General features: G+C 40.6%; 2 protein-coding genes and 1 long non-coding RNA gene across 5 annotated transcripts; all 3 read right to left on the minus strand.

The window, feature by feature from the left end:
* Positions 1-3,811: 3,811 nt before the first annotated feature.
* LOC113745716 (uncharacterized) lies at positions 3,812-10,792 on the minus strand. The gene is made up of 3 exons (XR_003462341.1): positions 10,739-10,792; positions 9,924-10,151; positions 3,812-4,100 (listed from the first exon to the last, which is right to left on the minus strand). It is a non-coding gene; the product is annotated as an uncharacterized LOC113745716 (long non-coding RNA).
* Positions 10,793-22,874: 12,082 nt separating this feature from the next.
* gnrh3 (gonadotropin-releasing hormone 3) lies at positions 22,875-24,264 on the minus strand. Its single transcript, XM_010743959.3, has 4 exons — positions 24,077-24,264; positions 23,743-23,885; positions 23,420-23,500; positions 22,875-23,121 (listed from the first exon to the last, which is right to left on the minus strand). Exons 2-4 carry the CDS (start codon positions 23,878-23,880, stop codon positions 23,068-23,070), a joined length of 273 nt encoding a protein of 90 aa, XP_010742261.1. The 5' UTR covers positions 23,881-23,885; positions 24,077-24,264; the 3' UTR covers positions 22,875-23,067.
* Positions 24,265-24,358: 94 nt separating this feature from the next.
* Positions 24,359-48,355, minus strand: LOC104929420 (receptor-type tyrosine-protein phosphatase epsilon). Of its 3 annotated transcripts, none has more exons than XM_019255086.2 (21): positions 48,049-48,355; positions 41,530-41,785; positions 35,134-35,205; positions 34,568-34,664; positions 34,069-34,142; positions 33,500-33,636; positions 33,248-33,338; positions 33,043-33,119; positions 32,927-32,963; positions 32,714-32,811; positions 31,990-32,109; positions 30,812-30,975; positions 30,049-30,184; positions 29,690-29,839; positions 29,117-29,207; positions 28,684-28,760; positions 28,411-28,545; positions 28,050-28,175; positions 27,712-27,863; positions 26,510-26,645; positions 24,359-26,383 (listed from the first exon to the last, which is right to left on the minus strand). In XM_019255086.2, the coding sequence occupies exons 3-21, from the start codon at positions 35,198-35,200 to the stop codon at positions 26,309-26,311; spliced, it is 2,040 nt and encodes a 679-aa protein (XP_019110631.2). In that variant the 5' UTR covers positions 35,201-35,205; positions 41,530-41,785; positions 48,049-48,355; the 3' UTR covers positions 24,359-26,308. The 3 variants fall into 3 exon arrangements, with proteins under 3 accessions (XP_019110631.2, XP_019110632.1, XP_010742249.1); XM_019255087.2 differs by having other exon boundaries at positions 29,117-29,210; positions 48,049-48,352; XM_010743947.3 differs by lacking the exons at positions 34,568-34,664; positions 35,134-35,205; positions 41,530-41,785; positions 48,049-48,355 and adding an exon at positions 34,282-34,348 and having other exon boundaries at positions 29,117-29,210.
* Between the last annotated feature and the right edge of the window lie 12,135 nt (positions 48,356-60,490).

The following is a 60,490-nucleotide window of genomic DNA, read 5'->3' on the forward strand; positions in this document are numbered from 1 at the left end:
TTTTGTCTCTTGTTTCAGTCTTGCCTGGGCCTTTTTTCTCTCGCTCTCTGTCTCTGTCTCTCTCGCTCACGCTGCTGGTATAAATATTCTGGGCTTTGGAAAACGCCATGACAAAACTGTGTATAAAACTCAATCACATTCTTTTAGCAAATTATTAATTGTGATTGTCATAGTCACAGCATCCGCCTGACAGTCTCACAACTGCCTCAGAAAAATACACTTGACAGCTCAGGACCCCAAATCCCACAATGAATTCGTCCTTGACACATCCTTAATGACGATCATCTTGATGATTGTAAATACATTATCATATCAGATCACGTCTGTGTTGCAATCATCACCTCCATTTCCTTTTAATTAAACAGCAAAGCTGACACCACATCTGTCAAAAAGGAAGTGAGACTTTTTGAAATCGGTGTGAACTTCTTCTTTTTTTCCTCATTTCTCTTCCACAGCAAACAATAGAAAGGAAAATGGCTTTGAAAATAACAAGCTCTATCAGTGCCTCTCTCCTCCTTGCCCTCTCTGTCTCCCTTCCTTTACCCCCCTCATTCTCGCTCTCTCACACTCTCACCCCTTCTCCGTCTCTTTTCTCTCCGTCTCTCCCTTTCTCCCACCACTTGAAAGGCAGGGTAATGAGACAGCTAGAGAGCAAAGGAAGGTGTCCGCGGAGCATCAGTTGTGCATGGAAGAAGTGAAAATTTACTGCAAATGAGACGATGCCAGTAAATTCATTTTTATTCAGATTACTGTCATCATACATTACAGCTTCCCTTGTAAACATTTGGCCTCGGTCTTTGTGATGAGGTGTCATTATTTGCCAGATTACGTTATTAAGCTATTAACACGTCAAGCACGGCGGGCAACAATACAGGGGCACGCTTAAACAAGCTGAAGAGAATGGAGGAGGTGTCACTGGCTTGACATATGAAGGCACTTAATAGCTACTGCTCTGAGGACAGAAGAGAGAAATTAAATAGACAGCTTTCAGCGGAGAATGGAGAGAGCTATTCACAAGTACTCAGAGCTGACTGAACTGTCTTTACAGGGTGATTATTTACCAGGCCAGTAAATAAAATGCTGCAGTTTAAGTCTATGGAAAACATATTTCCTCTCACATGTATGTTTATAGCACCTATTTACATGTTATTGGTGTCATTATTAAAAAGAGGCGTGCGTTTGTTTTGAATCTGAAGGCACGGGAAACCGGCTGTTATGTTTTATAACACTGTAAATGATACAAACCTAAATAGTTTTTTAATTTCCGGGCCAGAAAAAAAAAAAGATACGTTTTTGAAATATGAAGATGTCGATTTAGAGTCTGCAGTTTTAAAACTGTCTAACTAAAAAGTTTGTCTTGTTGTGTGTTGTTGTGTTGAACTTTAATTTTTTCATCAAATCTCCTCAAAAAATGTCAGCATTATGAAATAAACAGGGGTCCCACTGGTGACATGAAGAGGCTGTACATGGACAGCCAAGTCAGCGGTTTTGAGTGGATAAATCCATGGTAACCTATTGAAATGGTTCAACCACAGCCAAAATCAGCCACGACAGCCAATGGAGCCAGAGCCCCCCGTTCAGCCAGCACAGCAGCTTAGCAGTCTTAACAGAGAATCCACCACTTATCATCATCGGCATCCAGCACCACAACACTCCACCATGAAGAGGCTTGAGTTAAGCCGGTTAAAATAACACGAGACAATACATCAACAACAGCTTCCTCTTCCCTTTTGATGCCTGCTTAATTTGAATGGTACAATGGGCTGAATCCTGTTCTGGTGCTCGACCAGAGGACCACAGAGCTCTGTCCATCTCTCCTTCACATCAGAGGCTGTTGGAGGAGCGGGGGGCCCCCTGATACTGTGTGGGGTTGGCTGATAAAGGCCTTATTTCAGGGTCTTCCAGTGAGGGGCTGGATTCTACTCCCCAGCAGGGACGGCATGGACCACGCCGGTTAAGGCAGATGCTAGAAACTGCAGTTAGAGTGGAAACACAGAGCAGGGAAGGCGGGGATGGAGAAAGTGAAGGAGAAAGTGGTAGAGGAGATTGAGAGAAGAGGATGAGTGAAAGAGAGAGGTGTTGACTGATAATGGATGCTACCTAGAGAGTTTACCGTGCATATGACACCTTTAAGCTATAAATTGGGGAGTTTAAAAGTTCAATCTTTCCACTTTACCTTTTGTTTTCGGAGACTATAAATGTGGCCTCATGGTATTTGACTTTTCTTCCAGGCACTGACATATGACTGAGGTCCCATTACCGCCAACCCTGTTTGCCATTGAGGCAAACGATACCCATTGACCGGTACGGGCCCTGAGAAGCATTTTACCTTGGACTCATCCAGGACTTGACATGACCTTTGAACCTGAGGAGCACAGCTGTCAAATGTCTCCCCTGTCATTCCCTTTAGAGACGCACTGATTCTTCACAAGACATCACACACACTCAGTGACCATGAACCTTCATTTGAACTTAAGAGACACTCACACACCTCAACTAGTGAATTCAAGCTTATGCTGGTATCTATGGGACATATGGAGAAATATTAATATCTCTTTAATGTTGTACTGAAATTCCAAGATTAAAATAACCAAACATGCATATGAATATGGATTCACTTTTTCTTAATTCTTCAGAATACAGTGTAGTAGGGCCTCATGAATATCCTCCATCATCTTATAAACATGTACATGTAGTGGGAGGAGAAGACGGGGATCGGATTATGAAAAGTGGGAGTGAAAGAATCTAAAATTAGTAGCAGCAAATACAAGTTTCTATTGCAAAAGAGGAGAAAAAGAAACAATTTCTCAAGCATGTCTTGATATGAAATCTAAATTTGCATCGTTGTCTTCTGTTTTCTCCAGCCCAGTTTGGAAACAGCCAAGAGTGTATTTATCTGAATCACAGAGAGAGCCAAGCTTGTGAATTCACTGTGACAGGAGCACCACCAACTGGTCAAAACATGTCTCCTCACCATTAAATACCTGACTGCTCTCTCCTCTGATGTGCATTGAAAGATTAGTCACATGCATCCAGTTGCAACCTCTACATTTAAACAGTCTTGATTTATTCTTAGTGTGATCTGAAAAACAAGCAAGGTTTTTTTTTTCTACCACAAAACCCCCTCGGAGAGGTTGACTTCATGGTATCCATCATCATGCATCTTTAATGACGTCAGGCCAGGAGCATGGGGTAAAATCACAGTAGTGGCCCGAGGCTAAAACCAGCTAAAATGAGGTTCCTCTTACCCCTTCCCACGCAGAGAGAGCAGCACACAGGCCGAGAGGGAGGGTACATCGCACCCATCGATCGCTGAGGCGGCTTGGCGGCTGGCGGCCACTCGGTGGGGTTGATGGATACATTTGTGCCGTAAAAACTCAGAGTTGGAACACGGTGGGCCTGAGCCACGAGCTGGGAGACAGAGGTGTGACAAACGATGGATGCCTTGATTTATGGGTCCTTCTGCAAGACTGGGGAAAGGACAATCTCCTCTCACCCAATTTGGTTTAACTGTAAAGGGCCTTTGGAGACCCACCACACAAAGCCTAAAAAAGTAGAGAAACTTCACTCTATTCAAAACACATGTCAGAAATTGGAGCAGGAGAGTAACACTGCACTTTTGTCCCAGTCTAAATTCTGTCACAGAAATCTCCACATTTCCCATCATCTATAATTCTATTAGTCACGGCACATCCACAGACTGAGAAAATAATGTTTTTCACATTATGGAGATGAGAAATGGACTTGCGCTCAACTCAATTACATATAGTAACCCTCAAACAAATAAGTCAAATATAGCTCAGGGCCAAAATGCATTTTTATGTCACAGAGCAAAACAAAAGAGCAAGCAATAAAAAGATCTCCCACATTTCACAGCATACAGTATTTCTAAGCTATTTCCTGTAAAACTCTATGATAGTCTGAGTGTGGCTTGGAAACATCTTTCAGTTGCCGAGCCCCCAGCCTTGACCTCGCGGGTCAAAGTCAGTCAGGCTCTTCCTGTCTGTGGCTTTTCCCAGGATCCCCTGCCTGTCGGCATGTCAGCACCTCTCCTGTCTCCTCACCAACTCAGGATGTTGCTTTTGCCTTCCAAGAGTTTCCTGAAACCGGAGGAAAAAAAAAAAAAAAACGGATCGGTTTCCATGCAGGGGTCACTTGGTGTGAAAAAAAGAAACGTCATTAAATATTGCTGTTTTGTATATTTGACTCAATTTTACAAACTCGCTGCCCTTTGACTTGTGCCTATTTGTGGATGTGAAGATGCGCTGGCCTGTGGGGAGTGAAAAGTGCATAGAGAGAATCATTTTTACGAAGGGTAAACACAAGAACCACCTTCTTCATTTTCCATCCTTTTTTTTTTCCCAGACAGTAGTTACTCATTCATTTATTTCAACTTGTAATATGCATTGCAAATAATTTCATTTGGGACAAGATGCCTTTGACATTTCACCAACATTCTGATGAAGACCATGCAGAGAGCCTCAGTCGGAAGCAGCTTTTTTCAGCGCTATGCACTAAGATAATTAAAGTTAGCACTAAAACGGGGTCATGTTCTTAATGGTCTGATTAGAGGGCATGATGGACAATTAAGGGTGACGTTGCTAAAAAAGCGGACTGCTTTTGAGCAGAGGTGACTGGAAATGGGGCACATCATTAAACGGCATGTAGGTGCCTCTCTCTCTCTCTCTCACTTTCTTTCTCCAGGTACTGAGAGGAAGAATGAGGGCTAAATGACAAGGTTGCACCCCCGGCAACAGACGTCCTGATTACTTTTTGTCTCAAGCCTCACAGCAGCCCCAAATAAACCAAAGGCTCTAAACCTATACACTCAATTAAAAGCCATGTTTATGATGCAGAAGTTAGCTACGCACACCTTTGTCTAAACTTTGATATTAAGTCTGTCATGGATGCTTAAAAATTCTTCTTAGCCCCTGCAGTATACCCGTAACTCTTATTCCCTTGTTGAGCAGCCCAAAGAGTATGTGTGTATAAATGGAAGGCCTGTCTTTTCACATTCATTAAAAGTGAAGTTCCAAAATTAATAATGTAAAAATATGGGTTTTAATTAGTCTTCTATTCTGCCCAATGTACTTAAATTGGATCATCTGGTCCCTGATGCCCTTTCACTTAATAAAGAATTAGCCTGTGATGTTCTGAGCTTGACAGGTAGGATAAAGTGGAGAAAATCACTGCTGTTATATAAAGGATATATCCGTTTGTACGTAATTTGCAGCTTAGTCAATTTGACAGGGGGGAGGTTCCCGACCATGGATCCCGTGCAGGTTTCCATTTAATGCATTTCTATCATGTTATGGCGTGACCACACCATTGCCTTTCACTGCTCATTTCTGTCATATAATTAGTGACATTAATCCAATTTGATTGGATATCTGCCTCACTTTGGTCAGAGCATTACTTTGGAGTAGAATTTGCACCTACAGAGACAAGACTCCTGTTAAGTGTGATCAAGTCCATCGAAGTTAATAAGTGCTATTAAAATTTTAGATTTCTTTTTTTTATTTTGCATGCTATATTACACCTGATAATTTTGACTTTAACCGTGAAATTAAATTATTATTTTCTGTTTGTTCGAGATTGCTCATGCACACTGTGCATTGCGCATTCGTGCTTTGAACTTGCAAAGACAAAAACAGCTTTGACTCATGATCGTCCAAATCTCAAAGCTTGTTGTATCTTAGAGGTTAAATGGGGGGGGGTTAAAAGAAGGCTTTAGTTGAAAGCATATGGCATCCATGAGTGATCCTTTACATTCAGTGGCCATATACTGGTGTTTGTGTGCGGTTGAGTGGGTGTTGTCGCGCTATTCTCAGGCAACGAGCCCAGACAGCCCTCACCCTCTCTCTCTCTCTCTCTCTCTCTCTCTCTCTCTCTCTCTCACTCCCTCGCGCGGGACAGGCACAGCTGTCAGATCAAAATCAATCGCATTTTAAAGGACGTGCGAGCTAAATATTTCATTCTTGCCTTGGGAACCAATTAAGTGCTACATATGAAGTCAGAAGGACTGGTTGAGCCGGAGTCGTACTGGTGCGTACCAGCTGCTCCATTGCTTACACCAACCCCCCTTTACCCCATGCAAATGTGTCAGTGTGAACGTTCGAGTTCAATTACCTAGTGATGTTTTAAAAATGCACCAAAGCCAGACTGGCAGTCCGGAATTGGAGGGGATCCACCCCAGGTATGTTGTTTATTTAGTTGTTGTCTGTTGTGCTGGCTGTAACCCATTTGCCCTGATTGCAGATGTAAAGGATCGCAGCGATAGGTGGGACTGGGGCCTTCAAAGTGCCATGTGTCAGAAAACACCTCACACCGGATGGCAGGGACAACTGGCATCTATTCCTCAAACCATGACCCCTGCCTCCCATCTCCCATTACACTGAATCACTATTCACACAGAAAAAAAAAAGTTATTTTCAAACTTAATCTTTGTGAATGTTTCCTCTGGGTGTCCTCTATATATTTTTTGCTGATTCTGATTTTTGTCTTTTTTATTTTCTCTTTTGTCCACTTCTCCATTTCCTCTGCACTTAAATCAGATTCCCTGGGTATGATAAATCACGGGCTATGTATTCCTTTTGGAGTTGGAGCAAGGTATCGCGTTCTTCCAGAGCATCTGCTTTGTCAATCTAAAGGACAAGTAAAAAACATTTTTTGACTAAAAGTGTGCGCTAAGACTGAAGAAAGGCAAGGGTGAAACAGATTAGAGAGTGAAAGAAAGCGAGAAAAAGTCACACTAGGAAGGTTAAAGTGTGTATATGCGAGGGAAGGGGTGGGGGGAGCTGTGGTACAGTATGCGACTGAGTGCCTGAGTGGAAATGAGGATATCTCCGAGAGAAAAAAGTGAGAGAAAAACAAAAGCAGAGAGTAGAACAGGGAATGACAGAGAAAAAGGCAAAGTGAGAGACAGTTGCAAAAGGAAACAGTGTGAAAGAGAGTGAGAGAAAGGAAAAGTGGGAGAGAAAGAGAGAGAGAGAGAGACAGGGAGGGAGTATGATTGATAATGGTGCTGACAGAACCCCTCTGGCCATGCTCTCTGTGGCAGTTTGGGGAGACAGGGCCTCCCCGCGTGAGACCGAGCTGCCCCTCGCCACTGTCCCAGCACACACTCCACATCTGGTGGGATCGCCCACGCTAGGTCAGGGGTCACGGCACCATGGGGCTACTTTCGGACTCACATCCCCAAAATGCTCGGAGAAAAACACAAGGCCTGTCGGGTCCGCGCAATAATCAGCATTTTGAAAGTACAAGCATGAGCCTAATCACTCCTCAGGAATATGTTTGCTTTGCACTGACCTGGGGAAAAGGTAGGGGGAAAAAATAAGAAGAAAAAACAGTGTTTTTTTTTTATATTTTTCAGCTAAGCTGTGATGACATGGAGTATCAGAAAAACAAAACCTCTGTAGAAGGTAAGCAGAGATTAATGTGCTGATGTGCAGTGTGTGTCCTGTGTTCACATTCAGTCTATGTGTGTGCATTACTGCCCGTGTGCGAGGAGACAACACTGATGAATTAGAGATAAATAATGAAGTAGCTTGGGGACTGATTTGTGATAGCAAGAGGGCCCATCAACAGAGAACACTAATACTTTTGAATGCTATGCCGTTTGATGTTGATCAAGTTCAACTCGGTTGACAGGGCTGAGAAGACTGTGGGGAACACAGGGACCGTACTAGAGAACCTACTCAGACAGGTGAAAGAGGAGAGGGACAATACCACTCAGACACACTCACGTACGCAGCCACTCACACATACAAACACACACCTAACCACCACACACATACACACACACACATGCAGAGGAACCCTATTACAGTTCACAGAGTTATTTAAACATTTTACCTTTAAACAAGAAAAGGTTAGCGCTTTGCTTGTATACTCAAATACATTTTAGAATCACCTTTGTGATAATTACCTGGGTGGAATTTTTAAGAAACACACATTAAATGGCTTAGTGACCTACCAATTTGTGTCTATAGACATTCATGACATGCCACTGTTCCTCCATTGCTTGGGGCACGGGTCATTTTGAAAGTGTCACCATTTAACCGGGGGGAGGGTTGGGTCTCCATACCTCCAGCATTAGCCCATGTGGGCAGAGTTCGGGTGTGTGGAGAGCGTGGCCTCATTATGAAGGAGATAAAGACCGTTAAGGCTGTTTGGTCTTGGGCCGGCTCCAGCCCCTATGGTGAAACACACCTGCTCCCCTCTTTAAAAAGCCCTGCTCCAGTTTAGCTCTTGGCCACGGACGAGTAATGACCTATCCAGGGGGCCGTAACGCCCGCTTCGTTTAGCCTGTCGTTAAGACCCAGAGTCAGCAGCATACTGCGGCACAGTACCGTGCCAAAACTCAGTACAGGGTGTCCTTGCCAAAGATCTAACATCAAGCCTACTCTGTTAGAATATGGATAACTAACTAGCTAACCACATTAATGAAATGGCAGAATATATTTGGCAGAATTACTCTCCACTTGAAGAATTTCTTTCAGACATATTGTCAGTTTGGTTTGATACCTTGATAATTCAACTGAATTATCAACATGAATATAAATCAAAAAATAAGCCCTTGTATCTCAGCCAATAGGCGCACACTCAAGAATACAGTATCTACTAAGTAATTAGAGAACATAAAGTTGCAGCTTGACACTGCTTGGTTTCCCATTGTTGTCCTGTCTTTGTTGTTACACACACACACACACAAGCACTTACAGACATGCACGAACACACTCAGCGAAGACACGCACGCACACACACACGCGCGCGTGCATGAACGCACCACATGCACGCGCACATACAGAGGCACTCACGCGCATTCACACACACAAACGCACTCACACACATATAAAGATTTCCCAGTTTCCCAGTTATGTTTTCATCAAAGCTTTTCTTTGGCACTACAGAGCAGCGTCAGTATGGTAATGTGTTGTGCTGCCTGGAAAGCTGTCAAAAAGCTCCCACCTTGGATGAGAGACCACGGTAATTCAACTGGGCTCCTGTCTTCTGTGTGTTCAGGTCTCCTCATTATTCCGCTTTGCAGGGTAATGGCGTCTTGCACTGTTTTATCTGTCAGCTCACAGCAAACTATAGTTTTTTAGCCCTGTATATTAGATGCTAACATCAAAGGCAGCTGTCTTGACACAAGAGAGAAAGAAAAAAATTGTTGCGTAAAAAAAATGGAAACACTCCCGGTAGGCGAAAATTGAATCTCTTTACGTCTGGGGTGATGTGTGTATTGAGAATAGATTTGCTGGTTGGTGTCTATGTGTTTGTTCTCAAGTAAACAGCAAGGCTTGTTTGGGTGTAACTGTCAGGTATATGCGTGTGCCCCGTGTGAAAATGGGTTTGTTCGCAAAGTGGGAGTTAGAAAAAAAACAGCAACACAAATTCACTCGAGCTGTCTGATCAATGGGGATTTAAGTTACCAGTGACAACTGCATAGCAGATGTCAAGAGACACAGACCCCTCGCATACCGTAGCAATACTAGCCGCATATCTTATCAGCAGGTTTTGTGACTTGTCTCTTTTTACCCAACTGAACACCTCTGAGAAGTGATTTGTACAAGCACCAGTTAGATCATTTGAGCACATGTTTTTGTGTTGGAGTTTTATTCAAGTTTCAAGAAAAGTGTGTGCTTCCAGAACTAAAGTCTGGCACCATCCGGTTTCCCCACCTGCACTCACCTCTATTTGGGCATGCAGGGCTTTTGCCCCCTTGGGTGGTGGCAGATTTGTATACTGTATGTGTGCGCGTGTGTGTTTATTGCAAGTGTGTGTTCGGTGAGGTAAGATCTGTGTTCATAGGAGTAAATGAATGTGCGTGCGAGTGTGTGAGTGTGTGTGTGTGTGTGTTGGGTGGGGTGGAGAGGGGGGTTCTTCAGAAGACGCGGGTAGAGCAAATTAAAACTCACCGCAGGAAATGAGCGCCCTTGGCACTCCTCTTCCCAAGCAGCTGCACACACCCCAACCATCATCTGCCATTTTGACACATCCACGGGGCGTAGCAGGCAGCGACAAGGGGGGAGCGAGGGGTGCCAACGTGACACCCACGGCTGCGAGCATCGCTGGGCCGCAGCCTCCAGCCAAACAGGTGTGTGACATCATGCCGCTGGTTCCTCTTCGGGGGCCCGGGGAGCAGGCTGGGGGACCGGAGCAGAGAGGGGGGTGGAGGAGGAAACAAAGGGAGGTTAGGTCTCTACCTGACAAGCTCATTGATAACGTTTGGGACACGAGCCCTGAAGTCGATGGCAAATTGCCTCTAATGTCTCCTGGAGATCACGGGCCAAAGTCAGGTGCTGGGCGCTAAATGGGCTCATTAGTTATGATTTTTTTCTTTCTTTTTTTGGACTTTGCAAGGAGTTTTACACACAGACAAACACACACATGCACACGCACACCATGTCAGAGATGGTTGAAGCCAGAGGGCTTTTGCAAACTTGGGACGTCATCATAACTCAAGACAGGGTTATAGTTGAGTCCAAGTGTTGAGACCTTTTCCTCTCAGCTCTTGTAGCACATACAAAACACTACATTTTTGATTTGGAGTTTGACTATTTCAACAACTGAGACATGTCGCGTTATCTGGGGAATACACAAGTCAAATCCAAATGATCTGAAATCAACCCCACGCAGGCAATAAAAAAAACTGCATTTTTTTTTTCTTTTATCAAATCTGTAACCAGAACAAAACTTAAACAGATAGACAACAAATGAAATCAGCACTTACATATTTAGCATTCTCGGCACGTCTCCCACATACACCCCTCTTCACACTTCAGTCGAATCCCCCAGCGACAGATCCTGTAACAGAGGAGAGGGAGGCTGTGAGTAGCCTGGGGGGTTCCTAAAGGCACCCGTCTGGGACCTGCTTCATAATCAGTGGACATAGAGGATAGTGGTGGTACGGCTTCCCAGAGCCACTCTCTCCCCCTGGCTGCCCGAACTCTGGTAAGCACCCCAGGGCTACCTGTTAAGGTGTTCCCCCCGGTCCAGTCTCTCTTCCTGGGCAAAAAACTCACATGTAGTCTGCTGTCTACAGTCTGCAGTGAACACGATCTGGTTGCTGATTGGATGAACTGGACAAGGAGTATGTTTTTTGCTTGTCTTTTTTTTTTTTTTCCTCTGCATTTGTACACAAATTAATGCTGATGTACACATGCTTGCATGTGTGGGCACATTATGCAGGTGTGAGGACGGCTACATGTGTGTGTGTGTGTATCTGCTAATGCATGCACATGTTGCTACGCATGTTAAAATGTTGTGCATGACTTCTTGTGTTACTAAGAGGAGGTATATTATTGTTAGTTGTCAAGGAGACATTGCAAGGGAGGGAATTACTCACCCACATGGACATAACTGTATGCCAAGTAACAGCCTGGACAATATAAGCCTCTCTGCAGACCTCTTTGGCCCTTATCAACAATAATGCTTGTTAATAATGTGAAATGCCTCTAATTAGTCTGCAGTGAAATTAACTGCTGTAGCCTAATAAGAAATGATCTTCCTGATAATAAAAAATTTAAAAAGACAGCAGCTCAGAGATAATGGACACTAAAGTTGAAATACGGCTACTGGTGTGTGCTGTTGGAATTTTTTTTTCCTCTTTAGTACATCATGACATGTTTTCTTGTATCTGTTTTATCCGTCTGAGTTTTTATTGTAGTTACTGTAGGTATATGTAACATTGGCTGTGTTTCTGTTTCCATAGTCAAGAACAATATTCCCTTGACTGCGCCTCAGGGTATATCTCCTCCTTTCCGCTGTTCTACAGCAGACCTCAACATCACCGCTGCTGTTGTAGGTGCAGAAAACACAGTAGTGGTAAGAAACCAAGGAGGCAGGTCTGGGGCTGTAGCCGTGGACTTTCTAATTCAGGCCCTGGCCAAGGGATCTGGGAGACAGAGTAGATTTTAACAAACACACTGGCCATTTCCAAATCTGCCGTGTGTGCTCAGCCGTCCATAGTTCTCCAAGATATCTGGAGGAGAGGGAGGGTGGGCGGGAGGCTTCGGGGAGGTGGGGTGTACAAGGCGGAGAGAGCCAGGACTGTGCCGTCTCTCCAGTTTGGTTTGGTCCGAGCACAGAGCCAGCTGGCCTCATTAGGACTTGATGGGAGGCGGGCTGGCATGAGACGTGCACATGCATGCACACATCAACAAATGTAGTGTGAAGCGTGGCCTGATGCCCGTGAAAGACCCACACGAAAGTTTTTTTTTTTCTTCTTCTTTTTTTTTTTCCACTTTTCTATGGAGTGCACTGTGGCTTATGGGCAGAGGGAGTGTATGATGTGGGAAAACATGATCATTAGTTTATGTCTCTCTTTAAGGTGCTGTCTTTACCTGGCTCACCTGAGCTACCTCAGTGCGCTTGAGTGCTTGTGTGAGGGAAGAGCGAACCATGAACAGGGGCAATGAGGGTTGGGGTTGGATGGAGTGGAGTGGGTATAAAGAGACGAGAGGATATGATTCATGGAAGGGTGGGTTCATCACGAGAGACGGCCGCTGACCTACAGTCTGAGGGCCGTTGGACCGGAACCAAGGCCTTGTTCCGACAGAGCGAGTGTAGCGTGAGCTGTGACGGATGGCGCCGGTCTGTTTGAGAGCCCCTGAGCAGGTGTGTGTCTCGCTCACATCTGCAGGCAAGCACAGTGAACCGAGACCAAATGGCAGACGCACGGGGCCCATCGGGTACCTGTGCACTGAGACACACTAATGATTATGGATGCAGGCCTATTAACGGTCACATCTGTAAGGGAGAACAACAACCAGCGCACTGGGAGTGAGTCAGCAGTTTTAACTCCCCTCTGGAACACAGACATGCTGGTGTCAATGTTGGGATAAAAACTCAAGTCAAAACGCTGCCTTTTTCTCAGTTCAGGTCCAGTTATGGACCTCAGCTTTGCTCAGGCTCTACAGAAAACGACGAGGTGCTCTGGCCTCCTTGAAAGGAGACTTTAGGAAGTTTACTTGTTGAACTTGAAAACTGATACATACTTGTTCTGGATTTCAGGACAGAAAGTGAAGGACATTCTGAGTGGAAGAAAAAAAAAAAAAGAACTTGCTGTTACAGCTCACCACTAAATTATCTAATGAATTCATCAGCTTAAAAACAGCGTTAAATATTCATTCTAAGAGTATAGGTAATAAATTAAATATTACTCATTGACTCATTATTTAAAAATGCATAATATGATTTGCATAGTTTTATCCTGATAGGAAATAATAATGGGTAGTTGTCTTGTAGCGTCTTTCATGACGGATGAAGCTTGCGTCTTTTTGTTCCCTCATCATCCCTCTCTCCTACTTGCTTCTCATTAAAGTTTTAACAGAGGCTGTTTTAATTGTCAATCCTTTGACAGGTTGATAAAAGCAACTTGACAATTAAGTTCATTGGCTCTGCTATGCATATTAATTAGGTCTTATTTGGGTTTCTATTGTTATTGGAAGGAGCACTCATGGTGTAGCAAAATGTCATCCATTAACTTCCCTCTTCTCAGAACTTAATGTAATTAAGCTTGCTATTGTATGACTACGAGAGGAGACTCTAGAGAGAGGAACTTTTAGTATTCATTGTATAAATGAGTAATGCCATTCCTGTGACACTGCAACAACGCTATTTCTCCAAAATCAGCCATTCACAACTTTATTATCTATAACAAGTACTGCCAGCTCTTGTTTGGTTAACAGACAAAGGAAGCATGCTTTCATGTCATAATGTGTCTATTCACGTGTGTGCATGTACTGCACGTGTGTGTGTGTGTGTGTGTGCATCTGTGTGTGGGTTTGTTTATGTATGTGTGAAGCGGAGATGAAGCGAGAGAGAGAGAGAGAGTGCGTGTCAGAGGGGAAAACGAAGCAGGACATAAAGGGTGCAGAGAGGCTCAGCATTGGGAGGGAGGGGAAAGAAAAACGAAGGAGTGGTGGGGTTGGAGGTGGGGTGGGGGAGTTCTAGCAGATTACCCAGTGCACCTTGCTCAACTCTGCAGGCCCACACACTCACATCAAAGTGGTACCCCCTATCTGCCCGAGGCTTAGTCGGCCCCTGTCCACCCCCCATGTCACTCCATACATCCTCCTGTTCATGTTGAATAATTGACAGTTCTGTTTTACATGCTCAGCATTTGCCAGGACATGGAAGTGTGACTCCAAACAGGGCATGACTCCGAGAGGTGCTGTGCGTTGGGTTGACTTCATTATTGTGCCCTGCTAATGCTCCACACGCACCCTGAGCTGAATAGCATCAAGCACAATCCATGGAGGAATTGTCTGTTGAAACAGAGAGGTGGTTGCGGTAATAAAGATGCGCTTTTGCTGCGGTTTTATCGAGACTTAATTGTCCACGTAGCTTAAAGAGTTTTCCTTCCCACATGTGAGTTGACAGCAGGTTTCATTTCCTAGTCAGGTTTATGAAGGGAGCAACAACTCCCTTCATTACAATGAGACAGTTTCGGTTCCTTCTTTGAAGATACTATGTACTGTCTGGTGTGCACTAACATTCTGAATCTGCTGAACTTGTTGGATGTCACTCAAGACTGCCAGAATGGCCGTGCATAGCAAAGGACAATGACTGCCATGGGTATGTGAAGGGGACTAGAGTGTTTGTGCCAGGGCAATCTCTGAAGTCAAATAAGCCATTATCAGTCTGTCAAGCCAGGTCTCATTTGAGGTCTCTTAATAACAGTTAGGCAGTTTGGTGAAGTCTCTATCAATGCTCCGGTAATAGCTTTTTACAACTACTGTAGAGAAATTAGACAAAGAACTGAAGTGATAAAGTAAGGTTGCAACAGGGTGGTGAGTTTCTCCGGTTATAAATCCCCTCTTGCATATAGAATAAGAAAAATATCTGGTGATCTGTCTTTGCATCACATAGGCTCGCATAGAGATCGAAGCTTTACCCATAGTAGTATAGTACAGTATGGTATTGTCCTTAAAAAAAGGGGAGGGAAAGGCCTGGTTGTTCATTTGATAGTTTACCTTGACCCCTGAAGTGTGTCGCTCGCACCCTGAGGGCTTGGGCTGGCAAAACCTTTCTCAGTCCCCCCTGGGAATGATAATCTCAACGTGGGCGTTTACTACGGACACCAGACACAACACCATTAGCCACAGCTCCGCTGCTGCTCATTAGGGCCCCCAATCGATAAAGGCGGCCACAGAAATCGCCAGTGCTGCGGAACCAGCTATCACTCTTCAGAGTTATTATCGTAAACAGCACTGGCAAAGATTTAGGGCAGTACCCCAGTTTTGCTGTTTCTATTGGAAATAGAGGGTTGGGAGGGCAATAACTGACTGACTGAGGCCCTTCTAAGGACATTATATTGTATCACTTGTTCTGAAACTTTGCACTGTGTGGAGTCATTGCCTTGCAATAAAATTAGAAGCAGTCAGGAAGCATTACCGTATACGCTGCTCTGTTCTCTCTAGGGTTTGGTATTATGACATGGTTGGAGCAGAAAAACACTGACACAGAGGAAGTTCACTCATTACTGTGAAGATATCTGAGCACTGATGTCTCCCTTATTGAGTGTCAAAAACAAATGAGTAGCTTTAAGCACAACTGGAAAATTTGCTGAGTTTGTATGGCAGCTCTGTAGCTCCGTAGACAACACAGAATGTGTTCTGGGGGGAAAAAAAAGAGAGAAATCTATAGGGTTAAAACGAGCGCAACTAAATGCAGAGCAACCACACTGTTTTTCAAACGTTTCAGTGCACCGTGGGATCCCTTTCTTGATATCACCATGACAAGATAATTTAATTATTTTCCCATTCTTCCCTCCGAAAACATGAGGTGTGGAGACATTAGTCACAGGAAATTGTAGATGAAAAGACAAAAAAAAAAAAGAAAAAAAAAGGAGAGTCCATTGGTTTCTGGCAGAGAAGAGAATAATATTGAGGCAAAATTGTGAAAATAAGAAAAAGGGGAGATGTATTGATTTTTGGTGGAGCCAGGGAAAGAAAAGAGAGGGAATAAAGAAGTGCTCTTTGGCCGATGTGTCCAAATGATGTCTCAGGGGAGGTTCTTAATGGTAGGGGGAGGGGTGGAGGGGGGTTAAGGGGGTGAGGTGGGGGTGACGGGGGCAGGTGCCTACCCTGACTAAGGCATGGAACTGCCCTTAGGCTAGGGCTAATGGTATTGGCTGAGCTTACTTTAAGCAGCTCTTTCCTAATGGCCAACTATGAGTGTGCCACAGGATAGACAGGTATTGATTGGTTCAAATGCTCTTGAGTTGACAAGAACTGAAAGTCCCTCAAGCATATACAATCTTGCAGCAAATTATGTCACACGGAAAGGTGATTAAAAACAGAAGCTTGGGGCAGGCACACTCATTAAAAGTGTATATGATATTTCTCTTGTTGTCCTTGTATCGCTCTCTCTTCTTTGTGTTTACTCCTTTTTCTGCCAAAGCCTTTGTCTCTCTGGTGTTTGTTTGTTTTTTTTGTTTTTTTCAGTTTTCTTGAGTGAGAAATGTCTGTTTATACATTGTGAAATTCTACCAGCAACACAATCTTCAGACCTTGTTTTCCATAATGGAGACCCAGTGCATTGACGATTGAACCTCCATTGCATCAGTCAAAGTGGCGCATATGCTGTGGTTATGCACTTCATCAGTGGTGCAAAATTGTCATTTGAATAGGGTCAAATGGTCTGACATATAAAAAAAATGAATACAGGTGTGATGGTTTTATTCTCTTTAAAAAAAAAAAGAAAAAAGGTGCAGCATACGGGTATAGTATACAGAGAACAATGCCATATATTTGCTTTGTTGTCATGCCCCCCTTCCTCATACACACATAGAAAAAATGCTGTGTACAAGATTTTCTCTTATTCACAAGGGGCGCTTTCTAGACTGCTTGAGGCATCTGCTTTGATTGCATAATTCCCAAGAGACGAACAACACAAAACAAAAATACTGACTGAATTCAGACTTATAATATACCGAACAAATAACATACCAGCTCCACTCTTCAAAACCATAGTTCTCTAAAGAAAAGGAATTGGAGAGTAAATTCAAAGTTGAAAGCTTAGCTCTTTCGCACTGAATGCAGGGATGAGGGTGAAAGATGAAACAAACTTTTTTCCTGGCTGAAAATGTGCAACATTACCAAAACAAATAGGCCATAGCATACGCATTTATGTACACTTTAACTTAAGTGGCACATATCAGAGATGCTATAAACCATTTTTTTTTTTAGCCGTACAAGCTGTAGATATTTCAGGAATGACTGGTGAGGAAATGTTTTATTATGCAGGGGTAATACAACAGGTCCCCCACGTCATCTGGTGCTTTGCCAAGTGTAGCATGACAGTTTCAAGCAAAGTTAACAGTGTTGAACAAATGAAAGTTAAATGAAATGACGGGTCCCTTTTTCCTCAGGAAAAAAATAGAAAGAGTGAGAAAGATTTTCTGCATCCAAATGATACGGCTGCACTCAAAGCTCACAGTTTTCTTCTCTTTCGATTAAATGCTCTTTCTCTGGCTGTTTGTGTTTTACAGTGGAGTGTGCTACATCGCTACTTTCTTCTCTACAGGGGCCCCTGGGCTCCCCAAGCAATAGGAGTAAATTAGAGTGCACCTGTTCCAGCTCCAAGATAAGCCATCTCCAGAGGATTTCCTCTGAGTAAAATGAAGTGAGTGAAGAATAAACAGAATATCACAGCATTACTCCGCCAAGGTGAAGTTGCTGCTGCTCTGGGGACACGGTTCGTTTTGCACAACACCCAGCAAAATATCCTCTATAAACCTCTGGATGTAAGACTGTAGGAATGGTCTCTGCTCACAGCGGAGAGAATAGGCGCTGCACTTTTGTGTTCCAACCAAGGCAGCGAGTCTGCTTCTCGACTGTATCTACTCACAACCTTGACTTGAAATGTTCTTATTTGTGGTCTGGGTTTTGTGGTTTGTTTCCAGCATGTTTTGACTCTGTGTCAACACATCTGCGATAGTCAAACATCAAACCGCATACTTCCCCTTTTTCCATTCCTGTACCGCTGCCAAATATTTCTGAAAGTATCTAATTAAGTCAACTAAGAAAATTGTCAGTGCATCTCTCCCCTCTTCCCATCAGCTTAGCCACATGAGTAACTCCTTGTATGTTTCTTAAAGGAAATAAAAGATGTAACCCCAGTGTGATGCCCAAAGACCGCTGACCATAGATGTCTAGAATGCAAAATTCACTCAGTTGGTTTACACATAAAAGGATGGATAATTAGAGGAAAAATGTAATTCATCATACGTTTGATAATCAGTCTGATTTGGTCTCCTATCTGCACCAGGGTATTCAAATAACCCCCCTACTATTAGCACCCCACTCTCCCTCACACCAGTAGTCTGTTTTACCCTCTCTTTGTTCCCCTACAACACATTATCATTACTGTAGCTAATTGCATGGTTTGCCTTGAAGTTGTGCTGGAGACTCGTGATCTGGGGTTGAAACGTGGACAGGGATCCAGTCTTCTCCACAGCTTGCTTTACACTGCTAATTGCCGTTACCACAGGATAAGGCATGCTCCTCGCTGTGGCCAGCCGGACGAGGCTGGAACAGTCATGGGGCGGGTTGGGTGGGGGGATACTATCACACAAGGGTGGTAAGACGTGGGAGGGAAAGCCAAGGGTGGCATAACTGAAGTGGGATGGGTACACCAGATTGGGGAGGGAAAGGATAGCGGTTGGGGGTAAGCGGGGGGGATGGAACCGGCGTTAGATGTGGGTCAGCGGGAGTGGAGTACCCTAAAGATTACAGTTGGTTAATGCGACCCCTCTCTGACAGGATCTGAGCCCTTACTCCCAGCAGAGGTGGACCCTGGCATTTAGGGAACCCAGCTATTAGTGAGGCTAATAAAGCCCGGGCAGAAAGTTTTGAACTTTCAGTAGTCCAGAGACATTGTCCTGCCACAGGTCCAAGGCTGGATCTTAGTTAATATAGTCCTAAATGACTGAAGAGAGTCTTTAAATGCTTAATAAGACAGCAGAGCTATGATGAGGTGTAAAAGACATCTATAGGCACCAATTTTCATTTTACAGTCTCTCCTAATAATTGTGTTTTTATGAGCCTATCTGTTTTATTATCTTTGTTTATTAAAGAATTGTAATGTGAGAGAGATGAGTTCATCTAACTCTGAAAATCGGAGATTTGTGTGAGCTCTGATAGTTTCTTAATTCATATGGGAACGTTAGTTTTACACCACAGTATCAACTTCCAACTTCAAAATGAGTCACAGCTCCCGATGGGGTTTTAGAAAAAGGAAGTGGAATCACAGACATAACTAGTGACAAAGCCTCCATCACCTCATATAAGATCTCATTCCATCTGTGAGAACTTTGGGTCTACCCTAGAAAAATAATAAATATCCTCCTCTCATAGCTGGCGCTCGTTTTGTTCAAAAGGTGGTTTCAAGACCAAACAAAGGAAATGGTGTCATTAATGATATATATTATGAACTAGGGCCTCTTAGAACAGTTTCCTACAAATGCATGGATAAGGGGTTGATCTCTTTCCTAACAAAGGATCTCTAAAATATGAAGTGAAAAGCTACCCAAGATGAAGCTGGTAAAGAATCAGGCGAGGAAGAGCCTATTTCCACAACACAAACAGATTTCCTGGCCTTTAGCAGTCTCTTACTGGGATACTTTGAGACATATCCATCAAAACACAGCTGTATTCATTCATATTTCATACCTCCTCCTTCTCCCAGTGCTTTAACACTGTTCTTTGATCAAAGCAGAGAAGTCGGATCACAACAGGAAGGTTCCCTGCCAGCCAAGAAGGAGAAGGAAGGCCAATACTGTACATGCTACCGTATATATAGATTGCTGTACTTCAACTTCAGTCACAAAAAAAGAGAGGAAAAAAATTAGAATAAAATAAATTAATGCCTTGAAAATGCAAAACTAAGAAGACTTGAGAAATTCATGACTCTCCTCAGATGAAATGCTTTTATATGAATTTCCACATTATACAGCGAGCTTGGTTTCAGGCCATGCACGGCTCTACTGCAAAATTGTACAAAATACTTTTTGCTATAAACACAAACTCCATCAGTCAGCGCGCAGAAAAATTAACAATTTCTGCAGAGTTAGAGATGATTGATTGAAGTCTTTGTTAGATTTAGAGGAATAACAGTTTCTGCAACTTAAGTGATGGAATTGCTGAGAGACCGACAGCCAGGAGCAGATTTCAAAACGCACAGCTCAAGAGTGTCACCATGTGGAGACGTGTGGATATGACCAAACAGTAACTGAGCAGCGCTGAGAGCAAATGTTTTACCTGAGAACGCAGCTCACAGAGCAGTCCTATTTTCATTTCTTCTGTGACCCCTCCTTCGTTTTTTAAAAAAATATTTTTTTTTTTTCCAATTAAATTTCATGTCAACTGCTTTACATCAAGCCTTCAGCCTCACTCTTTACCTCACCTCCACCATATCAATTCTAAGACACAGCACTTCCAAAGACTCTTTTCTGTAAGGCTCTGGGAAAAAAAAGTGTTTGAAGACCTCCCTGACATTTAGACTCTCTCTGAAGATGACTTTGCCTTCTACTATAGCCTGCGGGAACATAATAAGACCCACACTAAACTTCAATTGATATGCAGTGCCAGATTCCTCTAGGGGAAATTATCATTCTGTTCATAATAAGAGCCACAACAAGCACCTGGAAAATGACTTTATTATACACTCCGCTTCAATAAAAGTTTCCTATGACCCATCGGAAACACACATGGTGCAAGGAGCATAATCGTGATGAAATGAAAACTATTTTATGCATATGATAGAATGCTTATTTGATGGTAGGCTGTGCGAGGATGCACATCTGCTGGGGTGTGTTTGATTGGCAGGTGTGTTAACGCAGCGCTGTAGCCTTGGATGGAGGTGCTCTGAGACTTCTTTTTCCTGAAGTCATTATCCAAATATGTTCTGTTTTTCAAACAAATGAATGGCACAAAAATCAAAGTATCAAAAATGTATTGCCCTTCATAATGGAATTCCCTCTGAGCAAGGACATGTAACAATGGGCCATTCTCAGCTTCCTGTGCTTTCCCTCTCTATATGCCAATGGACGTGACCTCCACAGCTTTAACAATGGGGCATCCAGCAGCATAAGCACTTGGCTTCTTGCCACAGCCACTACGTGCAGTAAGGTTGCTTTCATCTTTGTTGTTATATTTAAGGATGACATCCTAGCCTGTCGGCCTCTACTATTGTCTTCTCCGTGATTATTTTCTACCGTTGTTTAGCCCCAGTTGTGGCTCTTTGATGAAAAGGTCGCCACTCAATTGGAAAACAGTCATTAAAATGCGGTGGGTACTATTCACCAGTGTGCATGGGGGAACCAACTCAACTGAGCTGGTTAATCAAAAGTTAATTATATAATTTTCATGCAGATGAGGGAAACATTCAAATGAATCCCAACTCTACAATCATTACAAAAAATAAATAAAGAAATAATTCTAAAATGCTATAAAATGTTCAGGGACCGGGAGGCTGTAAACAATATGAAGTTTAATTTGAGGTAAACAAAGTGAATATCCACCAGGGGGTCTGGGAAGGAGAAAGTGAGGTTAAATCAAATTTGGAAACATAGATACCAGCAGGTTTTGTTGTCCTGATATACGTGCAATTAGGCAGGTCCTTGATGAGGACACTGGGAGGGAGAAAGTTGGCTTTCACAACAAATGCTTTGGGATTATTTAAAGGGAATTTATGGGATTTTATGCTTTATGTGTAAACATTAATTATTCTCACACAAGTATACCAAATTGAATTAAAACCATATTTTAGGATATGTTATAAAAGCATAATTATCTTTTATGAGGATGTTGCGAACTTATTGAAAACTCTATAAAGATAAGTATAAATCAATTCAAGCAAGTCTCATAGAAGAAAATGTTGTCCGGGGCATTTTCTTCTGTAACTTTGTCAAAGAACGTAAAGTGGAATATAGCACTTCACAAAAAAAATTGAAGTCTTTCCTCATCAAAGGAAATGACTGTGTTATGCAAATTACAAGCATGAATATTAAACCAACGATGTGAAGTATCACAAATGAGCAAGCATTGTTCTGGAAGTGCAATGGAATGTGGTTTAATTTCTCTTTAATTCTATGTGCTTTTATAATGTTCACCTTTTCCCAGTTGTGCCAGCGGGTTTGGGTTCATTGGTGTGCATTACAACCACGCTCTAACAATGCAGGGCCTCCACGGTGTCAGCACAGTTCATGAATCCTAGCCCCTTATGCACCAGGCGATTAGTATGGTGCTCTGTCTGTGGGGCTTTGCCAGAAAATGAGTTCTCTTTAAAACATATGCCCCCTGCTGATTCTTTCCCTTTCCTGATATGAAATTCCAATTTTTATAATGAACACCAATTTCCTGTACGGAGAGGGTGGGGAAAGAAAAAAAAAGTTTTACTGTTTTCTGTTTTGGATGACTGCGGTTATCCTAAATTAGTAGAAAGCTGTTGTGGACATTGCAATCAGAAGATATTTAGATGAGGGTCTTTTCAGTTTGGGATCTAATCAACATTCAGGTACGAACACAACAAAAATCAGCTGGTGTAATTTTCCACATTGCATATGCACATGACTGGTGTGGCAGAAAATGGAATTACCAAAACTGTAACAAATTCAATTAAGTCATTGATTTCTAATAAATTGGCTTAATCACCAGCTGTTGTCATGCTAAGATTGTTGTGTCACAAGTTTGTCATGCTTGTCGGTCGTGGCTGCTTTACAAAGACAATTTAATCTATTAAAAGGATTAAAAACATCGTTTTATACATAAATAGCATCATTTCAGTTCCGATGACCGGATCTACAAGGTTCGGTAACACTGACCTGACAAGCTGATTGAACAAAAGATGTAATCATTTCATCAGATTTCAAAAAGTTTATTACAATTTGAAAACATCACAGACGTACATTTAATTAATATAATCTGTAAAATAAACATGATAATGTCAGTACTCTGCACTCGATCCATCACTGGTGTTGGCGATGATGTAAATACTGTCTGTGTTTCTCCTCCTCCTCTTCTTCATCTTCTTCTTTTTTATTTTTGTAGCTCTTCAATTATTAGCGAACCTTTTCTTTCGGTCAAAATGACTGGAATCATCATTAATCTGAAGGGATTGAAATGAAATCTCAGTTGAGCTTCCGTTTGAATATTTAATCTAAGAAATATTAAAATTTTAATTTATATATATGACACCAAACAAGTCTGAGCAAATTAACATTACAACTGCCAACATTTAAAAAGATAAAATTAAGCATTCACATATTCAATCATGCAAAAAGGGAATAGCAGTTTGTATATTGTCATTGCTGCTTTGGAACAGTGGCACACAGTGGTGTAGTGTACATTAATATTGTACAATTGAAGTAGACATTGGTGATAAATTATTTATAATAAGCACTTACTACATTGTATGGTCTAAGTCTCTCTTGGGTTTGGGCACTCGCCTCTTCAGGAAGAGACACCACTCCTCCTGTACCCATCATCTAAGCACAATAAAATAGAGATTTAAGAAGATGAAACCAAAGTTGATATAAGATCCGAACCCAACATAACATTTATAGCATTGTAAAAAAAAAAAAAAAAAAAGGCAAAGTCATGCTTAACTGGCCACTTTTATAGAAGTATTTATTACATTTTGCTTTAAATTTCATAAAGACGCCACATTTCCTGAAACTGTAGACTGTAGCCCACATAAAAAAATTTCAACAGAAAAAAAATCACTCACCCTGATGGTTGCCTCCAGCTCTCCCACACTTCTCTTTCCACCTGGTAGCCATCCATAGGACCAGTGTTGGGCCAGGGTGACCTGAACCACCAACGCCAACAACAACACCTGCACCATCACTCTGCTGCTCACTTCCATTAGTGCTGCGGAGGAAGCCAAATTTGTAATAAAAACAATAATGTCACAGTCTCCTCTCTCACAGCCCTACGGTTCGCAGACCAGGGGATATAAAGCATTGCCTGACATTAGTAAACAGCATTTTAGGCAGTAATTAATAAGAGGCGTAATTCTAACTTAATGAACATTGAACAAACTTCATTGAGGACTGACTCACCTCTGTATTTGTCTTGTTAGCATGTGGCGCATTAACCAGAGGGGGATTTTATAGGTGTTGTAGAAGGCTGCTGTCAGGATTATAATCCCCTCTCTGCAGGTGTGACACATTTACTGACTAATGGGACACAAAATACTACTAATGGAGCTGGCTAAGTGCTCGGATATGCTGACATCACTGTGAGGGTTCAAACAGCGTGAAATATATATCAAAAAAGCCATTGTGTGTGTGTATCAAATGCATCTGTGCAGAGGTAAGACAACATTACGATGAAAACTGACATTTCTCTCCATCTATAATTTATTGGAATCAGCTTTTAGCAAACAAATAGAAGTTCAAATCCATACAGATTCAAAAGGCAGAAACATCATTGAAACAAGATGCTTGTGCATTTATGTTACATCAGCTGCAAGGCCTCACTGTCATTACCCCTGTTTTTCGTTCTTTCAACATGACAACATACTACAATGAGGTCCAACAATGCAGTAGAACTTAGTGATGATTAATGACCACAATAATTTATGTACATAAAATAAACAAAATGATCAGTGTCATATATATAAACCCATTCTGTGACTTTATAATAATGGGAGTACAAACAGAGTAGAAAGGTCTTTACCCAAACATAAGACTTCTTACTGTTCTACAAAGAAGTAAGCAGAAGCCTTGCAAAAATATATGCTTTTGAGTTTCCAGAAATGTCAGAGTTCCCTTCCTTGTTTAAATATGAAACTAAGACTAAGCTATCATAGTCAAAATATGTCAAAACGCCCGTGCATGCATATTTCATATTTGGCTGAGCACTGGTTCTTGATGTCAATGCTTTCCACTGTCCCAGACATTTTTCATCACAGTTCCTGGATACGAACAAAGTTCAACCGGATCACTTATCACCTCTTTGATTAAAACGCACATTTCTGCAGTGTCGTTCCTCTTGATTTCTTACACACTTATTTGAACTAAAATTATGGTACACTTGTTATTCCTTATAATATTCTGAGAAGTGTTTGTACAAACAATGAATTGATGAGCCATACAGAAGACCACCATTCAAAAACAACACACTTGCAAAAATGTATCTATTATATGAAATTAAACATAAACATCTGGCTTATCTGTATTAAAATTGTGTCACTCGGTGACAAGTTTTTCATGATTAGAAATTCTCCGAAATTTCTAATCAGTATGGCACTGCTTAATGCACATATGCAAGTGTAAAGTTGGCTTGTTAACGTGTATAAAAATGTTTGCTTTTTTTTAAGCAGGATATGATTCTTGGCTGCAAAACATCTGTAAGAATGATACGTTTGGACTCATGTAATAAAACATTACTTTCTGTCTGTACCAATGTGGGCTAATTGCATTTTGCAGCGTCAGGCAGGCGCCAATCCACTAAGTAATATTGCCACAGGCAACAAAAGAAAGTTGGTGAAGTTGAATAAAATTGCAACAGACAGTAGCTGTTAAGTTATTCACAGGCAGAGGTGAGGTAATTTGCAGCGTCTTAAAGAGTGAAACGTATTATGAGTTTTATGGTTTTGTGTGAGCTAAAAGTAGATCGTAAATATTATTCGTACATGTCAAACTGGACATCATTTTAGTAAAAGCGTTAATTATTATAGCCTACTTATCAAACACACAATTAATTCTCCTTGTAGCAATCAAACATGTTGAGTAAGCAGCATAACATAAAAGACAACTGTAAACCAAAGGCATTGTGGTCAGTAACAAAACAAAGCAAAAATGAAAAAGAATGCATGTCCTACAACACATTAGTAATGCGTTTCAAGTAGTGAGCAATACATACTACAATATACTGTATACATACATTATTTATATAGGTAAAGTTGGAATACAGTTTTTGAATATTTCCTCTAAAACACTTTATTCTCTCTTATTACGATGTTGCACATATGCAACATAGAACGTTTCTTTCTTTTCTTTTTTTTTTTTTTTTTACATATTCAAGAACCCAGCCAACCTATTACATAAACCACTATAATTCCTATATTTTTACATTGGGATACTTGAAGGTCAAGCATTCCTGAAAGAGACAGACTCTCCTGGAGCACAGATGTTTTCAATTATTTTACAGTATGTTACAACATTTAATTCTGTAATCAAGTGCAAAATGTAAAAAGAGCTTGCTTTTAAAAAATAACATTCAGGGGGAAAAAAAAAATGCATAAGTTAATTCATACAGAACAGATACAGAACAGTATCTGACAGGTATTATTTAAAATTGGCGTAGTCTGAGAAGATGTCAACGAAATCCTGAACCACTCTGTAGCAGAAGTCATATTGCTCCTGGAAAGAAAAAGGGAATGTGTTACTGTTACATATACGTGCAGAAATGATTCCAAACAACACAAAATGTGGATAAGCTGACAGTTTCGGCACAGCAGGTTTGATATTATCTCGTTTTACACCTACCACAGTCTGAACCATGTGTGGTCTCTGCATGCGTAAACTCTTGACTGTCTGAAAAACGTCCAGGAGGCCTTCAGCTTTCACCCTCTCTAGAATGTTACTGAGGGCAATGAAGGTACCGGTCCGACCAGCTCCAGCACTGAAACATGAAGAACAAAACTATCAGCAACCACATCACACAATCCACACACTGGATCGCATTTGCAAATGGTTGAGATTTGTTACAGAACAGTTGCCACTTTGGAAGATCTACACTTGATTTAGCACAGAAGTAGACCAAGAAAATGTTAAATTCCCACCACTTCTCCATTACTTAACGATAATGCTGCAATGAAACTCTTGTAATCTTAGCAGCACATCCTTTTTTTTCCCATTTAAATGAAAAAGTTTGCAAGAGAAAAAGGTGACCTTTGTGTAATAGTGCTAATAATCATCCCCACTTAAAGAGAGGCTAATCCAAACGCTAACACTAATCAGTTTGGAAGCTCCGTGTTTAACTGAGTCAATGTTTACAATGATGGTGGGATGGAGAGAGAAAGACAGACAGAGAGAGAGAGATAGGGAGAGGGAGAGAGGAAACAGGGAGCGAGTGCGAGAGTGATGTACGATTCGGAAGAGAAGTGTAGAGAGACGCTGGGGATTGCAACGGGTTAGCCCCATTTCCCAGGGGCAGAGAAAAAGCTTTAAAAAGCCCTTCTTAGACAAGTGGTGATGAAGGAATAGAAGAGAGTGATGACACCATTTCCTGTCGTTAGCTCATCTTATCAGATTAATCATAGTGGGAGTCAGAGGAGATTTCACTTTGAGAGGTTTTAATTGACTGTGAATCAGTGGATTGGATCAATCCCACAGGGGCATGCTGCTTTAGAATCACTTCACCTGAAGCTAGGTTCTGATCAAAGCTTTCACAGCTAAGTCTTTATAAGGGATCACATAAGTGGTTTAGGCAGAGAACACCAGGTCTACTGAGGCAAAATGTAGAATTTATTGTAACAGACATAAGAAAAAAATGTATCTGTAAAAGTAAAATTCATTCAAATACCACTCTGAGACATTCAGGTGATCAGGTAATAAAAGCGCAGCCAAAATGAAAGGGGTTGTATTAAAAGCACGATTGGACAGAAAACATTATGCGACATACTGTATATAATTTTCATCTCAAGATGCACACCATGCTGCAAAATTGTCAAACCGAAATTCCTCACCTGCAGTGCACAATTATGGGACGGTTTCCAGACTGCTGCTGCTGCCTCTGCACGGCGGCAATAATGTCAATCATTCCCCTTCCCTCGGCTGGGATTCCGATCTCAGGCCATCCGTGGAAGTGGAAGTGTCGGACGTGTTGTGACTGCTTTTCCTGGTGAGATGGAAAGCTTACTCTATTATTTTCATGCAGCTAAAAATGATTGATTTAATGACATTTTCCTGAACTTTCAACTGCTTAATCCATAAAGACAGCACCGAGAAAAACAGGGAGGGAAATGCATTCATTTTAAGGTTTTTATTTTACTGCTTTTAAATGTTATAATAAAACATTACGCACTGGTCTGTAGGTGAGGACCATGTCTTTGAGAGTGAAGGTTTCACACAGCGTATCTCCAGTCAGCTCCACCGAATAATCTCCAAATGTTACACTGCCCTCTGATGGCCAATACTGGAAACACTTTTCCTGGTTGCAAAGGTCAGATGGAAATACAATTAGGCCACATTTGACGGATTTATACATCCTATTTTTGTTTTTATATTTTCAGTGCGCACCACGAAAACAATATAAAAATATTAAATACATACACAGACTGCCAGGGAAAAAAAACAAGACAATGACATAACCAAATGAAAAAAGGTCGTTTAAATGTGCAACTCCACTTTTCAGCCTGTACTTTTGCAAGAGCACCCTACTGTACCTGCTCCCTCTCTTTGAGTTCGGTGAGCATAACGATTGAATGACACCTCCACTCCCACACCATCCTCCAGAAGTCCTCCACTGTGTGAGACAGGGGGCCTTGGGTTGCGATAAAATAGTCCTTCTGCCTGTAGCCCTGGAGGGCAGATCATCCGGTAAACAACACTTGCGAGTGCAGCAAACATAATATTTTGCATTGTTTGTAAAGGAAACAATGAGCTTTATATAAACTTCTATGGGAAATCTATACAGGAGGTCATGAGGGAGTGCTTACATCAATAAAGGAGGCATTGATGTAGTCGGTGAACTCCTGTCCTCTTTTCACTGAGAGTATTACTCGGTTGAAATCATCTGCAAAAGAAAAAAGGAAAATGAAACTTTCCACTAGTGATTCCTAATAAAATAAAAGTTTGAAGAGACTGATGGAAAAAAAAAAAAAGTTTAGCTGTGTTATTAAGGCCAAACACACCAAAGCCTGTATCAGCTTTCACAGTCAAAAGTTGTACCCAGGCTTTCTTTTCCCACTCTACTCTCAGCTTTAAGTGAAAATACAAGCCCTATTTAAATGTCATTGATCACACCGACATGAACTTATTATCCAGATATCTGTGTACGGCTATCTATAACATCACCCGCAGTGTGGTACTTTGATGTTACTCGGATGTGATGTATAATAAAACAGTTAGGAGTATCAGAGCAGTCCTTACACGGGATGATCTGAAGCACGCGGTTCTTCTTCATGTTTGCAGGGAGGTTCCCAGTTCGCATGTTCTCCTTCATTATACGAACATTGGTCAGCTTCTGATGGCAGAAAACACAGTTCATCATGTGATCATTTTTCATCAATGCAGGTCAGCACAATGCTGGTGATAAACACTGTGATTTTTTTTAAAGCTGGCGATGCTAAGACGGGGCGATACTTTAAAAAAATGCAACAGGTAAAAACACAGAAGCTGGACTGAAAACATTTGTTATTAATGGAGAAGAAGATAAGAAGAAGAAGACACAACAGGGAATAATGTCATCCAGCGTGTAGGGAACTGCGAGGGACTCTTTGCAGCAAAAATGAGAAATTTTCAGCAAGCTATAGTAAATTGTGTGGCAGATGGTGGTGCCTTATAAAATTTTAGTTGATTCAAAGCATTGTTATTTATGTTACTACTGCCAGGAGTGGCACCCTGGGCAATTTTTCCATAAAAATATACGGATGTAGGGCACAGGGTGATGGGGACGATTCATTACTGACTGAAATGTTTAACAGTGAGCTTCTTTCTTCCTACCCTGAACTCCTCCTCCAGGCCCAGCCTGTCGTGGGGAGCCCTGGTGTTGTGAAGCCTCTGCAGATGGCCCTCCAGAGAGCACACATCCAGTTCTGTGTCTCCATACAGATAGTACTCCAGCAGAGCCTGGTAGATGAAGGAGTACTGCATCTGAGGAGGAAGGCAGAGGAAGTGAAGGAGACGAAGAAGTAGAAGTAGTTACTTTAGTTTGCCAAACTATTTCCTACTATTTTCGCATCACACACAAGATTGTTGGGTTTTTTTTCTTTTTTTGTCTCCTCTTATTTATGCCACAACCAGAGCGAGTGAGTTGCGCTGTCAGTCCGAGGTACAACAGGTCAGAGAGGGTCAACACTTACATCTGTCTGGATGAGTTGACAGCGCTGTTCTCGTATTCTGCTCACAAAGCCGAAGACATCCACCCTCTGTTCCATGTGCATCATGTCGATCATGCTGTCAATGACAATGAACGTCCCAGTCCTCCCAACCCCAGCACTGTGGAAAAGAAGAAGGCACAAGGTCTTGTCTTTAACAAACAGCAAAGTGTAGTTACAAAACAAAACATGTCGAATATGAACCCTATATAGTACACATACATAGTGTCTATATGGTACAAATACAACTATAGCAATAGAAGAGCACTATACTATACAGAATAACGGACCTAAAATAATGATATATGTATTGCCATTCTTTACACAGACGTCAGTTGTGGACAGCCCCGAGCATGTGTAAAAGTGCTTCACCTCTGAAGCCCAAACACACTCCTAATAGATTTACAGGGGTCATTTCAGCAGACGGCACCTCCGGGAGCACAGAGCTGAGATTCCACAGCGGGGTGTTGAAGCCTCTTCAATGGGCCCCATTCAAGAACAACAGTCCTTCTCCCTGAGCACCTGTTGCAGCAGTTGCTACAATCGGCTGCAGATTTCTTTGGTGAGGCTTTGCACTGATGGCTTGATGTTTTTATTCAACTACAATGAGCTTGTATGTGTTTTACTAACAATGACGCTCCTCTCTAACCTCATCAAATTATTTCAATTTGACATTTCATTTCTTATATCATGAAAACTCTATTTACTTTTATAACTTTTTCTTAGATGCCCTCTTCTGGCATTTTACCTGCAGTGCACAACAATTGGTCCAGCATAGGATGGATTGACAGCCTTGACCTTCTTGAGGAATTTCAGCATGCCGATAGGTGAAAATGGCACCCCGAAGTCTGGCCAGCTGGTGAAGTGGAGCTGGGTGACCAGCCGGGGAGCTCGGGGACCATCACTGCCCTGCTGTGAAGCACAGACACACAAAGTTTAGACCTGTGCATGTGAACTCTGCGGACACAAATTACTGTCTATCTTTTTTTCTTTTATGAAGCCAGTCAACTGAAAATGAACAATTATTATTATTTTATTATTTTTTTTGCCATTTTGCTATTTGCGACAGAATATAACTATTAAACGTGCACCGGTTTTCCTTTTTCCTCTCTCTCATATTTCATGAATGCTCTCTCAAGAGGACGCAATTTCATTCTCTCAAACACTCACTTGCTCTGTGTTCAGAGAGCTGAATGTAAAAGCAGTCAGCTTGTACTGCAGTGCTACAGCACAGTCATCAGATGGAGAGGGAACAAAGTGAATTTTGCAATCTGAAGGTTTTCACGGATGAGATGGAACTCACAGCAGTCAAAAACACAGGAAAAGAAATAGCGATAGTGTACGTGTATGAACCTCTTAAGATGAGTTTTAAAGATGGGCACATTAGTACCGTGTTCATTGTATGTTAACTACACATATTGATAATTTTATGCTGTGTTTTAACACATATCCTTTAATATTCTTTAATGTGTTGTCATTCCTTTATTATATTTTGGATCCTGTTACAGTTTACTAAAAGGTTTTAATTTCCCCATGGGAAACGTTACATTTTTACAGCATCTCATGCTGCTTTGTTTCTTGTTTAATTTTTAATAAGAATCTTGCTATTATGATTATAGATTTTTATGGCAATTAAGAGCTATATTGAAAAAGCACACCATTATTTTCAACATGTGTGTGTGAAACTTAATAAAAGCAACATTTATCTTAATCTAAGGCTGTTGTTTTTTTTGGATGTACTGCTCCTACTGTGCCGTATAATTTTAATTTAATTGTAATGAATGCACTGTGAGGTTAGTCAAGCTCTCCGCCGTGCCAAACAAGACTCTGCTGTATGTTTAAAAATGATAAATAGATAGATAATTAGCTTAAAAAAACGCATCCCTCATTAATATTCTGATATGTAGATCCAATTAATTTACTTACATATTGAACACAAAATTTTCTAATGGTGTAGTCCACCAGTACAGTGAAATCCTCCATCGCCACCCTGATATTCCCGTACATCCAGCAGCCTTTTTCTGGCCAGTACTGAAAACATTTGTCCTGTTAAGAGAATCACAAAAAATAAAGAGTTTCTTATTATTTAACTCAAATAATTCTAAAGAACACACAGTATTATCATTGTAACTCACATATCAGATGGTTATAAAGCATCATATATTGTGTGTCAGATGTGTTCGTATAGAAAGGTGTATTTGAAGTGTGTATTTCACAATCCAATTCAAAGGCAATCACTGGGACTTTGTGCGACTCAGTCAGTCAATAAGATCTTCACCATAACGTTTCAACTCATTAACTAGATTCTCAGACTAATTATCATGAAGCCTCTTAGGATCTTATCAACAATTATTCCGTCATTGATCCCCAATGCCTCTATTCTGCCCTATCAAACCTGCTGTTGAGCTCTCAATTGATCATCCCTTTGAGGCTAAATTTAATGCAATGCTAAGTAATCTGCTGGGTGACACTTTGTATAGATTCTCAGTTGGGAAAGGGGTCAAACAAATTATGCCCATGACATTGGGTCATGTGAATACAAAAGGGTTTCACTAATGGTGCTTTGGAGGCATATATATTGTATAGGTTCACGCTCTGTTTGATAGCATCAGAAGAATGCTGTGCAAGGGGAGTACGCTTTTAGACAAACCTCCTTCCTTTCTTTCAGATTCGTCAGCATTACTATAGTCGCTGTTTTCTGCTCCCAAATCATCCGCCAGAAGTCGGCCACTGTCTCAAGCTTTGGGCCTGAAGCAGAACCAAGAAAAGTGTTAAAAATATGGTACACGTGGTCATAAACTCAATTACCTGCAAGTGCAAAGGTACTTACAATACTAAACCAAGCAAAAAAATGTACATTTACCTTGAGCTGCAATGAATCTGCCCTTCTCTTTAAAACCCTGTGTGAAAAAAAAACAGTATTAATCATAATTTGACCATTCATCCGCATTAAAAGCTAAATTTGCAATTAAGACTCACGTCTATGTAGGATGCATTTATGTAGTCTGAACATAGATGTCCATCAAGATGACTTAACACCACTCTTGAATGATCATCTGTGGAGGAAAGAGGGAAAAAGTCCAACAGCATGTATCACCTTTCCGTACGATTTAGTGATCAATACAACTCCAAGTCTAAAGGTTACATTAATATTGTCTGCTGCAGACTATAGATCCTCACTCACATGGTAAAATGTTGGGGTATCTGTTTTTCTCTCTGTTGTGCTCTCTGCTCGCCTCTTCAAAGGACCCGTGGTGGTAATAACATGGCAGCGACTATAAAGAAAGAAGCCAATCCTCATGAGATAAAAATAAAGCCACGGGTGCACAGCCTACCAACATAACATTTTATTACCATCTTCTGTACTTGCAGGACAACGATCTTTCTCAGATACAGACTGCACTGCATTGTTCACACCACACAAACTCGTGCTTACATTGAACTCTTCTCTGAAGAGCTTGCAATCGTCCGCGGAGCGTATCCGGTACTCCTCTTCCAGGGAGTCTAAAGGGATAGGGAAGTACCTCTTGGACGGCGAGGGAGATCTCGGGAGGAGGACCACTGTCTGCTCTCCTGTGTTTAAAGGAATATATGGCGGTCAGACTGCTAACGTTTCCCAAAAGAGAACATTACAAGCTCTCATAGCACCTGCAAAAACAAGCCTGATGGCCATTAAGATTTCCTACTTTTGTGGGTGCCTGACAGAAATGATTTCTTGAGTCATAAACATGCCGCTGCTGCTGCCGCACGAAACTGTCTTAACTCAGAATTTGGCCTTTCCCTTTATTTATTTATTTTTTACTTGAAGTGAAAGTTTATATGGCTCCCTACGTGCTAGGAAAGCTAAGAGCCTTCTAAAACCTTTACAGCTACCCTGGACTTGAGATCGTGAAACTTTCCTAGTCTATAAAAACATAAATCTACAATTAAAATAAAAAAAGAAATAAAAAGTAAAGGCCTGAATTATATCTCCATGCATTTATATTGAGTAAAGCACAACAGTACCTTGTTCCTCCATGAAGCCATTTGGAATCTTTTTATCCACAGAGGTAACTAGAGCTTTCCTGTGGTTTTTGAACCTGGTGTAATGACAGAGGGGGAAATAGAGAGAGAAAAACAATCAGAAAACATAAAGGGCAGATTGAAGAATGTGTCCCTGATCTCTAGGACAGAGCTGTTAAGCACATAATGTAGGCAAACAACAAAACCAATTCCAACCATCTCAGGGAGGCAAAGCTGTTCCTCCTCATATCGTCCTCAGGATGGTCAGTCAGTGAGTGCCTGTGGCCTGACCTGACCGAGCTGTTTGTGTTTGCTGTCTTACTTGAGGTGCAGCTGTTTACCCATAAGCCACTGCTCACCGCCTGTTTCCAAAACCCCCCCACCCAACCCGATGCCCTGACCCCGACACACTCACTCTCATGCACGAGACACGTGCTTGAAAAGAAGAGAGAGAGAAAGAAAGAGAGAGAGAGAAGTTGTGAATGTGTGCAGGTTTATTCACCTCAGACAGTAGATCGTCAGCAGGATGATGATGATAAGAAGCAGGGATATAACCAGTGTTGAGGGCAGCACATGAGCACCCTGATGGGTGGGGTTTTCTGGATTAAACACAGAGACAGAAAAAAAAACAAAAAAACAGATTCAAACGAATTCATATTTAACATTAAAAAGGGAAAAAGTTTGACATTTTGTGAAACATTAATTCTCTTGCCGTCTTTTTCCATTAAATGAGGCTGAAGCCAGCCAGAAGCCGATTAACTTTGTTTGGCACAAAGAAACAGCTAGCCTGGCTCTGCCTAAAGGTAGAAAATCTGCCTACTAGCACCTTCAAAGCTAATTAATTAACACATTATATCCGGTTTGTTTCATCTTTACAAAAAAAACAAGATATACAGTGTTAATTAGTGAGCTTTAGATGTGCTTTTTTACCTTTGGACAGGGTCAGGCTAGCTGTTTCCTATATATATATATATACACACACACACATATTTTAAATGTCCCATAGCCTCACTTTAACTATGCTTGTCATATCCAGTATAATTGTGCTGCAGTCATTGCAGCATTTACCTGCAGTTTGGTTCTCATGGGATGAATTATTCACAGCAATAGAGATCCCAATCAGAAACAACACCATTGTCACTGTGGATAAAAAAAGAAAAAACAGTCAAAACAAGAAAAACTGATGAAACCTTGTAATTCTTCAAAAACTCCACTAGAAGGCGCCAAACCAATACGTAATCCATCTGCGGCCTGGTGACACATACAAAGGGCAGAGATGGGGGCTCAGCTTTGATGAGGCTTGAGAGCGATGTCTGTCTCTCTGCTGAGCAGTTAAAGTCCTTATGGGAAATCTGTTTGCAGTCTTGTCCTGTCAGGCCGACTTGAAAGAGCGGCAGCATATCAAATAACTTGATATTCAGACATCAAACGATAGAAGGAGGCTTTAACCCACAGGTGACAGTAACCGTATCCCCTGTGGAGCCTGTGGATTTGACAGTGGAGTTGAGCTCAGAGTAGTATCTTTTCAGAAGCCATCTCATTTCACCGTGTTGTCTTTGATGTATAACACTGTGCAGCCTGGCAAAGCATCCTGCACGGTGACAACAGGACATGCAAGCTGTTCCTCAACTATTTTTAAATGTAAGAAATAGAAAGTAAAATGGCCATACCTGTGATTTCACGGGAACGGTGCTATCGACAAACAGGCGCACAGTGTTGTGTGAAAATTAGCATATGTATATAGGTTATATTGTTGGCTTTATAAAAAAAAAGGCCAGATGGTGTTGTTTTCCTTTGCAGATTCTCCCTTTTGCTCTCTCCATCATCCTGTCTCTCTCATTCCCTCTACAGTGAACTATCATTTTATTCTAAACCACATTCGCACTGTTCCCTTTTACTTTATTTCTGGAAACTATTAGTGATTTATTTAGGGCAGAGCTTCGTGAGTGTCTATCCAAAAGGAAAAGGATATATCAAGTCCCTCACACAGGAATTAAATCGATTCTGACACATTATCCTTGTGTCTTATTATCTCCAAAATGTAGCAGCCAATTTCTCCAAACTCACATCCGTTTTTTCCCACATTCTCGGAATAAGAGGGTAAGAAATCACAGAATAAATTGGGCAAACGGGGCAAATCTGCCAAAATGGCTTTGATGGAATAAATGAGAGAAGCAAGAAACAAGTGTCCTAATTTATCCTCTATCCTCTCCAAGTCCCCTTCTTGTTATAGAGGCCACAAGACTGGATGGAATAATTCATTGTGTCAATTTAGTTCTCTTAGAAATGGGTCATCTAGGGGCCTAATTTGTGATCTTTGAGAGAATTTCTTGCACATAACACTAGGGGGTTTCATATAACTACATCATCCAAAGCTTTTGTAGAAAACGGAACAACATAATAATGCTCTAACAATGTGTTCAAAACTAAATTTATGTCGAAACATAGAGTATTATTGGACAACAAATTAGGGGCTGTTTTGCACATTCTCTAGTGTCTCTCTCCCTGCAGAAATAAACGATACAACAACCAGGTGCTGTCATGCGTGCACACATATATTAGGCTTGTAATCAGCTGAATGAAAATCCTTTTATTTATTTTATTTAATGTGCTCAGAGTCTAGTCTGTTGTCTATTTTTCACACTAATAATCACTGGACAAGCTAATCAAATGTCCCAGAGTCATAACTGTGTGTAGAATACACACACACACACACACACACACACACACACACACACACACACACACACACACACACTGCCTTTTCTCACTTCTAATGTACACTAAGCATGCCTGCACATACGTCCCACAGCCAAAGGCTATGTGTTGCATATGTGCCACACTCTGTTGGAGGAGCCAATTCTCTCCCCAGTGTTAACAAGCTGACAGTGTCAGCACCTGTTCCCAACTCTACCCCACTGGGCAAGTCACATTCACTCACGGAGACCCATCCTACAGCTCTATGCTACAAGACATGCTGTGCGTACGGGTCACTGCACAGGCCGCTGCATATCTGTCATCTTCTGGCAGCTACGGTATATACAGCATATAGCCAGGAAATGAAACAACAGGAATGGAAACATATGTCATATGCACTGTCACTTTAAGTGACTCCATTAAATGAAAAAAATGATACTTCAGGTTGAATGTCTTCCTGTGCAGCTGAAGAGAAAAAGAAGAACAGGTGAAAAAAAAGAAAAAAAAACCTGGTACAGTACATTACCACTTCTGGTAGTATGTAGGGAGTGTGGTCACTTCTTTTTTTTTTGTTATTTTATATAAATGAATGCAGGTTGAATGCATCTATTGTGATGTACAAAATGGCAGTAATGCGTTTTCCCCAAAAAACTATATACTTTATATTTAATTTCCTTTTATTTATTTATGTTTGTTGTTGTTGCTGATGGAAGCATTTAGCAAAAGTGAAAAAGTCTTCAGTGCCGTTCTACCTACGAGACATCAGCAAGAGAACATCCTTGATTTAAGGCATGATTATAGGTCTTAAAGACATTTTTTGGTGTTGTTTAAATGAATTTAATTTAATTTATGGCGACTCTGAAACAACATGACTTGAACTGTCGTCTCATTAAAATGTTGATTTTCTGTGCTGTCATATATTTCTTTGTAAAAAAATAAAATAAAATTTACATTCATCTTCATGAAATTTATCACAACTCATTAGGACATATTTTTCATTATGGCTCATGCCACTTTACACTATTTATATGTCTTAATTAGTATATTACATCATCTGACATCTGAAAGGGGCTTTTAAATAAGAAAAGAAATGCTTTGGTATAATTGGCCTTACAATCCCCACCAGCTATTGCATCATTCATTCCAGATCCCTGCTTTCTCTGTCTGCTTAATGAAATACTAATAACAATGTGATGACTTCAAACTCCAGCACCTGCTCGACATGAACGTTCCCAGGGAATTAAATTAGACTGCATCACTTGAGTTGGGAGTACAGAAGCAAATCATCCCAACCATGCATGATGCTATAACACTGAGAATGCATCACATGCTAGTTGAACCTTGAAGGTAATGTTAATATTTTGTGCACAAATATGCATTATTCAACATCGATCTGCTTTGCTTTTTGTGCTTGCAAACAGATATGAGCCGAAGATCAGCAAATGTTGTGCATCAAATGGTGAGACAGCTATAGAACATCCTCAGCAGGTATATACTATATACAGCACATCTCTCAAATCCCAAGACTAACAGCGCCCTAAAATGAATCTGTCCTGCTTCGTTTCAACATCTCTCTCACCTTGGCTCTCACATGAAAAGCAGAAAATGGGACTCAAAGAAAACAGACATCAGAAACAGAAACACCCACTACAGAAATGTCTCATTTCTTTGTGCCAGACGTGCAGCCTAATTCAAACCACACTGTACAGGGGAAGGCGATATATTACCCTCTTTCAATCAGACACATACAAAGGCCTCTAACCTAGGTGTGAAGTGTTCCTCATGCTGTTCTTAAAATGACTGTGCTTGTAGATTTACCCTTACAGATGTGACCAGAGGATAACCAGAAAAACTAGAAAATGTATTTATCGCTTTGATTCATTACCGGTGACAGGGATGTCTAACCAGAAAAGCTTGGTTGGACATCTCTAACAGTAAAATGTGACAGTCATCGGCTTATGACATATGACAACTTGGATTAATATATTAGCTCCTTATTAAACCAGTCCCATTGTCATTATTTGACTTGTTCAACCGGCTTAAAGTACACAGTAAATTTGGGAAAACATTTTTGTGCTGCAATTTTACAACGCACATTAAAACTTACTGTACTGTGATAAACACATACAACCGTAATTCAGTGCTCCTGTGTCCCTTTACTTAACAGACTGGAAATAGGAGAAATCATTATAGAGCTGCGACAGTGATAGTCTCATAAGATTTGATGAAATTCATGAGGACTCCGGCTTTACTGTCTTATTTAACTTCTGAACCTCATCGCGTGAGGACAGGGTTCACACGGTGCATATTACGATTGTAAAACTTCTGTGGTGTATAATGTACCACTTCATGTTCTTTTAATATATGTACTGTCATAATGCGCTGATTTGATACAAGACAATAAATTGTAGCTCTATATTTGTGGGCAATCTACTTCAGCTTCACAGCCAGGAAACTCAATGAGTAGCAGCGATCCTTCCTTCCATGTTTTTTCCCTAAAAGCACATGAACAAAACATGGAAAACATGGTGATGTAATGTTTATACCTTCACAGAAACACTGCGGTGAAGTGGCAGTGAGAACCAGCTGGCAGTAATTACGGTCGTCTTATAAAAAAGGTAGTCTTAAAATCTGCAAATTAGAAAAATATCTCAAAATGAAAAACACTGCCCATCGTGCATGTTTTACATTACTTAGTACTACTTGGCTTTTTTTATTGACTTGATACTATTTATATGGCAAAAGCACTAACCCAGACTGCTTTTATGTTGCACTTAGACTCTGTTGATGTGCCATTTCAATTAAAAATTAAACTTAAAACTGTAAATAAAACCCTAAATCAGGGTTATGGGCAGATGTAGCCTCTTCTAGCATGGGCAGCTTTCCAGTTAATCAAAATATGTTTTATATTATGAGTTCATGAAGGGTTTACATAAAACAACATGTAGCTATGGGCATAAGCCAGCAGTTGACTGGTATGTCATCTAATCTTAATGGATCCTGTTTGACAGGAATGTGGGTAAAATGATATTCTGCACATTTATTGCACAGTTTAACACGATGCTAAGCACAGGGCAATAAAACAAGATGAAGAGTCTACAGCCATGCTGAAGCTATAGGCCTTCGGGGCAGCAGTATCCGCATGCTAACATGCTCCCATCAATAATGTTAGGGAGTGTATAATGTTTCTGTTTTTAACGTAACGTGTCAGCATTGGCTTATATTTTCTAATTTACCCTGAGCTCAAGGTACAGCTGAGGTGTACAGAAGTTGTTTTGCAGATACTGGGTCATAGTCCAAAATACTGAACAAATGAAATTTTATCTTGGTGATGGAGCTAAAAACAATAGCAGGTGGTCACTAAATTCATCCTGAAGGGAACATAAGAAAATGCAAACCTCATGATAGCGCTGGAGGAATGATTCATTCAATGATTCATTCATCAGAAATATGTTCTCTGGTGATTATGAATATTTGACCTAATTTAATGATAGTGATAAAATACATTTCAGTCTGGATCAAAGTGGTGGATCAACAGATAGACAGACTAACACTGCCATTCATAATGATGATTACCACATGATGCCCCATTGCTTCACCACAGCCCTACAATGCATGTTGATTAATTGGTATTCACAGTAGGTAACTGAAGCTTACAGCAAGTGAAATCACCACTGTTTGGAAAAATGCATGATTTCTAAATTATTCAACATCCATCAGCGACACTGTGTAGAGGATATTCATTGGTATTGACAGATATACAGTAATGCTTATTGAAGTATGATTTCTTATCTGGAACAATAGGAGCAATATTGCAGAATCTTATTGACTTTACATTTCTAAAGATCAGTGACACAGAAAGAATACTGTAAAAAAAATATATATATAAATATATATACATAGCATTTATACAGCAGGGTAGTCATTCAGCAAAGGTTAAGAATGTTCTGTTCATAGAGATATCTCAGACAATAACAAAATATATCAAATAAATAGCTGCATCCAATCATGTCTCATGTTCCTTCACAGATCAATACAGCCTCAAAGACAGACCCATATTTTGTGCTTGGCACAGAATAGATGGCATGTCTTGTACAAAAAAAGATAAAAGTTGTTTTTTTGTTTCCAAGGAGAGAAAGAACAAAGACAGAGTGAACCAAAAAAAAGAAAACCAGAAACAGCCACCACTTCTAACGTCAAGTCCCAAAGAAAAGGAACAAGAGCACAAACACATGTCAGTAAAGTGTGGCAGCAGAGAGGAGAGGAAAGATGAGAGGGGGATGAGATGGGAAGAGATGGGGGAGGAGTGGTGCCGGAGGAGATAAATGTCTAGATTCTATGTTGAGAGATAACAGCCATAATGGTAGACATCCTTAGTACACAGAGGCAAAAAAAAAGAAAAAAAGGTGAAGCTGCACATTCTGATAAGTCACTGCAATATATAAGAGAGAGGCAGCAAGGCTGTCGCAAACATTACAAAACATCACATTGCAACACTTCATATACAAAAGACATGATAAGTGACAGAAGGAATGTTGTATCTTTATCTTATCTTCTGTCAGTGCTGTCTACGTGTCGTAGATCACTGTCGCTGTTGCTGCACAGTTAAGGTTAAAAGAAGTGATTTGAAAATATGATTTAAAATCCAATTTGAGATGGAGACACTGTAAATACTGAGTTATTTCACATTAATGGCTTGAATTTCAATTGATTCTCTGAAACGAAACTGACCTGGTTTGTGGTCAGATGGATTATTAAAAGACTTACACTTCCAAGCAAAGCCAGTGTGATCTGGTATCAGTTGACCCGTCAGTCCATAGCAGTCACGTGGTTCCAGTTCCTTCCTTGGTTGGACTTATCAGGGGTTTCCTACCCTCAGTCCTTCTCCTTCTCACATCCTCTCTGAGATATCAATAACAGTACTAGATGAAGAGATGTCTGAGTTTGGTGGCGGTGCCTGAGGTCGTTTTGAGGAGTGTTAGAGGTTTAGATTGGAGTTGAAGGCACGGGGAGTCGTGGGAACCTGGTAAAATATGCAAAAGAAACAATAGTTAGAAATGTATTAAAGTTCAATCAAACCAAAAAGCTTTTCTGAAAATTACATTTTTAAACAGGAACAGAGGCAGATTTTTTTCCATGACTCACTGTTTGAGCCTGACTCAAAGAAAATACCCACAAAATGCATGAATACATAACAAAGATGTGGAAAGAGTGGGAGGTTGCATTTGAATCTAAGAGAATGACTATGCACTTAATCAACAGACTGAGTGTGTGTGGATGTGCAACCATTTGCACTATGTCCTACATTTGTGTACTTACTGCTCTCCTGTGCATCAACCCCTGTTGCAACGTACAGAGCTCACTGCTGCAAAGCAAAAACATTAACAAGCTACTTATCTCCAACCATGCAAAACTAATTATCCCCAAATAAGTCTTCACAAACAGCGTTTGTGGTACACATGAGGAATTTGGACACATCCAACGCCTGGTGAATGGTGTTAACAATCAGTGTTGCCCAATTAAAGTTACCACTACACATGCCCGGAGATCTATCTGTGAATGTGACTGTACAAGAAAACCACTGCATAAAAAATGTTGGAATTAATTCTTCTCTATTAACACAAAGGCTTTACTGTGACGTTATTCTATTGCCTCGCTTATAGTCTGAGAAAGAAAGCATGCCAACTTTTGCCCCTCACTCCTACTCTCCCAGAGTCCCACTGCCCACAGGTGTGAGAAACAAAGCCATATTGTTAACACTTGGCCACTGTGACGCAGCCGAGCAGAAAAGCAGCAGAGAAGAAGTGAATTAGTCACTGGACCCAGCAAGACGAGTCAGAGGAAAATGAATGAACAAGGTATGGAAAACACCTCTTTTCCCCTGTACTGTAGGAGCTGTGCTCAACTTTTCCAAATGTTGCAAAGTCTTTGGCATTTGATCATAAACATGTTTGCCATTAAAAGCACAACGGCATAAATGAGGCTTTATAAATGTGCACCAATGATCAGGGTTGTTGTTGTTTTTTTTTAGCATCAAGAAAGTATTTTTCCCCCCTTTTCTAACCCTAACACGTTCTTAAAGTAAAGAAAATAGTGAAATTTCCCACATAGTAAAAGCATTTTTTCACAAGTAGCCATTATAATTAGTGAATTAGCAACTGTAAGATTAGTTATGGTTTCACACGAGAGCCTGGAGTTGTGTTGTGAGACTTAATAAGTCTTGGTGTTCACTAAACATGTGGAAGGTATAATATGATTTTTCATTTTAAAATGTATTTTAAAATTGTGCAGTATTCCTGTTAATAATCTCCATTTTTACTGAATGTAACTGTAATCTTTTTCCTCTGTTTGTATCTCAGATCTATTACATGTAATCCATTACTTATTAAACAAAAGACAAAAATAACCAAAACCAAAATAGGCCTTGGTCCAGACACGATTTCAGCTCTAATAAAAGTAGCACAATCTACAGTAGTTAACATTTTGTGAACAGTATAAGTTTGTAGTTTATGTTCTGGTGTGACAAACCAGAATCGCTGTAATCAGATCATAAATTTACCCGGTTTGATTTTAACACTAGTGCATATCCTTCATTAGGCTTTATTTTTTTTAATGATTTATTATTTGAGGTGACGTTCCTACCTTTCATTCCAGTTGCGAGTCCGAGAGACACGTAACAGAGTAACAGAGCATAGTTAAACTCGTTTTTTGTCTAGTTTATGTTGTTTTAGCACTGTGACACAGTGCCTTGATCACAGACATAAAATTCAAAAGTGCGACTAATCACTAGACTGCAAGGAATCAAGAAATGTATAATTTACCTATATTATCCAGTTGTGTTGGTTTATTTTGGTCCATAAATTAGAAGAATGTCAGGAAATGTCAAATCTCTATTCTACAGGCTTTGCCTTCTACTGGACAGTTCAAACCTATAAATACAAAATATTTTAGTTCGTTTACAGCTTCAAATCTTCCTTGTCATTTACATCAGATTCTCATCCACATTACACCTAGTCTACAGAACAGAAAGCTCCAAATCGATGCAGCAGAGCTCAAGTTATTATGGATCTTACACCTACCATAATGTAACTCTTTCCAAGTCCCTGCCCGGTTAACACCCATGTCTTTAAAACTCCACACCCAAGCAAAGTTTACTCAAGTGATGTCATTTTCTCAGTCCTGAGAGCTCCTCCTGAATCACAGAGGGTATTATAAAAAAACGTTTTCGCAGGCTGTGTAACACTCCCCACAAATGCTGAGGTGACACTGACATGTAAAATTGATGGAGTGCTCCTTTAAGGTAAAATGCCTTCAACATGGAAGCAGAATAACTCTCTGATGCATTTATTTCTATATGTGGAAATGTTGAATGTACATCATACAAGAAGGTCTAGCTTTAAACATATGAGCAATCTGTATGTATGTCACTGCACAGCTCGTGTGACCTTTGACCTGACAATCATTAATCTTGTTACTATATCTGTCAATCAAAGATGAATCATAGAGGAGCCGAGCAGAAGTGGAATTTTTCTCTGCATCTGAGCACATTTCATCTCCGCTCACTGTTATACAGCCGGTTTAAGAAAAGTAAGAAAGGGTTAGTTACCAAGCGTCGGTACAAACATATTAATAATAGATAAATAGTTAACGTGCTACACTAAAGTAATAACACGCTTCAGAGAACTAGGCTAGGCTTTTTGCAACAGTAATAAATTATTATTAATGTTAAAAAGCTTGAGCTAAATAGAATGTATGTATAAAATATGCTAAGTTATTCGTATTGTATTTCACTTGCCTAAAAGTCTTTTGGGACACTCTTATTAAAGCATCTTCATCTTTTCACACAGTATTGTTCGCCTTTCAGCCCTGCACAATCAGTCCAAAGAAGGAGACACGCTTAAGGCATATGATTACTGCAGGCACAAGCACTTTCTTTCTGTGCCACTCTGCCCATTGACTAAGAGGGGAAACATGCAGGCCATTAAAGTTTTATGGGAGTGCAGTCATCACCCAGCACTCTGTGGTTCAATCATTAATTCATACCCAAACAGACAACACTGAGTACTGTAGCTAAGCATGGCTATGAAGTATTTCTTTTAATTACATAGTAAACAATTAAACTATTGTTGTCTCTTTTTTTGAAAAACATTTAAAACCCGTGCCCAAATCCGTGCTATCCACACACTCCAGACACTCAATGAGTTCAGTGAATCGAAAGTTAGCTATTCATGCTATTCACATGATGCCTTGCTGACACATGAATCCAATATTGATTAATCCACGGTTTCATATATAATGGGGTTAGCTACTGTAGGTCTTCACAGAGTGCAGATGCATGCAGTAAGCTTCATTCATGATGCTCAATGTGCAGAGCAAGCTGACACTGTGTTTTGTTAGTCAGGTTGGAAAAATCAGATTTCACACTTGTACAGTGTGTTCAGACCACGGCGAGTATCTGTACGGCTGCTAATTCGATTCAATCTGTGAGGTCTCCTGTGGTGAATCTGGACAAGCTGCTCCCTTTTGAGGAATGGGATAAAGACACACCAACGCTGAAAAGGTGAAACAATTGTGTGCTTTGCACAATATATTAAAAGAGATTTCTTCTTTCTTTCTGACACTTTTGAGACTACATATAACTTCCTACTCACATGAGATCTGAATCTTAACTGACACTGGTCTACTGAGCATGTCAGTGCCTGAGCCTGAAACACCCATGCATTGAAATAAGTGGCTATTGCCGTGGGAAATAGCCGGGAAACATTATTTTTATGCCTTCATATAAGAAGATGAGAAGAGTAATCTCCAGCCTCTAGTTTGAGGACTCGGAAAATGACACATCTGGGGCACAGTGTAGGTGAAACCAGGGACAAGAGATGATAATCATTGCAATTACAGCTTCACCGCTCGTTGTACTGTGGCACAACCAAGGGTAACAAGTCCAGCATAAGTGGGTTAAAAGTTTAAGAACTGTGAATGAAGCAAACAGTGCTACAGCAGGCCAATACAGACTGACGTTCTAATTAATATGGCCATGTTCAGGTTTTCTTGTCTCGTTCAGCTTGAGTGTTTCCTGAAACAGCTGCAGCATCTCTCATTTAAGTGAACAGTCAGTTTCTTCATACTCTATCACTCTATCACTCCTCTGCAGTGACAACACAAGCACTTCCTCTTCTCACAGCAAGTTAAACCACAAGTCATGGTTTACTCATGGAATGATGTTAAACAGAAGCAAGAAATGTTTTAAATTGGGTTGTGATGATGCAGTGGATAAAGAAATGGATGTAGTGCCTGAAGCGTACAGGGCATCTTTGGCCCACATCCAGTTGCATATATAAAAAACACAGCCATTTGCATCCAACACAATTTGTCATCTTAAAGACTGCAGACGCAGTCTAATCAAAAACTGCTGCAGTGTTTCATGAGGTTATGAGGTCTCTCTCATCTAAACTCACTGTGGTCATTACACATTACTCGCAGACAGTCATGCTTCTTGTTTCAAGACAAGATAATCAGTAGATTTGCTGACAGACAACAGGTGAAGAAGGCAACATTCACTAAAGTCCAACAGTAAAGATCATTGAATTACAGAGGGGTAATTAACCAGGCACCTAATGAAAAATGTATATGGCTAAATTAAGCTTTAAATTGGCCACAAGACTTAATGTGCCAGCCACGATAAAAGTGTAATCATGATAATAAAAGAGGTGTCACAAAACTTTTAAAATACAAAACTCTTGGATTGAACTGATTCCATGTTTTGTAGTTAAGACACTGCCTTTGAGAGGACAGTGCTATACTCCCACAGGCCATACACAAAACTAAAGCAGTCATAAATTAATATTAGTCATCGGTTATCTAACCACATTTGCTCTTTATCCATTCTCCTTTCAGTCCGGGCGATCTCTTACCTGAAGGCGAAGCACTAAATGTGATTTTATGACTGTCATCTAATAGAGGATCTATGGCAACCTCTGAATTATCCCTCAGGTAGATGGATGAGAAGCATGAGAAGTGCGTCATGTTGACTCAACAGTGACTCATGTCTTTCTACACAGACTGTTGTCATATCAATGTCCTGCATTCATGCCTCATATAAACTGGACGTCCATTCTTGTGTGTAAGCACTCAAAGCCAACTGCTGAACCAGTTTAAAGCAGCACAGTGTGGACGCGTTTAACGTGTCAGCATCATTCTTACCTTAGGTTATTGAAAAGTCATCATCAGGAAATTAATCTTTGGATTAGCATGTGTCTATCTATAGCTCATGTATTCCCATGGTGGAAAGATGTGGGCTATGTAGCCCGATATTCAGACCACAGACGAGGAATCTGAGGTAAGTCTAAAATTAACTTCAGCTTTTATTAGGCCATTTAATCAGGCAACTGAAGGTTAAGTTAAGTTAGTTGTGAATGAGGTTATGGTGAATGAGGGACATTTATAATTCATGTATGAACACATGGCATTTCCATCTCATTGTCACATTATCATCATACTAAGATCAGAGTCTGAACTAACCAATTACAGCTATGAAAATTAAAGAGCTTTCCATCCTTCCTCTGTCTTTTACTTCACATGCTCCAGATTCATGGGGCTGGGATTCGTGCTATTTAGTGTCACAATGACACTGACAAACACAGAACATGTGTATTTTTAAGATATTTTAGAGATCTGAATATGCCCTTGCATCAAAATAAAAGTGAAAATTGTGTGTGCTGTTGCATCCAGTATGGTTTTTGAGTATGCAAGCGTACAGGCCTGTCTACTACATGTGTACTACGTGTACTAGCCCCCTTGCGTTTTCTGTCTAGACCGGTGATGTTGCATATCCAATGCGCCCCTTCCCTTATCAAATCTGCTAGGAATTATAACAGGAGATCAGCGATTACTCTTCAATCAATGTAATAAACACAAAACAAGCGATTATTACTCATAGGGGAATAATCACATGGAGCATCCCGGAGGTCGCATGGATTTGCTCCACTAACCCATATTTACAGTGGTCCATGATGTCTGTGTGCAGGAATGGCAGACAGAATAGTAATATCACGTCCAAATCCCCGTGGCCTGCATTCCTTCTCCCTCCTCTGGATGTTTGTTGTCGCAAAAGCATTTTCTGCTTTTCTACACGATCAGCTGCACTTAGTGGGGGGAGGTTGTATTTTAAGAATGAGGCTGTATATACAGTATAAGTGACAGAAAACAGCCGGTGTTTACGCATTATTACGCATAAGGAGAGGTAGACCGGCTGTTTTTTTTTCTTTTCTTTTTTCTTTCGCATCTTACCGTGGTAATCTGCGATGACCTCGCCTCACTCACACGGCGTAGCTCTGCTGATGATGTCGGTTTTTATGTCTTTCCTAACACGAACCTGCCTCTCCTCTGTTACGTCCTCTTTGGAGAATAACGCGAAAAAAAAAACAAAAAAAAAGAAAACACGATCATCTGACTGGTGACCAAAGAATGCGTTTATGTTCCCCTGGTGATCATGTTTCCAGCGGATTTCTCTGAGGATGCGCTTCCCCCTGCTTGCCTGCCTGCCTGAGCTGAGCGCTGTTATGGCAGCTAGAGTGGAGACTGGAGACCCTCCCCCCCCCGGGCGCAAAGCAGTGTATCAGGTGGACACTCAGCATCCCTCACATTCCTGCATCACTGGACGATAAAAAGCAGGCCTGTGGGTGAAAAGGGCTCAGTTTGCTCTTGATTTTTTTTTTTCATGGCTGACATTTTAGCATATGACGTTTATTCAATACATTAAGAAAGGCTTTAAGCTGTAACACTCCTCTGCGACTTCATACTGACCTTATTAAAGTGTTTTTCAATGTCAAATGTGATGCATGTTCCATGGCATATTTTTGACAAACAGACTTGTTTCTGTATTTAACTATATTTTATTTGCTTTAGTCTTACAGGAGTAGAAAGGTCATTTCATTTTGATATATATATATATAAATAAATGATTGTTGTGTTTTAGGACAGTGCATCACGGTGTAAGATAAAACAGTAAAATAAGAACTGGCCGAAGGTTTTACTACTTTTACACAAGAAATTTAAGTAGAGCCATCTGCTGGCAGTGATGAACCTGTCACGCTGCCTTATGTTCTCACAAAAATGGTAAATGAGCATGAGCAAACAGTAAAATAATAAGGTTATAACTTTACGCATCAAAACCATGTGGACAATTCAAAGGTCACAATGTAAAATGTAATACATACCTCCGTGTAATTCAGTCATTCTATGGAGACTATAGAAAATATTTAATTTATATGTATTTTCTTTAAACATATGGGTCTGGTAATTATTCTGCTGGAGCATCACAGCTGATGCGTACAATCACACTGTGTTGTCATTAAACACTGTGCACAGTACGGTAAGGTATTCACATGTGTGCCTCATGATTTATATATATGAGCTTGAGAGAAAACTTGAGGGCACTTTTGTTTAAAGGTCAGCTGTGTGTAAGCTCTACTGTTCCCAGGATGTGCAGCCACACAGGCACATTTTATATCTGCAGAGGTTTTCAAATATCACAAGAATTACATTTGTTGGTTATCGCAATTAGAAAATGTGATGAACAGCTGTGCTTCTTATGCATCATGGGATAATCTTGCATGGCTTTTATTGAGACATGAAAACAAAACATTTAGTAAAACTGAGCTGCTTTTGCTGACCTCTGGTGGAAGCTGCATTGAGTTAATGGAGTGATTCAGTCTGCAGTTAAGGGGAGCAGCCAAATAAATACATTCAAGAGGTCGGACAAATCATTTACAATGATTATGAGAGATCCATTCAGCAGCACATTAAGACAATGCATTAGGACAGCTAGCACAGTTATAAATGTCCCATATACAAAATCAAAAACAAATCTGAGCCTTTCAAATAAAACATGTAAGTCAGGACCATAACAAAATGTTACAACAGAGAGGTTACATGTCAGTTATATAGATTTATCTAGAGAAATTTACATAACCAGGGCAGCAGGTATTTGACACAGACAGCTTCATGTTGTTTTTTAAGGGTTAGTCACTGTTTTGTGATATATATATATAAGTCTATAAACATCACATCAACATCGCTGGGTCAGCTGGAGCAACCACACAGTACAGTCAGTGAAAGAATTATATTTGTGCAGGAACTGAAAACAAATTGCAGCCTTGTATTGTGCCCCTCAAGAAGTAGTCCATTTATTGTATCATTTCATCGTAGGACCATGATTATGCATATTAATAGTGTGTTAGTGTGCTATGTATGCACAATGTCCTATTGCGTTCACATTTCTTTGCAGCATGGACTCCTTGTAGCACCAGTAGCACATACCACATTTCAGCTGGGGGCAGTGTTGCTCTATAAATACAGCAGACATATTTTCTAACGCTGCACACTGCTAAGTGATTCATAAAGTTTCATGCCTGTGTGTGTGTGTGTGTGTGTGTGTGTGTGTGTGTGTGTGTGTGTGTGTGTGTGTGTGTGTGTGTGTGTGTGTGTGTAACAATGACCCAATCACTTAGCCAATTTACCTCAGCATATAATTGAATTATCTTAGTTTCACTCCATATTGAAGTCAAAAGAGATCCAAGCGTCATCAGCTCCAATTAACCACAATGCATTGTTAGTGAATCATGTGGATTGCTCGCGCAGCTGAAGTTAATTGCCGCTGAAGAAACACTTAAGCCTGTTTGAAACAAAATAAAAGAAATGATCTCTTAAATGTGCCGTCTTCAAAAAGCATCTTTGTCCTTATCAGTGTAGAAACAGTGACTGTTCTCATAGTTACAGTAGAGGTTTAAATCATCGGTGGTTTGTGCACATCCACACATCAATTGCAAATTGACAAGTGGCATTGGTGTGTCAATACTGTACCTGATTGCTTTTGGTCCTCTGTGACTTTATTTCTAAGATAATATTAAAACCTGCTGGTTTCACAGTGAAACAGCACTGAGACTTTTATCGAAGAGTGTTTTGTGGATTGGACAATGTGGCACTATTTTGTAGGTACATTTGCTTCCTCAAGGCTCTGGAGACCTTTAGGGAGGGGAAAATGTTTTCCACCTGCATGTCAAATAGACCTCTGTCCTGAAAAACAACCCAATCTGACCTTTATCACTTCATTTTATCACATGTGAGGCGGGGGGGAAATCCTTCAGGTGTGTTTTTGAGCATTTAATAAGACAGTTTCTATGTTTTCTTTCCTCGCATCAACTATAATACAGTGATTGATTATGGTGACCTTATTTATTAATGCTCATCACAGAGCAGAAACATCCTGTCTGCAACCAATGACAAACCCACACTACACATCTTAAGCTGTGCCCTTGTACTTGAAGCATCCACAGCTTGGCACTACTGGGTATATTGTTCTGAAATAGGCCACGATGACAAGTTGTTCACTAGTGACCGCTGGCAGTGATATAAATTTTTCTTTCTGTCCTGCCTGTTGGCTCTAATGCCAGACCAAGAAAAAAAAAGGTGCTGCTGTGAGCTTTATGACAAAATGTTTTATCCCCCATTAACCTTCACAGAGTGGGTATCAGGAGGGGATTTCAGGTGGAATAAAGCAATGGTGTCAATAGGCAGGTGTGTCACAGAGCTCAATGGAGATGGCAGGCTAGCATAAGGCGCCCTCCGTCCTTCATTTCCCCTCTTTCTTTTGGGGTCATTCCTTAGCCAGGGTCTGACAGCAACTGCTGATAAGAAAATGATTAAGTATCGTGGACTCAACCAAGATCCAATTCATGTTTCTGGTTGCTCTGCAGACTCCAGAAAAGCTGTGTCAGAAGCTTTTTTTTTTTCTAATCAGGAAATCCTAACAGCTTTTTGATTACTCTTCATATAAGCCATATGCGTGTAAGGCTGCCTGACTTACAGCCTGAAATCCATTAACAGCACATTGTGCTTCTGAATGTAGCACATGTTAGAGATTACAGATATGGAGGAGTGTGAAGACTGACTCAGGATCAAAGAACTCTCCGCTTTCTGAAATGGATCAGTCCGAGTTGACATATTGTAAAACACTGACTCTATATACGCACACATACACACACACACACACACATAAACTGTATATTCAAAAGCAGATTTAGCCCACATGGATCAGCAATCGGGCCATGAAATTCTCTGCTTGATGCATCTGGGCACCCATGAAAATGGAAATAGCAGCGGCTGATCTGTCGATGGGGACCAATCTGCCTCCTCATCAGGGCTCTTCATTAAAGTCAAGCACTGTCCATTAGACCCCATAATCCTCCCTCACCCAGTGCCATACACGACCTTGAGGTGTAAGAGTACGCACTGTTTTATCAGCTTCTGAGTTCTCACAGAGGAATAGTAAATGTCAGAGGTGTTTTAATAGTTGCCGTTTGCTGGTGAAAAAGTTGTTTTGAAAGAAGATTTAGAGAGTTCTTGTCACTCTACAATTCCTCAAGGAGTTGTCAGTCATATTTCAGCCAATCGCAACCAGTAATTTAACTTACCCTCGTGATGCTGTCATGGCACAGTGTGACTTTTTTTCACTGTCTACTACAGAATGTGATCATTCCTTGCTCACTATAGTAGCTGCTTAATTGAGCTGGATGCGCGTCAATGATTTCACTTAGAGGGGATCGTCAAGATTCAGACAAGCACCTGGTCTTTTATGTGCCTGTAGAAGGCTGGCAGGAAAAACGATTACCGGCCTCATTTGTTCTCTATAGACAGTTGTGACCTTTCCAATTGGCACATCCTCTTACGAATATGACAGCTTTTCTTTCCCGAAACCAGGAGTGATCTTGCATTTAATATGCACATAAATTGCATTTTTGCCTATTGGGGAGTGTTGAGCGAGAACATACTGTACAATCAGTATGGCGGCGCTTTTTTGACATTGGATGTGTCAGTTGTCAATGGGAGTGTATGATGCGCCCTTAAGTTATATGGGGAAAAAAGATTTCTATAGATGTGTGTGTGCATACGCTAAAACATGGCTTGATTTAATGTCTAATGTGGTGAATAAATAACAATGTGAGTCTAGAATATTAACCTAGTGTTAATATTCTAGACATATGTATTGTGTTTTTTAACACATTCATATAGAAGAATGAATAAACTGTGGCCGTATACAATAGCTGTAATATTATAAGCAACTGATGGATTAATTCCATATAGATTTAGTGTTACGTGCCATGCCAACAATGTGTAGAAAGACAAAAGCATTCCTCACAGAGCTGTCTTAACACTTTGAACTATTCGCCTGTAAGATATGAGTTGTTGGACCGTTATCAAATACTGTACAACAAAATACACACATGGGAGATACACAGCAAAATGCAGCGTTCACAGTATATACCAATACAATCCCCAGTCTCTTTTCGTACAATGTGGTTAGATTGTATCATAAAATGCATTTCCGCAGAGGGGTTGAGGATGGAAGCGCAGGGAGTGATTGTCAAAATCACTGTTTACTTGAATGGATTACCTTTCAGTGGAACTGTTAAGATGTGCAATCACAGGGAAATATCAGTGCAGAATGAACTAGCGGGAACCTCATGATTTACAGTAAACGCTACAGCTTATTTCTGTGTAAGTGCTGTGTCCACTTCTATCGTGATTATCAAATATTGCTTTTAATCCGTGTATTTTCTCTCATCTATGTCATCGTTTCAGAATCCCTATGAATTACACAAACTGCGCATGAATTACATATCTCAGTTTTTAGTGTCGAAAAAAAGGATACTCAAGCTGTGAAAGAAAATGTCAAATATTATTTGCAGCTTTCATTAGAAATTAAGCATTTTGCAAACCTAAATATTTTCATAACATAGTAAAAGAATAAAAAAAAAATATGAATGGCAGTGCTGCAGCAGGAAAATGGTGTATTATTGACCTACAGAGCTCAGCTGACAACTTGAGTTACAAGCATGACGCAAAGGCAAAGACTTGATGAAATGTTTTCTCATTGTTGCGTGACACAAAAGAGAAGAATTCAATTTGAGTAGGTTATAAAGAGGAATTCATCTTTTAAGTGTGAAGAGAAAGGGGAACGGCAGAGAGGAATACGTTTCATGCACTTCTCTCTCCATGGGAGTGTTAATGTGTTCTGTTGTTGCCTCTGTTTGTTGTGCAGTGCTCGGGTCGATGAGTGTCTGCTGCCTCACTGTCTGTGGAGGCCAGCTCCAGTGATGAGATCATATACAGACTGTGTCTCAAATGCCCACACATACTCTCATACAAAAATACAGGAATGCCCACACACAGTTCAAACAGAAAAACGAGTTCAAGGGCACCCACAAACACACTCACACTCACACTCACACTGTGTTTACACATTTCTGCCTCCTAGTTCCTCTCACATGTTTGCATCATTGTTCCTGTCTCAAGGTTTAAGCCAAAGGCTTTTTAAGTCTTTTTTTAAATTTTTATCCAGGGGCAGTTACGTCCATTTTCAACAGGATTGGAGTCCAGTCTAAACCTGGGTCTTAGTAATGATGACCACAGGCACAACAACCATCTGTAATGTGTCTGCTCCTCCCTTCAGGGAGCTGGAGAAGGATCTGCTGTCACTCTAGCAGGGGAAACATCTGTTCCCATTAAATTACTGTGGCCCTGCCATGCAAGTTATCTCTACTGCACTCCATTTTACTGCCTGAGTTCTGCGCCTGTCGACAAGGGGATAAAACAAGATTAGTTAAATGACTGGGAACTGGGGATGTAGTAAAGGGATGAACGGAGGGGGAAACGAGAGAAAGAGAGGAAGACGTCGCTTCCCTTGTCGTCTGCTCTCTTACCAATTAGGAATTCGGGACTGTCCTCGAGTGAAGCAAAAGAGGGATATAATCACCTCATCCATCAGCTAACTTGTCACTGCACAGCCTAAACCCATTACATGAGTAACACTGTGAGTGGCCTATGAGAAGAAGCTTGTCCATACCCAAGATCACACAGCATTCCAGATTTTGAAATGACTAAATCCAGGCGTTGTTCTGACATTTACTTTTACAAATGCTGCAGTACTGCTCCGGGTCAGAACTTTGTGTTTTACTTTTAAACTTTGAACATTTTGAGAAGCATCTGGAATGCAGATACTGCAGCATCGTGTTCGGATTCATCCAAAATAAATGCATCATGAACACCACTGAGCATTAATGTAGAAAAGATAACAATTTCAGGCTGGGCATATGGCACACAACGGCAGCCTGCAACATCTGGTGTTATCTGATTGTAGATGAAAGAGCTGTAACTGTGTCACATTCACTTTCGCTCTTTTTCTTTCACATAAAAATAAACAAAGTGCAGCGTCATTTGGACACTTTGTTCAGTCAGCATGAATTAAATATAGCGGAGAAAGGTTTGCGTGTGCGTGCGTGCGTGTGTGTGTGTGTGTTCTTGTGCGGCTAAGTACTCTCTTCATTGTAGTTTTGACATTTTCCTCTGACAACCAGAAAAACAAAGACAAAACAATCTTGATATTTATGATAGATAAAGACAAGATATCAATACTGCTTGAAGTGAAGCAAAATAGATTTTTTATGCTTCTCTGTTATGTAAACCTGCGTTCATCCATCCATTAATTTGATATTCAACAAATCTATATGTGAGCTAAACTAAAGGTTATTGTATTTTTTTTTAATGTAAGACGCATACTCGAAACATTTAAATATTTATACTACTTATATTTTTCTATAGAAGGAAGAGTGCCACTGTGTTATCCTTATGCTCAACAGCATGAAGTATGACCATATGTGCAGACATTTGGTGCTGAAATGCATTGCAAAACACAAGTCACAGCATCAACTATCAGTGAGGTTTAGTTTAATTTTTAAAATATGCTTGGCACACAGCTTTGTCTTGTGAGACTTTTCTCCCTTATGTGACTGGAATATACAACATATATTTAACCTATGTCATATTACAATAATGACCCTGGTCAATTGCAACCCAGTGTGATAGAAAGTGACATGTTATGTAAATTCAAATGAAAGTCAGTGGCAGCTGACTTTGTGTTTGGTACGGGTTTAAGCTGTAAATGACAGCATGTTTAGTCATCCTGTTGTAGCTTTAAGGAGTGTGAGTGAGCGGTGTGTGTGGGAAGAGAATGGGGTGAGGAATACAGGGCAGGTAAGAAGAAAAAGAGATATCTGGAGGGTAAAAACAGCAGGGGAGAAGTGAAGTAATGAAGAATATTGGCTGAGAGAAAACCCTGCTGAGTGTCATGACAAAGTGAGGCGGCGACGACATGGACTAAAAATAGAGATCCTCAAATGGAGGGATATAAACAAAATGAAAGCAATCAGGTGACTTTCGCACACAGACACACACACACAGACACCAGATGACATATGTGTCCTTGACAAAAGAGAGGGGAACAAAGTATGCTGCAAGTCAGAGCTTTGCACAAAGATCTGGAGTAAACTGATAAGTCCCGAGAGGGCAACAGAGGGGGAAAAAAAAAAAACAGAAAATAAAATGAAAGGCTGGAAAGTTAATCATTATACAAAATGTGGTATGTGTCTAGCATAAAACAAACACATTTTAAATAATTTTGATGCTACACTGACTTGCCTGTTATCACATAATATCCCACAAGAAATATGTAAGGCTTTATGGCACACTGTGTCCCACACCACCAACTATTTCACTTATTCTGGGGAAACTGGATCATATATTTAGGAGAAAATGTTTACCGGTTTTCCTTCCGATGTCCTCTGGCTGCTGTGCCTCATTTCTCTGTGATTTACAGTTTCCTGATGGACACTAAAGGAAACTGCTTTAAACCATAGCCGCTGTTGGCTTGTTAGCTCAGTTTGATAGCTGGGTTGCCCTGACTGTGAGTTCAGAGCACTGGGTGTTTACACTGATGCCACAGGTGTGTTAGAGCCCCGGAAAGAGAAGGTTTTCAGGCCTGGGGCAGGAGGGGGGAAATGCAGACAGGAGGCGACACCGGAATGAGCACCAGAACCAATGTTGGGCGAGCAGGTAACCTAACTATGCCCAGCAGAGTCTCACCATGGGGTGAAGAGACCGAAGAGGCTGAGCCCGGCTTCTCTCTGTTGGATTAGTAATATTAGCTGGCTGTTATATCTTTGTGTTGTTGCACTACCTGAGTGTTTGGCTGTTGTTGTCAACTCACTAGTCTGTGATCATAAGTAAAGTCATAATAATAAATATGCATGTACATCTGTCCATTTATTACAGCTGTCTATAATTATATTAATTACATGAATGTTTAATATTTTGGGAAATATGCTTAGTTGTTGTCTGATGGAGAGTCAGATGAGAAATCAATGCTCTAATGATCTGTTCGTTAAAAAAGAAGATGTGGTCAGGAGCTCTTAGGTTAACAAAAATCAAAGGGAAAAAAAGGGAAACAGTTACAAAATCGGCCTACACATTATTATAAAGTAATGTATTATACAAAAACAGCAATTGTGCCAAATGTGCCAGACTATTTCCCAGATTTTGTTATCGTTGGATGGAGCCAGGCTTTCACCAGTTTTTATGCTAAGCTAAGCTAACTGGCTGCCAGCAGTAGCTTCATATTTAATGGACAGAAAGTGGAACCAATTCACTCATCTGACTCTCTGCCAAAAAGCCAACCAGCTACTGTGGAAAGGAAAAGAACACATTACCTAACAGCATAGCCTCTCTTAACGATGAGCTCCAAATCATTAGGATTTCTTTGCAGACGCACCATATTCCAGTCATTGCTTCATGACCCTGGATAACATCATAGGTGAAATCTTCCCCCCATACAGCTGATGGAACATTTCATAGTAATTAACAAACCTTTTAATTATTCAGTGGAGCTCAGCGGTTGTGTCGTAAAACTAACAGTAAAAAGCAACAGTGGCTATCATCTTTCACCCGGATAGTTTAATTCTTAGCTCTGCCTAAGTCTGATTAAAGCTCCCCAGCTCATTACTATGCTTTTTAATACAATGACTGGGAGCTGTGATAAACAACTTTTTAATTGCAAATGCCTGAAGTGTGACCACTGTCAGAAGTTTGCATTTCACACCAGCATACTGTTTCCATTGCTGCATGACATGATCACCTCGCCTAAAAGACGATGAAATGCATACCCAGGCTTCTCAAAACACTTAATGCTGCTTTATTCATTTGGATAGAAGATTCTGTTTGATGTTTTCACTCCTTCCACATTTCTCCTTTTTCTTCCATGTGATTTTATTGACTAATGACTACTTTATTTACTACACGTTTAACTCGAGACTAGACATGGTTAAAAAAAAAAGTCCTATGTGGGCACTGTTGCTGAAATTAATCATCAATGAATATTCATTAGAGAATCTACCATCTATAACATGTAATACATCACAAAAGCACCTCTTTTTTGATAAGAACGTAATTGTCTTTTGGGGTCTGCAGACACTAGAGGGCTTCAAGAGATGCTCTCAAAGTAACGATCGGGCCCTGGTGTTGGACATGGATAATCAATTTGTAATTATTCTTTCAATGTGAAACCGAATGAATATGCAAAGACAAAGACAAGCTCAATCTCAAGCTCTCTCTGTCTCTCCCGAGTTTTAATCACTCCGATGAAATACTGTTTTGCCCCCATTTCTGTGTGTGAATAAATCAATGACATGAAAAGAGATAAGAGGATCTCTCTCTCTCTCTTTTCCTCACCCCCTCTCTCTCCTAAATCTACCAGCCCATGACTCCCTCCGTCATTTAGATCCGTTTTACAGTAAACTTTTACAAGCAAGATATCTTGGCTTGTAATGAGACAAATATAGATTTTACAGCAGGTTAGCAGTGTCTATCTGGCAGAGCTTCTCCACCTGCTGTGATAAAAACATTTCATAATATGCATTTCACCTTGAAAAATGTTTTGCTGCATCATCACTGTATGATAAACAATGATTACGTGATCTGAAAAGCATTATCATTACACTTCATAAAAATACAAAAAGGGGAAAATAAAATTCGGTATCTTGATAACCAAGCAGCACCCAGCCCTCAGCTTTCATCGATATTTATTCAAAAAACAAAACACACACATATCACCTTTGTATAATGCAGGCACTTTATGGAATTGCCTTCACAGCAAACAGAAGCAATACCTTCATGGCCTTGATGCTCCTTGGTACAGGACATTTATCTTGTGCACATAGACGTGCAACCATACGGTATATCTTAAAGCACATGTAATATCACATGAGCACTCATGCACAGCCTCTTCCTCTGACTCTCTCGCCCTCATATCACAGAGGAGCACAAAGAGAGAGCATCATAACCTCTGCTGTGGCTAGTCTTTGTAAATTGTACCCGTTAAATTATTCATCATGAACATATTTGTCAACCAGATCCCGGTGTACTGGAGAGGGTTTTAAATATTGAATGGATTTCACATCTAATAGCACCGGAGTACATGCTAAACTCCAAAAAGTAACTACCAGGCAATGCATGACTCATATACAGGATGTGTCAGCGAAGTCCTAACAGCAGAAGAGAATCCCGCTGCATGTGTCAGCATCACTCCGAGTCTGCCTCTGTGCTGTATGAAAAGTGGTAAACAGCGTGAGAGCATCCCATTGAATCTTCCTCCCACTCAGAGTCCCCGTGCTGGGTTTTCTGACACTCTGCTGGTGGGAAACAAGGGGGTGGAGGTCAGAGGCACACTGAACCTGCTACTCAAGAGACCTCAGAGTTGAGCACTATCTCTAATTGTGGTTCTGGAGTGGAGGAGGTTTTGACCTTTACTGATTTATTTACACACAGACATCTCTATCATGACAGACATGGCTGGTCATTTTCCCTGTGAGAAAGCCTGAGATGCATGCTTCAAAATACCACTTATAAATAAAGGCCTTTTTTTTTTTTTACAAGACAACACACACAGAGCAAAGTCATTTTATATTGGTACATGACTGAGCTACAGTTAATCAATTTAACCAACAAGTTTGGGCTACATTTAAATTTAAATCTTTAGGGAAATCTTCCCCAGGACTTCGGTAATGTTTGTATTTTATTCAGGGCTAACAATAACATCCTTCCACATATCAGCCACAGTGAATACAGTCAAGTAACACTAGGTGTCTCTTAGTCTGGTGTAATTCCTGAAATTGAAAGTTTGCATGCCTTGCTTGCTGAGGTTAACATACTCAAGAAACACGAAACACTTCACATGACAGATCAGTGACAGCCATTGACTAGAACACACAATAATCAATGTAAACCTGCTGTCGAATAACAAACCAGCTCAATAAAGCACTGTGTAAAACTGTGTCAGAAAACAAATAAAAAACGGCAAATATGTTTTAAAAACTAGAAAATTTCTAAAGAAATTTTGAGTGTGCCTGACTCTGGCCCCGTCGCCCCCATACATTATCACTGACACTGCTCAGTAAATTCAGTAGAAGTGAAAAACAAACTTACTTTCTTCCCTCCTTCCTTTCACCGTTTTTTTCCTTCCTTCCTTCCTTCCTTCCTTCCTTCCTTCCTTCCTTCCTTCCTTCCTTCCTTCCGTCGTTTTTCCTTCCTTCGGCGTAAGAATAATAAGTGTAAGAAGCGCAGTGGATAACATCGTGCTTTCAGGCACACTCAATTATCATCACCAATGCAAAATATGACACAAACTCAAACATGGCTAACAAGCGACTGTTGTGTCGGGACAAAATCTTTTAACATTTTACCATTGCTTGGGTCAGTTTGTATGTTGTATTCTATTTATTATTTAGGATACACAAAAATACGTACTAAGAAATTATTTATAGAAAAGGCCATCTTCTCTTTT

Source organism: Larimichthys crocea, chromosome III (assembly GCF_000972845.2).
Source record: "Larimichthys crocea isolate SSNF chromosome III, L_crocea_2.0, whole genome shotgun sequence".
NCBI lineage: Eukaryota > Metazoa > Chordata > Actinopteri > Sciaenidae > Larimichthys > Larimichthys crocea.

Bases quoted from the DNA above. Each gene is read 5' to 3' on its own strand.
- gnrh3 (XM_010743959.3), bottom strand. From the start codon at position 23,880: ATGGAAGTGAGCAGCAGAGTGATGGTGCAGGTGTTGTTGTTGGCGTTG. The intron at 23,501-23,742 runs GTGAGTGATTTT...TATTGTGCTTAG, and splicing joins AGCTGGAGGCAACCATCAGG to ATGATGGGTACAGGAGGAGT. The intron at 23,122-23,419 runs GTAAGTGCTTAT...CAATCCCTTCAG, and splicing joins GACTTAGACCATACAATGTA to ATTAATGATGATTCCAGTCA.
- LOC104929420 (XM_019255087.2), bottom strand. From the start codon at position 35,200: ATGGTGTTGTTTCTGATTGGGATCTCTATTGCTGTGAATAATTCATCC. The intron at 33,120-33,247 runs GTGAGTGAGGAT...TTTCCTCCACAG, and splicing joins ATACCCCAACATTTTACCAT to ATGATCATTCAAGAGTGGTG. The intron at 29,840-30,048 runs GTAAGTGTTGAC...CTTCCTCCTCAG, and splicing joins GTCAACTCATCCAGACAGAT to ATGCAGTACTCCTTCATCTA.